Raw genomic sequence first — 72,089 nt, 5'->3', positions numbered from 1 at the left:
GGGAAGAAAGGAAAGGCTGGTTCCACGGCTGACCTGCGGCTGACCATTGGAGGGACGTGTGGACAAGTTGGAAGAGACTTAAAGAATGGAAAAGATATCAAGCTGAGGAAAGGACATCGAAGCTCAGTAAAGGTAGCTTGATTGTTCTGATTGGTCGAAACATCAACAAATGTGACATTATAGTGTGTCCGGAATAATACTGACTGAAGCATTTGTTACGAGTGGAAGTGGAACGAAGGGATACACTCCAAATCCATTCGCACATTGAATGGATCGCACAACAATTAAGACAGATATTTATTAACAATGCATGATAGATCACCGATACAGCTGAGTTTAGTATGGGAGAATTAGGCTGGGGCTACCATGTACAAATAATATCACCATCAAAGGGCTACAGCAAATTTTATACTTATATAGTCACCCTGATTTCCATGTTTGATTGTTCACTCCACTCATTGGTCCACGAAAACACATATATCCATAGTTCACAAGTTTTCCAAGGAACACATTTGCAGATATCAGCATGATTTCTAGTTCAGTTTCACAAGCCCCGACATGGGATACAATCTCTCACACAGTGTTCTGAACTTTAACATTAAAAATGAGGAGGTTAAAATACAGGTCTGGCCAACACCCAAGAAGCAGAAAAAACTATTTTTGAATCACCCCAACCTTATACTATAATGCTGATTAGCTACAAGCTTCACTTGTTACATAATTACTTAACCCGCTCAGGCAGCCAGCTCCCCAAGTGTAGTATTCAAGCAAAATTACGCAACCCAAGCCTTCTTGTTTCAGTTCAAGTCTAAATGCATCTGATATACTAACAAACATATAAAAGCATACACCCATACACATAACATATTGAATAACATGTTTGTTTGGCCAGGTCGAGCACCCTTGTCCACGAACGGATTGTTTATAAGTTTTGGAACCAACACACGTTCGTATTATTAGTACAATGTCAAAGCGTAATGATTCAAAGCACAGGTTCCAATTCTCATATGAGAACTATTTGTAAAATGTCTGCGTTTGACGTTATCTTCATCAGCCCTTGCTTGTCGTAAAAGGCGACTATGCTTGTCGTAAGATGCGACTAACGGGATCGGGTGGTCAGGCATGCTGACTTTTATGATGCATGACACAACATCCCAATTGCCTTGATCGATACTCATGATTTCAATCTCTGGATAAGCTGGTCAGGACTCGACTATTGTGGGCCACCGTATTCATAGATGGAGTTTCTGGTTAAACAACAAACTAACAGACATAACAAATAACGATCAACAATTCCAGTGTCACTCGTCGTGGTGCCAATATGACGTTGTCAGGGTAGTAAGTAGGGGTTTGTATGATCGTGTGTGGATATAGCAACATGTTTATGTGGATGAGGTCGATATGTATACAACATAGTTGAAGAAACATGAGACATTAAACAGTGGCGGGAATATTACTCACTTTAGCTTTAACCCTCTGGATGCCAAGTTTTTTTTCTGACGCACATTTTCCTAAGATCGGAAAAGTGAAGGTTGTGCGAGAACTGCGCTCATGCGGCACTGGATCTACCTCTGGCTATAAAATCACGCAGAGGGGGAGAATATTAAATTTCCTATTTGATGGTGTAAAGTTAACTGCAAATATTAAACCGGGCTTAAAAAAATACACTTCTAAATGTTGCCCGAGATTTTTTTCTGCCTTAAAAAACAGTAAATTTCTCCACTTTCTATCGTACACCGATAAATGTACTGTGCTACGATTTTTTTTATTTACAAGCTTTACGGTATCTGTGAGCAAACAAATTACTGCCTAATGTCTGAACGACATAACTATATACCAAATGGAGTTATATGCGTATGTATAACGACAAACATGCAATGCCAAAAATAGCTTGCCGTAAATGACGAAAACTGATTTTTCTCTATGACGTCAACAGGCGACAGAGAGGTTACACAGGTACAAAGAAAAGGGGGCATAACTCCGCTAAGCTTAGCACTAGTTTATTGTAACTCAGGTCACTTGGTGAGAATTAGCTTAGGTAAGGATAATATATGTTCGTGGTGTTTTGTTCACAGGGAACCAAACTATTCCAACAAAAATATCGATAAAGAAACTGTATACGTTTAGTTGAAAAAAAACCCATAAGAAATGATGAAATCATGCTTCATAAAAAAGAGGTAATAGAGAAATGGATGGCCCTATCTAACGTATAACTAAGTCCTTAGATTCCAACATTCTCCTGAATGTGTAAGTGTAATTTGACTAATGTTGCACCATTATAAATGGAGCACTAGCCTTATCATCAAATGTAATGAGATACCCCAAAAATAACACCGTTCTATTTGACGTCATGGCTGGTTTTATGTCTTTCATAACGTCGAAGAAAGATCACTCTGGTATTTTGAATAATATATATCTCCCTTAATTTTCGTTCATGATATGGAAAATCTCGATGTGTAAAACAGAATTTGACGCTTTTTCGACACAACATAAAATGACTGCTTTCACCAATTAAATAATGTCTTGAATATGTAAACAATTAGCTAGTTTATCGTGTGTCTTAATATGACAAGACACGCACCTGTTTGGCATCAATTTACGTAATGAAATACCCAAAAGAATATTTCAAAACAACCAAATTATTTTCAATATTGGACAACTATTGTTATTATTTCTCTTCATCTCGTCTCAGAATTACACACTAAAAGATGCGAAGAAAGCTCTATTGGTATAGAATTGTCAGGATATAATCGAATACGGTTGAACCAACAGCTAGGGTACTTGGCATGGGTTTTATTTTTATACATTTTACAATTCCTGGAGAAATAAAGTGAACAGTTTAATATCCTGTAATCACAATATTAAAAAAAGAATGAACTCATTGATTGTATAATGCAAAACGAGAGGAATAATTCGTAAATTGTTTGTGGCTAACACGCACCTGGCGAATCGTTAGATATCACGGCTCTGTGTATCAATCGACAAAAAAAAAACAATTCTAAGACCAAGACAATTCTTTCAGAAATGTGTGCATATCTTTTTACAAAAAATATTATCCATTTTGTTAAAGTAATATAGATCTATTCAATTTTAGCTATGAAATAAAATGAAACAGCTATTCAAAGACATTGGTTATATGAACTTATGATATTGACTATTACACATCCCAAGAAATACGTACATGCTACAGTTACCTTTACGCTTCATGTAGTAACACTTGTCCAAAGGAAATAAATATCGTATTCGACACTAAAAACCTATCAATTGTTATGTAAACAATGTTCAAACAAACAGGAGATTATCAAAGGTTCGTTCATACATGTTGTGGCTTATATTTGCATATGATATAATTTTGAACATTGACAAATATCCAAAGGGAAATTAATTGTGTGAAAAAATGTATAAAACATATGCAAAATCTATATCATAACTGAAACTGTAAACAGCATGATACAATGATCGTGTGCACTCTCATTCAAGGACCTTCACCTCAAAGAAATTACCAAATATGTACAACAATGGTTAAGTATGACATCACTACCTGTGACCGACTTTTACAAAATGGCGTGTTCACTGTCAACAGTACGCGGAATTTTACGAGGGGACTTTCGATGATTCAGGGATCGCATATACATAAATGTGACATGTAAGTAATCAGAAACATTCTGACAATCTATGTACTGTTATTTGTTGTTATAATTGTCATTGAAAAGAACCGAAATAGGCAGAAATTCCGATAAATACCGTTGTCGTTGTGCATGATTTTGCGTCAGTCATGGCGTCACACAGGACGGTAACTTTGACAATTTCTGTTGAAAATATCAAATCATTGCAATGTATCTATTTAAAATTCCCTAATTTTTCCTACTATTCTCTTTCCGTGCATATTCTGAAAATGTTGAGCCAATGTCTTGAAAGAATAGACGAATGGATAGCTCAAAATAGGAGAAAATGCTACATTGTGTAAAATCTGTATTTTGCTTTGTTTACATTTCAAACAAGTGCAGTTTTTCGAGCACAGTGTTCGTTTTCACACCTAACACATTTTGCTTGATTTCATCCAGCCACTTTGTATTGGTGACACAGACCATTGGTCATTTGATTCTAAAATGTATGAGGAATTCAGGGATGTGTGTATGGCAGCTAAGTTTGAAATATACGTGATGTTACAGGCGCCTCATAACCGGTGTACCTGAAACGTGATTTTGTAAACATTAGCCAATATGGCGGAAAGTTCACTTCGGCGTTCGTGTTTGCGTATTTTCCAAAACATTCGAAACGATTCTCGGGTTATCGGAGACGTTTTGGATTGATCATTGGTGATTTCATAACAGACAGATACCCGTGATCACTAATATGCTATTTTTGAAATTCATTTCTCCGTGTAAATATCCTAGATTTCAAAACATGCTGTAAATAACGCCGTGAGTGGTGATTTAGTAATTTGAAAAAAATGGCGACATTTACGATGTACCTTATTTTCAGAGGTCATTTTCAGTAATTTTGCTTGGCCTAAAATGCCAGTGGATGATATCACAGAACAGGGAATTTCCCACCTTATTCAAAACTGTGAAGTGTATTTGTGTGGGTGATGTATTTTGAATTTTATTCGACTTCTAAGTGAGGGTTGTAGAAGAAGGACATATATGTCCCTCTGGCATCCAGGGGGTTAAATAACAAGGAGTCGTGTTTCGAAACTGAATGTGTAGAAGTTTGGGACACATGTTCATGTCGATTGCATGGTGGGACAGCAGCATGATCATTCATACCCACGTTTCATTCCCCTCACAAGTACCACATATACAACATACACAGTTGAACTGTCACTCGTCGTTATGCTGCTGGAATATCGTACACATTATTCACACTTACCTTTATAAGGGCCCTTCCAAATACGTTTGCATTTGGCTGTATCAGATGTTAGATATTCATACGGGAAATCAAACATACATGATACTGACATGTAATGAATATTCAACCACCACCAGTCACGCCCATTCCTTTTTGGGAGATACATTGTTCTACAACGTCCAAGATATCGAATGGTGTGTAAACGTTCAGATGAATATACACATTTGTTATTGCGTATCACACATCATTATACCCCAGCCATGTGTAAGAGAAGGAGAGAACACATAGATACTTTCGTATGGCTGAAATGTTGTCGATATGGTCAAACTCATTTCTGGAAGGGAGTCACTGTTTCGTGTTTGCTGCACGCACGTTATTGTGCATCAGCATACAAGTATGGCTTAAACTCATATGCTTGTAGGTTGGAACAAATTAGAGCCACAGTTAGCACTATTGCTGGGTATATATATATAAATATATATAACTGGCAAATGATATAATATTGAAGGTCTGTTGTAGAAGCAGATTGGAGGTTGATTAGATTTGCTCAAGTCTCTAAGACAATACACTAAACTACGTTTATAACGACTGTTGATTGACAGTGATTGACATCATGATCATCGATCCATGCAATCAGGATACAATGACATGCATCAAGTCAGCGAGACTGACCACCCAATCCCGTTAGTCGCCTCTTGCGACAAGCATAGTCACCTTTTACGGCAGGCATGGGTTGCTGAAGACCAACTTTCCCCGGATATTCAGGGGTCTAATAATTAGTATTTAGTAAATCATAGGTTCTAGATTATGTCAAGAATAAGACAAGGTTGAACAGAAGATAGAGTTACAACACAGCCGTGGACTTTTCTTTCAATACAGCATTGGAACAAGGCTAGAGGCTGATGATTCGGGTACTGGCTCGGGTCTGATTTCTAACGGAGAAAAGGTTAGGTCGGGCTGCAATGCTTCACTATACAGGTTGAAAGAAATAATGGAACAGGTACAAGGTCACTGCTATAAGGTCGATGTTTAGTCATTTGGGTTTGGTAGTGTAAGATAAAGAATCAAGAATCATGAATGTTTATTGTACACAACACCCTCATAGGGCGGGGTACACACTAGCTACATATGGGAGTAGATATAATCGTGAAAGGTGAGGCTAAAGCAGCAAATGGTATAACATTGAACATCTCCCTGTAGAACAGAGATCGGTCGTATTCTTTACTGAACATAAGTGTCTCGGTCCCCAGTCGATGAGTTTCTTGTAACGATGTCTCGCAGGTCCAAGTTACTTAAGAAAAAAACGTAGACATCGTTATTGTCACCTCCAGCAGTGTTTTATGTTTCAATGGAATATGTGACTGGATCTGAAGGCTACACGAGTTGCGGACCTTAAACACACATTCACACACAAGGGCATTCGCGAGGCGAGTGAATGAGTTGGTTTAACGCCTCAATGAACAGTGTCCCAGCAATATCACGGCTGTGCCAGCTCAATGTGAGGAGGTGCCCACGGTGCAGGTCACTTTAGAACTCGTGTATATCGTTTATTTATTTCTTACTTTTCCTTTTAGTTTGTCGACGATTCCGTCTGCATCGTGAACGAGGTTGGCCTTGCCTTTGTTGAACCCTGCCACTCAGATGACTGGTTCGTTGAATATGTGAGTACCGTTCCTTTTAACGAATCATTGAATGTTTATTCAGCAACTAGGCCACCGACACCTTGTACAACAGTGAAAGCCTAAAATAAGAGTTGCGCCATGCTTACAGCGCAACAGCAGGGATTTATAAAGATGGGCATTTTTAGTTATGGGCAGCAAGAGATCTGTTTCTTTACAGCTGAGAAAAAAACATTTTGCTAAAACGAAAAGATATAAACAGTTGTATACATTGACTTTCTGATGGACATTCCCATTGATGTTTAGGTAAAGTGTGTTGCCTAAGATCATCATAAAATTGGCAAACAAAGCAAACATGATCATTGGATTCCAAAACAGATTTTACAAAATGGACATTATCTTTCACAACTTGATAAACGTAACTTTCTTTCTTGTATTATCAGGAGACTTAACCTGATCATTAATGTGTAAATTAAGCTCGCATAACTTGGCATGGATATTCACAATATCTGGTAAAACATAAAAACAAGAGATCTCGGATGGGGATCGGTAAAATCTTTATGTCGAAGATGTGCAAAATTGAAGATAGTTGAGCATAACTTTCCATTCCTGATCTGAGTTGTGTACATGACCCTGAGCTGGCAAGATGAACACCCAGATGTTTGTGTGTGGAGTACCTATACTTGCAGGTATGTTCCTCTGTACAGTCTCATCTCAGCTTGGCAGTGACCAGAACAAACTAAACATATATTTATCATCTCTAGACAAATTGAAGATAGTAATCGCGAAATAGTAATCGCAAAAGCAGGAATTGTGCACACATACAGCACCGCCAGTTACTGATGGTTAAACAGGACTGCTGTGTGATAATACAGCGTAGCTAATCATTGAGGGTGAAAGCGACATTATAAAACTGCAATGTGATCTTACAGTTTTCTAATGTCCTCGTCATTTTGTCGTGTTTCAGGTTTTAGTGGTTACAAAAGAGAAGGAATCAGGCATTGCAGGCAGTTGGAGATTCAGGACAGAGTATTGGCTCAATGCACATAGTAACGGCGAACAGACAACGGGAATCATATGTATCTACAAGCCTATGGATATTTTTTTGTCCCGCATCCTTAACGTCAAATCTACTGACTGCTCACCTTGCCAAATATGTGAATGGTCGTTAATGATAGGAAAGTGACCCCTCAGTCTTGTTTTTGTTTTCTATGCATGCATATAACAAAATATGAAACGGATGAGGCGGTTTATCTGGTCTCTTATACAACTAGTTCAAATGGGTAAATCACTGGAAGGCAGTTGGCTAGTAGTTGGTAATTGAACGGTCTCAGAGTATTTATACAACTATCAACGCGCATGTTGACGGGGAATTAGCTTTTGGGGGAATAAAGGACAAAATCGACATCACCGTCCCGGAACGCTTTATGCACGACATGTAAACAGTAAACAACAATTGCACAATGAGCGGAATACTTGGTTTGACAACACAAACACAGCAATGAGCGGACCTTTCTCACGGCGTTTCCAACGAGAGGCACATCCTGCTCGACGTCGTCCCTATGCCAGCACTCGGAATACCAAGCCTGACTAACACCCAAGTAACTGTGTGATGGTAGCACATATATAGTAATGAAAACAATGGACAGACAAAGAGACAATGACATTGCTTTGCACATACATAGGGCATGTGGGCGTGATTAATCAGCACAGTTCATGGGATGATCAATTGGGGTAATAAATGCCATACTATGAAAGCAGTAGTTAAAGGAAGGGGTATGGTAGTCCAGGCTGACGCGCATGTTGACGGGGAATTAGCTCTTGGGGGAATAAAAGACAAAATCGACATCACGGTCCCGGAACGCTTTATGCAACAGGTGCAAAAAGAAACGGGTCAGCAAGAATGGGAGCACAGTTGATGACCATATGCTTGCTGTTTCTTACCTGAATGTAACATCCCGAAATTTCAGATGTTCTTTTTTTTTTTGATTATATATGTGGAATTCCGGCATGTCAAACATCATTATTTGCATTAAACTTCCGATAACACCCGTTTTATTTTTTGACAGAACCTTCGAAGATAGAGATGTAACTATATATATGGCCACCACGTTTAGTGGCCACTGTCCCATGGATTGAGGCATAAATGTGTGCCTTAATTGTGAATTCTGGTGCATACAGTTGAAAATAAAATGTTATGACATGTTTAATTGTATTTTCTTTTCAGATATTGAAAAACAAATGATTATGGTAACCCATGTAGTAATTAATAATTCTCATATCAAGTAATTTCATGTATTCTTGGTTGTATTGTGATTGTAGTTAATTGTTAATTGTTGAGACATGTTTGCATTTTCCCCGAAATGCTATGGGAATCTTAACTAAAGATACCAGATTTGAATAATGTTTTAATTTATCCAACATGTAAAAGCTGACTTCAGAAAATGTAATGCTATCTTCTGTAGGTGTTTTTAGTACTGTGAATGTTATTTTTTTTTGCGACAGTTGACCTTGACCTTCATATTGTCCTTGATCAGACAAATGTCAATTGGCCATGCTACTAAACTATTCCGGAATGCAAGTCCTCGCACGAAAAAAGAACATAGTGTACAGAAGGAATGAAGCCAAAAATTGCTTGCTTATCCCCACCAACCATGATGCATGGAATTGTGCACATATGCTATCTGAAAGTTTTAAAGTTTTAACATTTTGGCAAACCTCATTTAACATTATGTCACATTAGTGCGTGATAAGGGTGGAGCAGGACAAGCCTATACCTTTTGCAAACACCTGGTTTCGTCACTGATTATAAGTGATTAATCCTATAATTTTGACTGATATTGTGCAATTTACGCTCGGCGAAATGTTTTGGCAAATGATGGAGACTGATTGTTTGATGTGTTCGACGTTTTGTATCTGTGTTTTTGTTTTTAATCATCGACAAATGTACATGTACATTTCCTCCGTTAGGAATCATTTAAGATGAGGTAAGGTGAAATGGGGTTTAACGTCGCGTCCAAGATTATTGCACTTACATAGCGACGTGCATGCAAGTGTGTGTGTGGCTGCTTGTACTAGTCCGGACTGATGCCGATGATGCGATTTATAGTGCTAGCTCACTGAGATACCATGCCGCAGTTTAACATGAATACCCCACTCAGACACAGTATACTGACTCCGAGCCGACCAGTCCCTGTTTTAGCCCCTTAAAGCCGAGCGCCAGACAGGGTAACAACAAGTACAATCTTTTAACGTCTTTTGGTATGACGCGGTCGGGGATCGAACCCCGGATCTTCCGCTCTCCGGGCCGACGCTCTACCACTAGACCACGGAGGCGGTCGCAAACACAATAGAGTAGGACATGCTTAACCTGTTCGCCAGCACCTGGTGTCATCACTGATATTCACTGATCCATTCGCCAAAGAGAATCTGTTTCGTGGGATAAGCGAGACTGGTTATTGTCTGGCGTTGACGCTATGTGCAATAGCATGTATTTCAGAGCGGGACACACGAAGAATGGGCTTCACATACTCAACCCTATCCGGTTAGCGGGGTGGCGAGACAATGCCTTAACACCTGCGCTAACCCCATCTCATTTACTTGAAAGCTAGGATTTTAAAAACTACTTTATATAAAATATGTATCACATCAATGACGAGTATTAAATTTCAGAAAGAGCACTTCTCCATCAGAGAGCAGTGAAGACGCTGTAGACATCTATAGGTGAGGTGAAATGGGGTTTAACGTCGCGTCCAAGATTATTGCAGTTATATAGCGACGTGCATGCAAGTGTGTGTGTGTGTGGCTGCTTGTACTAGTCCGGACTGATGCCGATTTATAGTGCTAGCTCACTGAGATGCCATGCCGCAGTTTAACATGAATACCCCACTCAGACACAGTATACTGACTCCGAGCCAACCAGTCCTTGTTTTATCCCCTTAATACCCAGCACCAGACAGGGTAACAAAAAGTACCATCTTTTAACGTCTTTTGGTATGATGCTGTCGGGGATCGAACCCCGAACCTTCCTCTCTCCGGACGGACGCTCTACCACTAGACCACGGAGGCGGTTAGGAATCATTTAAGAAGTGAATTACAAGCTCACACGTTCATAAAGTTTTGCCCTCACTCTCGGAAGGGTATTACATTATGTCATAGCTCCCAACAGAGACTGCTACAGAACCAGCTTGTATAGACATTTCTGACTTTAACTAGGACATGTAGACTCTGGATTTCTTTCTGACTGAGAGGTCTGAAATGGATTTCGGAGAATATGCATGTATAAAGTGCAATACTTCTAAGCTTAAATTCTGGTGTTCCCTGCCGTGCTGAAATATTGCTAAAAACCAATCTCACACACTCCAAGCTTGCATGCTTCTTTCACCTAATGCACAAACAACATGTTTCTGCAAGCGTTGTCGAGCCTGAGTGATATCTGCTGATGTAGATGAACACGAGCAATGAACATGACAATGAATACGGCCAAACAATTGGGCAACAACCATCCTTGCGGACACGGTGTCCGTCTGACTGTGAGATGGAAGTCATTTAACATCGTTCGTACTCCCCAGGTTCGGCACCATCAGAGTTCCATCTCTTCATAAACTTGAAGAAGGAACGGTCTGACAAGCATTATACAAATGAGTTTGACGTCATTTCTGCTGTGGACCACGTTTCATAACGCCATGAGGATGGCTTCTGCACAGAAGTTGGATCTACATATTTCAGCATCGTTGGCAGAAGTGTGTTGAAAGGTATTGCCGTGAAACAAGTTAACAACCCACATCAGCAATAATGTTGTCCATCAGTTAGGCCCTACACAAGTCGGCCGCCCCTCGTAGCAGGTATGGCAACCGGACATGGCGTGCAAATGTTCAGCTTCTTCAGAAATATACAATTTGTGGAATATGATTTTTGAACAAGGAAATTAGAGAGCATTAGGAATAGTTTTTAATTGACAATTTACTTCAATAATGTTTGTGTAGCGCACCTGATCTTGAAAAAACCCACATACGCTTAATTACCTAAGCGCACAGGACTTGAATACATTTGTCTTGTACACAATATGTTTGTCTTGCAATGTATAAGATGTATTAAACATGTGTTTTGTATACTATCATGATTTGTATAAGATATATTTGTCATGCAGTGTGTGCAGTTATCATTCATTATATAAAAAGTATTTATCATTTCTATTGTATTAGATGTATTTGTTATGTAGTGTGTGCAGTTATCATTCATTATATAAAAAGTATTTATCATATAAGATGTATATTGCATAAGAGGGATTTGTCATGTGTGTTATGAACAATGGTTTTTTCATATTTGTTGTACAATATATATTTGTCATGGTAATTGAATAAAATATATTTGTCATATGTGTGGTATGATATATAGTTGACATGTTCATCATATATGGTATATTAGTCAGAATGTTGGTACATATTTGTCAGAGTAATGTAATATACACTCTTCAAAAAAAAGAAACGCACAGGTAGTATGTAGTTCATTGAACCTGACTACAAAAAAAATCAGCTATACAAATTGGATATATGTTATTGGAAAATGTTGGTGGCCTGATATTCGAAAAATGGGAGCATCAAAACGGAGCCATTGTTGATTTGCAATGTCTTAAACTGCATTGTTTTCACACTTGTTAAAAAATGTGATGGAGGAAAACAGTTAAGCAAAATGCACGTGCAAGTTATGGCATTCGTAACTCGTGGCAGTGGCTATAAAAAGGCAGGCATATGCCAATAATTTGTCAGTCAATTGTCATCATTTTTCACGTTCTAAAATGCCGAGACTCAGCGCTGCCGATCCGAACATCACCGCCTTTGGGACCGATACACTCAGTTCAATTCCACTGAAGACCATCCGAGAACCAGCCCTGCACAGGATCGCTACATTCGACTGTTCCACCTACATCATCGCAATGCTACAGCGACGGAGACTGCAGGACGCATCCCTGGTTTGAGAAGGATATCGGCCCAGACTGTCAGGAACCATGTTTGCGAAGCTGGAATCCGACCCAGAAGACCAGTTATCGTCTCTGTTTTGCAACAGATCCATCGACAGCGGCGCCTGCGTTGGTGCCAACCCTTACAACCTTGGAATTTGAGAAACTGGAGACGAGTGTGGTTTAGCGATGAATCACGATTTCTTCTTCTCTGACGAGATGGAAGACAACATGTTTATCATCGTCGAAATGAGCCTTGTGCCCCACATTGTGCACGTGAATTCGACAATTTCGGTGGCGGTAGTGTCATTGTGTGTGGGGACATATCCTACACCACGAGATCTGACTTGGTTATGGTTCAGGGAAATTTGACAGCAAAGCACTAAATGAATGAAATTCTTCAAACACACCTTCTTCCAATCATTGGCCACCAGAGGGAGCAGGACAACATTACACCGCACATAGCTTGTGTCACGGTAAACTACCTTCATAGTGCCAACGTCAACGGCTTGCCCTGGTCGTAGAGATCTCCAGATCTCAACCCAGACAAACACCTCTGGGATGATCTCGATCGACGTGTACGTCAACGTCAGAAGACACTGCCACAGCCAGCCCACGCGTTACAAGTAGAATGGCGCAGAATTCCGCAGGAAAGAATTCGTACATTTATCCAGTCAGTGCCGAGGAGACGCAGAGCCGAGATTGCTGCCCGGGGCGGTCACACGAGATACTGAGTTCAGGGCAACCTTGTGGCCTTATGTGACATGACAATGGACAGTTTTCAATGCCATTGTTCAACGACATGTGACTATCGAGCTCCAAAATTTCATATTTGTATCTATGATATTAAATTAAATATATCGACTTTACAATTTTTTTTTTTTTAAATCTACCTGTGCGTGTCTCTTTTTTGACGAGTGTATATAAAAAAAAATATTTCAATAAAGGCAAATAGTGCAGCAAATGCAGCACTTGTTGCTCAGACCAGAATGGCACATCATCGTTCAATCAATTGTGCTTGTGGTCACTGCCAGTGTGGCAGGGGTGCTGGGATTTCATCGAACAAAATAAATTGTACCCGAAAATGATTGACCAAAAATAATTAGGCTTCATGTTGATGGGGAACAAAATACGTCTGCTACAGGAATGACATTGCTGCCATGTGTGTTTTAGAAAGATATATTTTGTCTCATAGTTTTAATTATAAAAATACATGGTTTTGAAGCTGTACCTGAAAAAGAATATGTCTGGTTTCAAAACAAAATACTCCCTCATCCCCACAACCCAAACCACAGAATGTAAAACGGTCGCTCCCTGAGATATTTGGGTGGTATGATTTGGCTCGGTGACTTGGTTACCTGTCTGTCAGGGGCAGTTGCTCTTCCAAGGTTTGTCTTGTCTAGACCCGATTATGTAGGGGTGATGCCCACATGTTTAGAATTAGACCCTATTTGTGTGTAACGGGTGCCCTCGATGGGGCAGGATACGTTTACATATTCGCAAACACCAGGTAGCATCTTTCTTTGACAGTGATTCCTTAATACATGCTGATGATGGAGTGAGATCGAACAATGGACACTGATTTCATTTTGATTATTGTGTCGATTTTATTTATGTCAAAATGAGAAATATAAGAGACAGACGCATTTGTGAAATCCATAAACCAAAGTGGAGACAGGCTGCTCTGTTCATCTGGTATCCCTGGTCGATGTGTGTGAGCAATGCAATTAATCCAAACTGAGGTTCCTGGAAGTGTCGTGTTACCACCATTTGAGTGGCATGATTACCTTCATCAGGAAACATTAACTTTTGGATAAAACATTCATGAATGTCCGTGTTGTTTGAGGTTTGTTTGTCGTGCTCAGAATAATTTAATTTCTTAAAATTAAAAGTATCACAGAGACGTTATCTTGTAGAACATGCTATGTTCACCTGGGTCAATGACTTTCTCATCACAATTAATGACACGGAAATGTAGAATGTTCTCAAATATTCAGTGAAAGAAAAACCTGAAATAGTAAATCAATCAACATGATTATTATAGTTTTGACTCACTGGAGGAACGACACAATAGGCCAGTCTTTTCGTCTTAAATGATCCACTTCACTGTAGTTGTCAGGATTCTTTGGTAGAATTCGACTCCAGCAAAATATGGGTACGCTTGTCTGCATGAAGAGTCATTTACAAGGGCCTTGGTGATGGGCGTCATTTTATCCAGGCATCGTGGGTTGTTCCTCATGCTTTCAGTCATTAGTTTGTCTGGTCAAGAGTCCATATAATTACATGGTTGTTTTGACATACGGATATGGGGTATGACGGTAGACTAACATCAGCTCCCTTCATTCACTTATTGTCAAAATATCCTGCATCACTTGATCAAACAGTCAGTAAAGCGTAAAATATCAACAGAACATGAAATCAAACAACAAACAACAAATCAGTCTTATGAATGATAAACCTCAAAGACGTTGGAAAATTGTTTGGGCGATTTGTAGATTCCTATTGTCGGAGTATCTGTTATTCCAGAAAAAAATGCAGTAGTAGTAGACAGACAGGTCGGTGTCAACGATTGCATACAAAATATGCATAAATAAATGCCAAGAGCACCGGTGTACGATTAACAAAAATAATCTTTTATATATTCACCTTAAACGAAAACTTGTTTACAAAATCACCAGAATAAAAACAATATTAACAAGCGTATCTTATTACCTTAGAAAGAAATCAAATATTTCATTTCGCCAGAGAGTTTTCTTCTATTACTAATAACAATATGCAAGAATCGTCATACTTTCTTACACTTTGTATTTTCTTTCGTGTGTATGTTATATAAGTAAGACTGATATGATCACATACGACATAGCATTCATCCTTGCAGTAACTGTTGTTAATGAGCAGCCGAGTGGTTGGAGAATTTATTGGTCAAAATGAATGGCTGCTTTTGTAATCTATAGATTATTGGCACATCTGCTACAAAACACCATTGATAAGTCACAAACCGCAGAATGACACCGCCGTACCGATTACAACAAACGCCGGATTACGTTAGCAGGAATTTCTTGACAAGACATCAGGATTGTTCGAAGGTGTTTTTTTCTTAAGTTTGTTTTGTGGAATAGTGTAAAATGTAATGCATTGACAAAACAAAACTTAGTTCTTTTCTGAGATTGTAAAAAGTAAAGAAAATCCTTACGTTTTTTTTTAGAATCCACATGGTATGAATTCTCACGCGTCTCGATGCTTCTTGTGAATGTATAGAAAGTCCTTCCATGACTGTTTAAGGAGTATGGTTCATCTTTGAGATTAACCCTTGAGACGTAATTTAGAAAGTAGTTCAAACGAAACATATAAAACAAAAGTTCAAAGCAAAGAATATGTAATAACTTTTGAATGAACCCCACATCTCAGTAACAGGATGATGTAACATTGTGTCCATGGTAGACAGATGATTGGAACTGGGTGAGTAAAAATAGAAATATATTGTCGGAATAATATGCAAATTCTGACAGACAGTGTATATATGAATGAAAGACTGGTCCAAATATATGTTCCTCATATTATCAGTGTTTATAAGCCATGCCATAGTGCTGTATAAGGAACGCATATTTGGATATATATAAAGGAAAGCATAGTCCAAATATATATTCCTCATATAGCACTATCGTACGGTTATAAAACATTAAACGCTTTAGTCAAATCACCTTTCTTGTTTTTCCTTCAGAATATAGGTTTGAGTATCAATATCCCTTGAATCCGTGACATTTACAGAATTTATGAGAATAGAAATGAGTTCTTAAGATATCTGCACTGATCATGATAGTCACCCACAGTTTGTATTCTTTATCCTGTGTGAGATGAAGCTTCTCAGTGTTAGGAGTATTTGGTGCATCTGCGTCTTTTGGATAGTGTACGTTCGTAGCAGTGTTTATCAAACGTCCTATAAATGCAGCAAACAGGATATGAACAGCGATGAGAAAAGAAAACCATTATTCTCTGTCCTTGACAACAACCTGGTTTCATGTGCTGTGACCTGTAACACAGATTTCTACTGCTTGTACTTTGTGTACAACAGACACAACAATCGATGTGATGGTTACAATAAAGACGGTAAGTAGTTATGCTTGGTCCTTAGCTTATCGTTGTGTTTTAACCGTCGACTTGAACGATATATCTCTCTGGGTATAATAATCCAGTTTTGTACGATACAGCAAACATTGTGGCATAATCAAAATCACTACCAACAAGCTTTATTAATCATTCCGAAGGAGGTGAGGTTTGATTTGGTTTAACGTCGCCCCAAAAATTATTGCACTTATATAGCGACCTGCATGAACGTGTGTGTGTGTGTGTGTGTGTGTGTGCGTGCGCGTGTTGCTGTTTGTACTAGTCCGGACTGATGCCGATTTAAAGTGCTAGATACCATGCCGCAGTTTAACATGAATACCCCACTCAGACACAGTATACTGACTCCGAGCCGACCAGTCCTTGTTTAAGCCCCTAAATGCCGAGGGCCAGACAGGGTAACAACAAGCACCATATTTTAACCCCGGACGCTCTTCCACTAGACCACGGAGGCGATCCATTCGCTTGACAAAACATTTTTGTTTATAATTTCAGTTATGTTCACAATTATGAGTATATATTTCGGGGGATATCTCCTACATTGGCCTTTGGATCCACACATCTTCTACGTTGAACTTAATTTCTTGCTTGCAGCGTTCCACCAATCACAAGATTGACCTGTAATTCACACCATTGCAAGTGTAGGTCAATAGGTCTTCAACAACACATAAGAGGTGATTTAAATTGTTTGGTAGGCATTACTGAGAAGTTGACGGATGACAAGGTAGACACAATTTTATGGATAAAAACTTCGTTTATACTGTAAAAAGCGACGTTTCGGTATAGATACTTATACTGTCAAGTAAGACTGAATGAGGGACACTGTACGTAAAATATATAGTAGGTCGAGGATTAACATTACAGAAATTTCATACATGAGTGGGATAACATTTAAAAGTCTTGACAGAAGAAGGATAATACTGTCACAACACGATGGACAGAGAATAAATAGGTGGAAGCCAATTGGACATGAAGCCAATTAAGCAGGATAAGCGATGGGATGAAATAGCCTTGATCTCTGTTGATTGATGGCTTGTGGCGGCGAATGTGGACAACGGTATAAGGATCTATATCGAAACGTCACCTTTACAGTATTAAAGAAGTTGTTATCATTGACATAATGTCTACCAAGAGGCGACTTGCTTGTCATATGAGGTGACAAACGGCATCGTGTGGCTAGGATCTCTGACTTGGCTGATGCATGTAAACTTATCCCTATTTTTAGTGTAGTTGCAATAATTGGAAAATGTGCAACAAGTATTAAATAGGAACTCGACCGACGCTTGATTTGTGAAATAAACCCGCTTGAGGTGCGTGTATTTTTCGCAGATCAACCGTGACGCTAGTTTCTATTCGACTTACACAACGAAGTGAACAACTGAACATGTTTAATAAATAAACTTTCAGCGGATATATACGCTATGTGTTAAAATGGTCAATTCAAATTTAAACATTTACGGTAGAAGGTAAATAAATGTCAAAGACATGTTCATGTCAATTTCATTGCAATGGTTCTCAGAATGTTCATGTTTAGTTCTTGGTACTATTTCCAAAACATGTAATTCGACTGCCCCCACCTCAACCACGTGCAGATGATGGATGGTAACGCACCAATATATTGTGTGTTCTGGCACACAAACACGTTTGAAAACTGTTAGTTTTGTTCCTAAAAGTTGTTCTTAAAAGTTATAAACAATGTTAATGTTTTAATTACTACTTTAAATGAACATCTATCGATATTACCTTTTTAGCTCATGTGCACCTATATTACTTGTTTTGTTTAAACCCAAAAAACATTGTGATCAGAAACAAAAGTATCCTACAAATCACAACAGTATAACTTCAACGCAAACACGTGTTTTTTTTCAAATAAAGTTTCAGTCGAGTGAAAAATGTCGACGGAGTTGGCAGTCAGACTTTTGGGTATTTAAGTTTTGTGATGGGACCCGAATCTTCAAATAATCTGGAAATATATACCGATGTGGTGTCAGTGATGATGACACCGCGGAAAATACTTATTACAAATGTGTCTCTCCCTGAGCACATTGCACTGTATCCATGAACACGAGTCAAAGAATCAGGTGGGATGTGAACACATTCAGCGACTGAGCAATTAGGAAAAATAACAACCGCAACAACAAACAGAGCGGATGGATGACACACCACTCTCCTTCTGGTTGCGTAGGTTTGTGCAGGGACGTTAGTGAACTTTACCAAAGTGTCATCTAAATGTTTTCTTATAATGGCAATTCAGTCACATGTTGACTTTCCCCAAAGCCCTTGATATAAAGAATTTCGCCAGGTGTTTGACGGCGAATTTAAGCCATGAAAGCTGAAGGCGATATCGCCTTGGGACAATATTAAACAAACTGATGACGTCACAGTAGATCAATGATGGGAAATAAACAGCTATCCATGCAAAGATCAGATCATCTAAAGGTGTGTAAGCGTAGATACCTACTCAACCATCAACTGAATAGAGTCGATCATATAATTATTCGGATATCAATAGTGAACAAACAGCTGTTCATTTCAACTTTCATCAGAATATAGACACTTAATTTCTCATCTGATGTGACAAAAATCACGATGGCCTGAAAATAATCGAGTGCAGATTAGATAAACCATTCGTTGATATATATTATCAGACATGTCCTGCTTCAGATACAATTACAATAAAAAATAGGAGTGGTACTAAACCAGACCACCTCTTTCAACAAATTCATTGGGGTATAAGTTTACCCGGAACTCAATGTGCATCTGTCATGTTTTCTCTTATTTCCTCTTTACACTAGACACTAGTGAAGTCTGTGATAATGGGAGGACCAACGGAACTGCTAGTCACGTGATGTACAAACTCAGGTGCAAGAAGAAATGCCAAAGTGAGTATCTGTCTTGGTATATTTGATATGTTGGCTGCTAGGAAATTATCCATAAATTATTAGCTCTCCGTGTATTCTGCTGTAACATCCAAAGGTACATTTTGAGAAATTAATGTTCCCTGAAATGATGTGTTCACACATAATTATTGAAACGTATATAAGTAATTGTATTGTTTGTGTGTTGAGTCATACTGGGTAGTCCCAAAGAGCAAGGAAACACTAACCAGGAGTATGGCAGATTTTATATACACTGTTTCCTGACAGCGTGAGTGTTTGAAAGTTATAATTGAACATGAACCCCAAAAGTTCAAAATCACATTGATGCTTTGCATGTCGCTTTCATCAAACGATATTCTCAAAAATCATGTGGTCATGCAGTTTCGGAAGCAATGCATGCTCTTTGTGTTAGGCTGCAGAAAAAGATAGATGTTTAATATCACGCATATATTTCTTAAAAGTAATGACGGGGGACACTTTGCATACTTTCTAAACCCAGCACACCAACACAGACAGCAGGACACACGAGGAGCTTGTACTGATTGTACTTTTTGCAAAACAGAGAAAACATCAACTTACAAGCTAACCCTCAAAACTGGACCGGGAAAACATGCTGATTCTGATGCTGACTTGCGGTTAAACATCACAGGGAGCTGTGGAAGCGTTGCTATGGAAATGAAAAATGGGAAAGATATCTCACTAGGGAAAGGACAACGAAGTACTTTTGAGGTATTCTCACTATTCCTCAGTGGAATGTAAATAATCTTAACATATCAGTTTAAATGCTTTTTGTATGTATTGTTTACTTGCTGCGGCAAAAGAAAGCATAGGTCGAGTTCCAAGATCGATAAAAAATTGACAAGAAGAGGTTTTGCTGTATTTGTATTTATAATATAATATAGGGAGGGGTAACAAATGATTGATCAACCACAGTTTGAATGAAATTGTGCAATCACAAGGAATGTAAGCTCAAGGTAAACAATGGTGGGGTAATAAATTTCATTTTCAAAAGTTGTCTGAAATGTCACCCAAAAATTGTCAGACAAGCTACAAGTTCATTGTCGACACAGTTGCCTTCAATAGCCCGTATGGCCTCCAGCTGCCTCAATGCATGCTGTGATACGCCGCCTGTGATGACGTCTGTCTTCTTATGACGTGGACTGGAATCCGTTACCACTCGTCTCCCAGGGCCTGCTGCAATTCTTGTCTGTTGGCGTGCCCTAATCTGTCTGTGAAGATGGTCCCACATATGTTCAGTAGGATTCCTATCGGGTAAGTGGGCACGGCAATACCGATGGCTCTCCCTCTGCTCGTGACAGTCGTGGCATTTCTTTTGTGTGTTTTCGTCACGTGTGGTTATACCCTGCAGACGAACGCATTTATACAGCTAACATGCACATGCAGTTTATGCGGGAAACTTATTTCACCATTTTTTGTCACCGCACGAGCGCCGTCAAAGGTGGCGCGTTCGGGTGAGGTGCTTTTTTGGTATCTGTTCCTCGGCAGTCATATTCAAAATACCCACTTCCTACTAGTAATCGCTGTTTTTAGGAAAATTACAAATTGCTAAACTATACTTTCTTTTGACGCTTAGTTTATATCCAAGTGTTTAATAATGAATGTTTAAATGTTTCACTGTTGGAAAATTGTTGGAAAATGGGCTACAAATATTACAAATATACCCCCTAATCACATTCGCTCTTCCACTGAAGAATAGCGATTAAAAAATGTGTGAGAGAGTGAGTTGGGTTTAACGCCGTTTTAAACAGTATTAAAGTTATATCACGTCGTGTCAGCTTACGGTGGGATGAAAACCCGAAGTGATGCAGGTCTCAGACGTTTACCATTTCGGTGAAACCCACGAGCAGGGGTATGGTGCTGACAAACCTAGAAACATAATCGGGCCGAACCGGCATTCGCACCCACGATCATAGGTTTCGGGGTGCTCAAGGGACGCAATTCTGTGCAGCAAATCGCGGCGCCTGAGACGACTAGAATTATTAAATGATCCTGACGTAACTATTGTTTAACTTTAAACGACATCCAAGATGGTATTTAGACGCTTGGCATCGTTGGCTGTGACAGGACATTTCGCCGACGGGTTCCTGTGTTGTTATCGAAGGATAACATTTCAGAAATTTAAGAGACTTGTCAAGCAAACGAGGCGAGCTGGAAGACACAAGCTTGGTCGTCTGAGTACTGTTTTCCTTGTAAGTAGAGGTAAGTGTTTTATTAATGTAATGGTCAAAAATATTTCAAAACAGTACCTGGGAATAAATATACCCATTCAATTTCAATTCAGAAGTGCCAACAAGTGTAACCGATTTCAGGAAATTGACAACAACTACTTTCACAACCATCATGACTGTTGCTGGCATAATGTAGCATACATATAATAACATCCAAAGATATTCGAGTTTGTCAGTATCATATGGCTGGTCGTGATCGCGAGGACAAGTTAGTACAGAGTGATATGCGCCTGGCAGCTGATTAGACATTGCTTAAGTTGCAGTGTCGATCGTTTAAGTTCAAACAGTGAAAGGTCAACGAACAGCGAGTGACCACATCGTCGCCTGAACACCAGCGTGGTGGGCTCCAACAACCACAGTATTGACATAATGCCTGTTGAAATGTTGTCAGCTGTAATGACAGAATGACGGGACCTGCCTGTAACATTGGTTGTATCCCAAAAGCCAGTTCTTATATTTAGTTTTATTCATAATTTTTTAGTATCATCAAAATAAGCATCCCGAATGTATTCCATATAGGTGTTAGTGGTTGTTGTTCACGTTCAATGAATATGATGATTTAGTTAAATAAAAGCAACGAGACCTTTTACGTTTACATCAGAAATCGTTGCCAAAAGCAGAGTCGAGTGTTTGATTCCAACTATATGATGAGCATGTGTTTCTGAATCTCTATCAACTAGTAACTATGCCAGGTTTCGCGAAAATGTGAACGTATCCTACCAACTGGTCTCAGTCGTCACAAACACACGCAAAGGCAAGTCCAAAATTCACCTAATTTGCTGTCACTGAAGAGTCAAATTCATGTCTAACAGAAAACTTTGTGAAAATTTTACTGAGGCCTTGGCAATTGTATCCTTGATCAAGAAATTTATGAGTAAGAATCTTATGACGCTGGTTTTTTTTACTCGTTTGTACTTCAGAAAGTATGAAATGTAAACGCCAAAAGATGGAGCTGCAAGAATATTGCTCGGCATAGAAACAAAGCTGATTAATGGAAAGTTGAAGTCATACTTCTTTGCCATAGAGTCTAGTCTTGTGGAGTCGTGTTTTCTCACTGAGTCTTAATGCATATATCTAAGTATGAAACAGATGAGGGTATCTTACTGGTCTCCTTTATTTCCGGTTCAGTTGGGTAAATCAGAGGAAGGGAAATGGCTATCTGTTTGTCATTGAACAACATTAGATCACCGATATACCTGAAGCTTAAGTTAAACTTCTGGGCCAAATTACCGTCTTTCGGCTTTGCCAATCCGAGCAGAAATTCACGTGCATGAAGAAACAGATCAGCGAGGAGGGGAGCACAATAGATACCCATGGTGATGCCTACTTCTTGCCTTACTGTATAACCCAAAAACTGTACCTATATGTATAAGTTAAACAATCAAATGTTTTGACAGAATTGAAGTTGGTTATTTTCTATTTTTAGAAAATAAAGCAAATGCTTTGAGTTTTTGAGAATCCTCATGTTAGTAAGTCCGTTTGTCTCAAATAATATAGGTGAATTTTTAGACAGTCCTTCTTTGATTGTATAACGGATTATGGATAATCTTTGAGACAGGGTTTGGTAGTGCATTTGGCAAACTCATCAGTATGTCTCTCTTTGAACAGATTTTCGAAAGAAGAATTGACATGTCTTCAGGCTTTAGAGTGAAGTCGAACGTTCATAGTTCTGATGCATGGCTTCATCACTTACCATTCTGGACTTCCAATTGGCATTGTTTTAAAGTGACTGATATCAAGTTCTTTGATCAACCACACACGTTTCATGTAGGGTAGCCGGAGTCGTTTGATTTCTTTCAGTGACAGTAGGAATAGTCTTGTTCTTACTTCGTACATTCCCAAAGGTTCATGAAGGAGAAGTTTTAAAACGAATGGTCTCAGTGGACACTTTGTTTTCAGGCGAGGAAATTACTGCCTTAGAGATACCGAAGGTGTGATTTTGTTTGAATATTGGCTGCTTTTATTCTGGCGAAAGACTGAAAATATTCTCAATTGAAAAGGTCAACCTCGCATTTGCTTGTGACAGCGGTCATAAATTAAATAAAATGTTTATATTAATCAAATTAACTGATATTCAGAATGAGTCTTTCTACAACTCTACGCATCACGTGCACATGATATACTGATGATAGCAGGTCAATGCACGGCTTTAACAAGAATTATCACTTTATCATTGAAATGTCAATTCATTATTCATACTCAACTTTCATGCTCTCAAAACTATTTTATATATTAGCTATTTTAGCATTTATATTTTTTATCACACCAGTTTGAGAAACTATTTGCATTAATATTTGGAATCACTAGCTTATGAGGTACAGCAGAAAGGTAAATAAAAAGTATTTGTGAATTTTATTTGCTGATAAAACTGTTTGCCAATACATCATACTCTTAGTAATCAGGATTTACCTTTATTTATATATATGAGAATGTGATGCTTTGTGATTTATCTTTTTTGTAGGTGATGTTTACAGTACTGTGGTAGAATATATGCTTAATGTACACCACTGACAGGAGTCGTGGATCTAACAATTGTTTCCAGAAGAACGTTATGCATGATACAATAATAAATATATATTTTTGTTTAAATTTGAAGTTTACACGATACACAACTTTTCATTTGTGACGTCCATACGACTATAAGAGACCATGTTCTTGAAATGACGTAAACATTGACGGACTTCTTCCACATTCTTGGGGAAACCCCTGGGAACTCCCTAGCACGAATACGTATAGAAGCGTTCTTTCTTATCATTTAGACACTTTAATCTTGAGCGTTTCAGTTTACATTGAGAAACGTCAGAGTTCGACTGCATGATCATTCACGAATACCCTCGCTACGACTCATCCTTGTGAAAATAAAAGAAATGCACCTACAAACTAAATTTGGTAGTATCGACTCCACCCGTGTCAAGGCTGGCAGTGACTGTCTACAGCAATCTTTGAGTATACCATAGTGTCTGTTTGACACATTTTAATCATCTTTCAATGATTGGACTATTGATCAATGATGACTGAAACATGTAACCGCCATGGGTTCATTAGAAACTCAATGTCTCCCGTCACGTTTATCTTGTCGGCCATTTTGACATCTTGTACTTAATGTAAATGTATTACGACGCACTGTCATTGTGACTGACGTACTGAGGTGGTTCTTAACCGACCTGTCTCATCATTTGTATACGTGTTTTTGCGTAAGATGTTTCTGAAGAGCAAGTGGTGCATTCATACGCTCAAGTCACTTCTCTTTTTGAGGAACTATTTCATTCTGTGACATAGCTGGTTGTTGTATGGCAGTCAGTGTAAACTTGAAGTCCGGCGTAGTAAATAAAATGGTGTATAGATCTTGGCCTGCATCCTTTGAGGTAAGAAATTGTGATAAAAAAATATAAGAATTTACTTTCACTTTGTCTCTTGACGTTCATACAGTTTGGCCCTCACTCTATGACGGTTCATACGCCAATGAACTCCCACAAAGTAAAAATCAATTCTTCAATTGATACATGTTAAACAATTCAAATGTTGAAAGATATATTCTATTCTCCCATGAGGGGAGATCGGGTAGCCTAGTTAAAGCGTTCGCTCATCGCGCCGCAGGCCCGGGTTCGATTCCCGACATGGGTACAATGTGTGACGCCCATTTCTGGTGTCCCTCGGCGTGATATTGCTTGAATATTGCTAAAAGCGGTGTAAAACCATGCCCACTCACTCACTCATTCTCCTATGATCAATTACTTAAAGTACACCGCCCCTCTATTGACAGTTTCACCATTTACTATTAGGGAAGATGGACGGCTAAGATTCGGACATTCAACATTTTTTTTATTTTCTGAACGGAGAAGAGAACCCGTTTTTGTTTATATCCAAGAACATATTTGCAGTCATGTCAATATGTTTGATTTGTGTCATTGTTTAATTCAGTGGTCAAGGTACAAGGAGAGATCGTGGATACAGTTGAAGACTATACCAAGATCAATATGTTCGGACTTGTCATGTTACAAATAAATATAACTCTACGAGATCTGGCTGTTGTCATTATGTTGCTGGGGTATTCACCTTTGCGTTTGTTTTAATCTGTCGAGGAAATATAACATGGGCAGAAAGTGTATAGACTATTGCCCTGGTTTACATCTTGCCTTAATCCTGAATTGATAGGATTAGGCCCAGAGATTCTAATGCTTCACATCATTATGTGGAGCTTTGGGCAGATGCTTTTGAACGTTTTAATTGTGCATTATTGTACTGAAACCGTAGTGAAGTATGTGCACATAGGCTTGACAATTGTTTTGAAAAAACAATTATTATAATAACCAATTAAGATTAGAAACGTTTTGATTTTCTTCATGACCCTACTTCACTTTTTTTCATCAGCATCCTCCCCTGTTTCACGTAGAGATGCAAATGAAATTTAATTGCAGTATGTATTTATTGTGTAGTAAATTCTAAATGGGATTGAAGAATAAAACAGACATTGATCCAACGTTTGGCCAACATTTCTTTACAAACTTTGGGAAAACAATACAAGGCCAAAATTTGCCTAACGTTAGTCCGAACGTCAAAACAACGTTGATAGCCACCGTTGTACCAACGAAAGTGCTAACGTTGCCCAGCGTTGTCCTACCGTCTGAATGCTATTTAGGATGTATCTTCCTCAGATGATGCAATTGTAATTTGATCCTCAGATCTGATTAGATATAATGTTCCGTCAAACTCAGCAATATCACACCTATATGAAGGCGGGGGAAAAATCGAAGTTTGGACCTGACAATTCAGAGAGTGACACCGTGATCCATGTTTCTTGCAACTGTTTTCTAGTTTGAGATTATTGAACACAGCCAAACGTTACTTAAAACCGACCGACTTGAGCATTTTAGTTATGGCACATTGTCTGACCTTTATGTTAGACATGTTTTCCACCAAGTCATCGCTCTTTTCTTACCCGGAATCCCCACAATCCCCGGTTGATGACCCAACCACTGTTAACGTAACTTCAAATCCAGCCTTGTCACAGTGTTCACGATTTGTTTAGGTCTTCTACCATAGAGACTGCTTTCAACACTAATTTCTTATAAGTATGCGGTTTTGTGGTTTTAAGTTGGAATCCCATTTTAAATAGATTTAATTATGCAAAGTCCTTTATCTGTTATCTTTTTCAGTTCATTAACGATTATATCTGCGAATTGAAAGAAATTGGCCTTGCCTTTGTTGATCCCTGCCACAATGATGGTTGGTTGGTTGAAAGGGTGAGTTACCACGCTTGTGAATATGTGAGTCGACACAGCCTGTATGTACAAAAGAATTTTTCTTGTTACGCCTACTGAAGTTTTCAAAAACAGGCACATGCATTCGTGCTCACACATTGTTACATACGCTTGAAAAATTACTAACTTGTTCAATAAAATATGTTAAAACATTTGATTTGCGTAACTATTGATACAAATTATGATTGGAACATATGTATGTTTAGATGATGACATCACTGTTATTCTGTAGTCAAATGCTGGGGTTGAGGCTAGGAAAAAAAGTCACGAGCATAGACCACACGAATCATCAAGGACGAAGTTTGTCCTTATTTAGCATAGCTCAAAAACGCCCAAACTCGGTTATTGCAGAATGTTGATCAAAATACTGCTCAAATACTAGTAGCAATGTTGTTGTAACTGCCAACCCAGGTCTGTCCCCAACACCAACAGCATTAATGTGTTTTAGAGTGTACAGGCTTGAAAGTCTGGCTTGCTCGAGGCAAAATCAATCATTTTATCATTCGAATGTTATATTATTCCCTGGTTATTGTGTACTACAAGTACAAGTGATGTCAGCAATAAAGACTTGAAGGCATTGACATTGACATTGACATCAGTTAGTGTGTCTCAAGGGGTCCCCCATGTAACGATGGATGGTACATTACAATTCCATGAAATGTCAGTTAAACGTTCCAACTGCATCAATTCAGTCACAATGTGCGCAACAAGAAGAGTTTATTTCAAAGAATACATTGTAGTTATGGTAGATGGAGATAAACTATTCTGTTTTCTAGTTTGAGATTATTGAACACAGCCAAACGTTACTTAAAACCGACCGACTTGAGCATTTTAGTTATGGCACATTGTCTGACCTTTATGTTAGACAGACATTGCACCAAGGTTGGGGCGATATGGGGTTAGATTCCACCATCAGCAGATCATCCTTGTGTGTCAAAAGGACGTTGAAGATCAAGGTCACTATTTATAGTAACGAGTATCAAATTATTATTTGTTTTGATGTTTGTTAGAAGTGATTTAGATTGATTCTGAATCATTGCATTTTGAATCAAAGTTTCCTATCAACAATCACAGATAAGAAAACAATGCTCATACACCCCTGCCTCCTATGACTGTCCAAAACATGAATGCCCCGTTCTTTCATCAGTCAGTCAATATCAGTGTTTTTGTCGAGTTTCAGGTGGACCTGGACATTGAAGACACGGTGACAGGTGACAGACACACAATTAGTGTTGGGCTATCCCGCTGGCTCAGTCCACGTGACAATTTGCGGACAACCGGAATAAGATGCATCTGTGTACCTTCTTCTACCACTGGTGAAGAATCCTGTGCTAAATGTTCGTTGGTCCATAAATGTGAATAGCGGTGAAAATAGAAACACAGATTAATATTTACAATCACGGTGCAGTGATCACAATGTCATTGCTCGTTCCTTGTTCTTGTCTCTGAAGAATCCGATTCTATCAGATTCCAAGCAATATTTTAATTGAGAATGGAACGTTTGCTTATTCTGGAAAAGTATTGCTCAACATTATAAATGATATATCTGAGATATTATTGAATAAATATGTATAATGTTCACAAGACCTGTTCATCGGTTTATGACCAATTCATGCCTGTAATACCCCTGCTTTGCTAAACACCGCTGGCTACAACCCCTTGGATTGCAATGCCTTGCCTGTGTTAACACAATACCACGGTTTGCTTAGCACCCGCTGGCTTCAACCCCTTAGCTTGCAATGCATTGCTTGTGTTAACACAATACCACGGTTTGCTAAGCACAGCTGGCTACAACCCCTTAGGTTGCAATGCCTTGCCTGTGTTAACACAATACCACGGTTTGCTAAGCAGAGCTGGCTACAACCCCTCAGGTTGCAATGCCTTGCCTGTGTTAACACAATACCACGGTTTGCTAAGCACAGATGGCTTCAACCCCTTAGATTGCAATGCCTTGCCTGTGTTAACACAATACCATGGTTTGCTAAGCACAGCTAGCTTCAACCCCTTAGATTGCAATGCCTTGCTTGTGTTAACACAATACCACGGTTTGCTTAGCACCCGCTGGCTTCAACCCCTTAGGTTGCAATGCCTTGCTTGTGTTAACACAAAACCACGGTTTGCTAAGCACAGCTGGCTAAAACCCCTTAGGTTGCAATGCCTTGCCTGTGTTAACACAATACCACGGTTTGCTAAGCAGAGCTGGCTACAACCCCTCAGGTTGCAATGCCTTGCCTGTGTTAACACAATACCACGGTTTGCTAAGCACAGCTGGCTTCAACCCCTTAGATTGCAATGCCTTGCTTGTGTTAACACAATACCACGGTTTGCCAAGCACCACTGGCTTCAATCCCTTAGATTGCAATGTCTTGTTTGTGTTAACACAATACCACGGTTTGCTAAGCACCCGCTGGCTTCAACCCCTTAGGCTGCAATGCCTTGCCTGTGTTAACACAATACCATAGTTCTCTAATTACAGCTGGCTACAAGACATTTTCTTTTACTGTTTTGTTTATTTCCATCAAGAGCATAGAAACCTGACATGAAACATGAGACTGCAATGCCTTGTTTGTGTTAACACAATACCACGGTTTGCTAAGCACCACTGGCTACAACCCCTTAGCTTGCAATGCCTTGCCTGTGTTAACACAATACCATGGTTTGCTAAGCACCACTGGCTTCAACCCGTTAGGTTGCAATGCCTTGCCTGTGTTAACACAATACCATGGTTCTCTAATTACAGACATTTTCTTTTACTGTTTTGTTTATTTCCATCAAGAGCATAGAAACCTGACATAAAACATGAGTTTGGTATGACTCTCTGAAACAGGCAATTAGTCTGCAACTTGACGAATCCACAACCATCTGTCCGTACATAATACCCACTCACATGTCTGGACAAGAAGTTTAGTTTGCTGGTACAGCTGCTAGACACAGTTAAGTGATGCTGAAAGACAATGGAAACACAAGTTCAGATTTGTGAGAAAGGTCAGTCCTGGTGGTAATTTGTCCGTGTTTTTGCCAGTCCCTTGTCAACCATTACGTGCTAGGTACCACGGTCTGTATGTTATTAACAGACAAGTCAGAATATGGTGTACGAACACCAGACTTTGTCATGTCATGTCAAAATGATCAGAAAGTATCATGAAATAAATGACAATGACAATGCACCACTGAATGGCCTGTAAATATCGCATCAGATTGTGAAACTGATGAGAATTGTGACTTTGTCAGGTTTGATGGTTTATAAATAATATAGGACTGACAACCAAGCCGCGTGTAGTCTTCTAATTTAGTGAATTTTATTCAATAATCACAAGAATTTTTCTTTAAAAAAAGAAAAAGCTACATTTGGTTTGTTTCATAAAAAGGGAAGCGCTCGTAAAATACTCATCTGACAGTCATAATTATATATATATATATATATATATATATATATATATATATATATATATATATATATATATATATATATAGTAAATTGACGTTTATACTGTATACGGCTTTTCCATTGGACGAGAAGTCGGTCACATGACCGCGAAATTGACGTTCATGAGTGTATGAACGACACAATTTGACGCTCATACGTTTTTCACGAGACCGTGTTCTTGAAATGACGTAAACACTGACGGACTACTTCCTTATTCCTGGAGAAACCTCTGGGAATTCCCTCGCACGAAAACATACATATGCGTTCTTTCTGATCATTTATAACATTTCGTTTTGGTCTCAGCGTTTCAGTTTTCATTGAGAAACGTAAGAGAGCTTGACTGCATGATTGCTCACGAATATCCTCGCCCATCCTAATAAACAAACGACGAAATGCATATCCAAATTATCGTAGTTTCGACTCGATCCTTGTCTAGGCTGACACTGACCGCTCCAGCAATCGAGGAATTTACCTTAGTGTCTGTTTGACGCATCTTTAATCACCTTTCAATGATTGGCCAGTTGATCAATGATGACTAACACATGTAACCGCCACAGGTTCATAAACAACTTCTGGAATCTCTCCCGTCACGTTTATCGTGTCGGCCATCTTAACGTCTCGTACTTGATGTAAATGTATTACGACGCCCTGTTTTCGTGATTGACTTACTCAGCTCGTTCTTTACAGACCTTTCTCATAATAATGGTGATATAATTTGAACACGTGTTGCGTTAGATGTTTCTAAAGAGAAAGTTGTACATCCGTACGCTCATGTCAGCTCTCCTTTTGAGGAACTATTTTATTCCGCGATATAGCTGGTTGTTGTATGGCTGAAAGTCACACGTACTAATTAAACTTGTGTGGCCTACATCCTTTGATGTAAGAAACTATAAGAATTGCCTTTCACTTTCTAGCTCCGACGTTCATGCAGTTTTGCCCTCACTCTATAAAGGTTCATACTCCAATGAACTCCCACAAAGTGAAGGTCAATTATTAAATGATCCTAACAAAATTATCTTTTAGTGAGCATTAAAACAGATTATCACTCTTAACGTAGCCATACTCTTCTTTTACACTTGCATCGTATTTGCATTTGTAACCTCGTTTGTTTACATCTCTCGTTCAAACTAGCAATCTTGGAAGCGTTACAATAGTCAATGAGTTTGTGATGCCCAAAAAACATTAACTACTCATTTATAGCAGATATATGATTGTTTGTTTTCTTTGTTTGATGTTTAACGCCGCAATCAGCAATATTCCAGCTACATGACGGCGGTCTGAAAATCATCGAGTCTGCAATTGTTGGACGATGAAATGCTTGAAGCAAGTCAGCGAGCCTGACAACCAGATGCCGATTGTTCGCTCCAATGACAAGCATAGTCACCCCTACCGGCATGTATTGTTTGCTGAAGACCTAGTCTACCCCGGATCTTAACGGGGCTAGATGCATTTGTGATACAACGTGTGTATTTATCATGCATTATTTAAAAAAAGCATTAACCATGTGTATTGTATAAGATGTGTCTGTCATGCATTGTATACGATTTATTTATCACGTGTATTTTATAACCATGGACTGTATAACATCATTTATCATGTGTAGGAAGTGTTTATCATGTGTATGCTATAAGAGGTATTTGTCAAGCATCTGTATAACATATATTTGTCATGTCTATTATATACCATATATTTTTTCACATATGCTGTATGATATATAATTATTTGTCATGCTAATTGAATAAGTTATATTTGTCAGGTGCGTGGTATGATATATACTTGTCATGTTCGTCGTATATTAGTCAGAAGTCATTTTCGCTGTATGGTACATATCTGTCATACTGTAATAGTGTTATAGTGTAAGGTAATAGCCTTATTTGTCAGATACATTTAACAAGGTATGTTTGTCACGTGTATTGTCTGGATTATGAGTATTAAACTGTTCTTGCAAATTGTGTGAATGGTGGGTGCCGTATTTTAGTGATCTATTGATTTATCGTATTCCTGTCTATGTTATAAGGTAGAGTCACCAAATGTGGTGAAAACATACAATGTATATTTGTTATGTGTATTGTGTAACATATATTTGAACAAAGGGAAATAGGATAAGTTAAAATCCTGCGGAGTCCAGAAAGGCACACCATCGTTCAATCAATGTGTTTCTGTCCACAGTGGGTGTGGCTGGGGTGCCGGGATTTATTCGAACAAAATAAATTGTACCCGGAAATGTTTGACAAAAAATAATTAGGCTTTATTTTGATGGGAAAAAAATGAAAATGTCTGCCACAGAGATAACATTGTTGAAATTTGTGTTTTCGAAAGAAAGCCTTTTGCTCATTGTTTTCATTCAAAAGATACATGGTATTGAAAAAAAATATATCTGGTTTCAATACGCAGAATATAAAACGGTCGCTCCCTTGAGAGGCGACTATTTGGATGGCATGATCTTGCTCGGTGATCATACCATCAATGGCGTGGGTCTTAGCTCTTCCAATGATTTGTCTTATCCGGAGGCAAGTTATTTAGGAGTGCTGCTCGCTTGTTTACAAATAGACCATCAGTATAATTTCTTTGGTTGTAGTGGGTGCATTCGTTGTGACATACTGATATAGAGTATGACGGTAGACTAAAATCACTTTCCGAAATATGCTGCATCACTTGATTAGAAAAAGGCATTAACGCATAAGCTATCAAGATAAGATCCAAAGAAAACATGGGCTGAACATTTGGTGCCCATGGGGATCCCAACTTTCTGCCTAAATGCCCATATTTCAAAAACTTTTTACGTCAATAAGGAAGCCCAAGATTTCACATTTCACAGGAAACTTCAGATGGCATTTGCTATACTTTTTTGACAAATTGCCCTAAACCTTTAAAGATATATGTGAAACTGTATCTATGATCACCACATGTTGTAATAAAAGGCCAAAGGATCAAGGAATTAAGTGTTTTCCTTAAGCTGGTTTTGTGGGATAATTATGTCCAAAGTTGAAAAATGTAATTCATTCACATGATTAAACTTGGTTCTTTTCTGAGATTATAGAAAGTAAAGCAAATCGTTATATTTTCTTTAGAATCCATAGGGTTATAATTCCACGTGTCTCAATACTTTCACGACCGTTTAGGGAGTATGGTTCATCTTTGACGTCATTTAGAAAGTAATATAAGCGAAACATACAACATACAATACTTTGTTAGTTGGTTGGTTTGTTGTTTAACGCCGTACTCGGCAATATCTTAGCGATATGATCTGTAAATATTCGAGTCTGGACAAGACAATCCAGTGATTAATATCATGAGCATCGATCCACATAATTGAGATCGAGGACATGCATCAATCAAAACAGCGAGCCTTATCCCGTCAGTCGCCTCTTACGACGAACATCGTCGCCTTTCACGGGAAGCATGAGTTGCTTTAGACCTATTCTACCCCGGATCACAACATACAATAACTTTTGAATGAACCAAAATATCAGTAACAGAATCATATAACAGTGTGTCAATGGTAGATATTTGCTTGGAATTTTGTGAGTAGAAATAGAAACATATCGTCGGAATAATATACAGTTGCTGACAGATAGACCATGCCCCATGGCACATCTACTGTGATGACAAAATGACAATAGCACTGACATGATTGATGTACATTAAACGTTGTGTTTTTGTCAAATCACATTACTTGCTATTTATTATTCATAAAATTGGTAGGAGTATCAACATCCCTTGAGCCAGTGACATTTATACACTTTACTGTGTGAGAAAACCATTAGGTCTGACAGATATTTGCGCGTTCTGCCTCTTTGTAATTCCCATGCCGTGTAAGATGAAGCTCATCATCTGCTGCATATATTTCTCTTGGACAGTTTACGCTAGCAGTGTTTATCAAACGTCCTATATATGCAGAAAACAGGATGTCAACAGCGATGTGAAAGCAAAACCAGGGTTCTCTGTTCTTGACAATAACCTGGTGTCATGTGCTGTGACCTGTCACACAGAATATGACTGTATGTATTTTGTGTACAACAGACACAACAAGCGATGCGATTGTTACAATGAGAAGTGTAAGTAGACATAGTCTATCTTCCCCTTATTGCTATTTTTTTATTCATTTAAGCAAAGACTAAAGGATATATTTTGTCAACAGTGGCACCAAAGTATTTCTATATCACTTTATCTTAGCAATTACAGCAAAGTAAAATCATTGTTACAAACTGAAAGTTATTTAACTTATATAAAATGATAAAAGTTTAATCAGAGCTTATTGTAAACTTAAAATTTCATTGCATAATTTTAATGTAAATATATGTCGAAGGTCAAAAGACGATGCTATTGTGCACTCTTTTTGTACAAACTGTCCATCCGGAGAAGTAGAGGATGAATACCATGTCTTACTTATATGTGAAACGTATTCCCAACAAAGGTACAAATTTATCCCCATGTTGCAAGGTATTTTTTCAAACCGCCCATTAATGATAAATCTGCTAAACTCTGAAAATCCTGATATGATCCACGATGTTTCCTGTTTTCTTAAAGCATGTCACAAACATGTGACAAAAAACATCAAACCTCACAGCATCCACAAACTCACAGTATTTTGAATGAACCTTATACACAAATATTAGGATTTGGATAAAAAAACATCATGTCCATGGGAGATATAAGAATTGTGTGAGCCATTCATAGATTCACTTTGTTTGAATAATATGCTCACAATTTTGGATAATATATCTTTTTCTTGAAGAGGTGAAATCGAAAATATGTTAATAGTATATACATTATTTTATATTTGAAAGTCAGATAAGTGTCAACGGGTCAAAATTTGATACGATGGACTATGTTTCTGAACATTCTGCTTTTAGAAGATATTTCGTGTGGCTGGGGAAGGGTTTTTTATCGCATTTATTGACATACATGGTGATGCAATACTTGCAGTCGTGTGCGTTAAAGGCACCATGGATCTTTTATTTGCCATATATGATCTGAATGTTAATAAAGTATGCTGTTTCTGGCAGATGAACAAACAGATTGTACCAAAGCATATCAACTGTGTGAGGGAACGCATTTTATTTAGATTATTCTTTCATGCATCAATAAATGCCATCAGGGCTCGTGGCCGATTTAATAATGTTAATTTTATCCATTCACCTGAAACACATTTTGTTGATCAAATTTTTCAGAAATAGGTGGATGTATGAACTTTAATTTAGCAAGCGATATTTCTGGAACTATTTGTGTGAGGAAAAATATTAAAGTTATTTATTAATCATGATGCCTTTTTCACAGTGTATGTTTTATCCTGTGTACGAAAGAATCTCCTCCATGTTGGGAATATTTCGACAGTTTTATTCATTCACCTGAAACACATTTTGTTGATCAAATCATCTTATTTTTTCAGAAATAGGTCGATGTATGAAATTTGATTTTGGCAAGCGACATTTCTGGAACTATTTGTGAGAGGAAAAATATTAAAGTTATTTATTAATCATGATGCTTTTTTCACAGTGTATGTTTTATCCTGTGTACGAAAGAATCTCCTCCATGTTGGGAATATTTCGACAGTTTACGCTCGGAGCAGTGTTTATCAAACGTCCCATAAATGCAGAAAACAGGATATAATCAGAGAGGATCAAGCAGAACCATCATATTCTATTTTTGAGAATATTCTCGTTATTGCTTTGGCCTGTGACACAGCTTACCTCGTTTGTATTTTGTGCACAACAAATATAACAAACGATGCGATGGTAACATCGTAAATTGGAAGCTAATACACACGTGTCTTCAGATTGGGGGTGGGAGATGGGGATATGTAGAAGGTTTACCAGGCCGTCACGCCTTCAAGCTGACAATATCAACTTTATAGGGTTTGTGCAGCTGGGGACAATTATACACAGTTTTAACCGTCTTCTTTTAACTTTGGAAATGAACGATATTTCCCTCGTTATATACATGTAGTTGAGTGTGATAGCAGTCAGATTGGCACACTGGAAATCAGTAGCGCACCAATATGGTCCTTGAATGAGTAGGAAGTAAAATTCGCCCGACATAGAATCTTCTTGAGAATGTCCACATGTTCGCAATTATGTGTCCAGGGGGCTTTTCTTCTACATTGATCGTTAGATGTACTTCCTAAGTCACAGCAATCCCAAATTGTCCTCCTACAGATCACACCAGTTTACACTTTAAGTTACATAGTAAACTGTTACAATAAGGTTTAATATAACCTGATTCAATTTGATAAAAGTAGTCATCACCGTTGCCAGTAAATTATTTTTTTTAATGAGGATGCTGAATGAGTGGTGTCCACCCCATTCATTCTTGGAATATGTGCTCCAAACGGCGTAAAATAAACTCACTCATCCACTGAATAAAGTTGATTAATATAATGACCCCGATATAACTGCTTATCAACTAATGCATCCCTTTCAACTTGCTACCTTAGATGGTGCAATTGTATTTTGCTGCTCTGATCAGAGCGGGTGTTAGGTTACGTCATTGTCAACAACATTGTGGCTCTGCCGAGTGTTGACCAGATAAACCAAAGGTTGATATCATCAGCAATGTCTTGTTCAAGGAACAATTACAGGCAATCAACACAGGTACCAAACTTCAATACCCGATCTATTTAGTCGACTCTTACGACAAAAGTGTGCAACAAGTGACATAGTCTTATTCAGTGGTCAATGTGTAGCTGTCATGGCTGATCTATTTTCCGTTCACACTAAATTATCTTGCAGTTTGTGACAGTGGGGAGGGCGGAGAAGCAGCTAGTAAGAGCGCCGGTGGCTTGGCGTACAAACACACATGCAAGAAAAGATGCGCAAGTAAGTATACTGTTTGCTGTCGCTTTTATGCTTTTTAGCTATTCATATATCCTGGTGTAAATTTAACGTCATACCGTCAACCGATGACACATTTGCGGGGACATGATGAAAACATTTGCTACGCTCAATTGATACTATTGACATATTTTAAATGTGAAGATGAACATAATCTTAACATTAATTTTGTCGACGTCAGCAGCATCCCATGCCCTCTAGATGGTTGTGTTGTGTGTGTGACCTTGTTGGTCAACATCGTCATATTCCTATGCAAACAGAATACAGTTTTACAGATAAATGAAGCTTGTGAGTACATGTGACATAATGGAGTTTTTGCAGATAAATACTGCAAGAGTTATAAGCTATGCTCTGGTCACAAACGCTGGTCACGATCACGAAGACTGGTCACGGAAACTCGTCAAGAACACTTGTCACAAACACCGGTCACGAACACTGGTTACGAACACTTGTCACAAACACTGGTCACAAACACTGGTCACAAACACTGGTCACAAACACTTGTCACAAACACTGGTCACAGACACAGGTCACGAACACTGGTCACACACACTGGTCACGAACACTGGTCACGAACACTTGTCACTGACACTGGTCACAAACACTGGTCACGAACACTGGTCACAAACACTTGTCACGAACACTTGTCACAGACACTGGTCACAGACACCGGTCACAGACACCGGTCACGAACACTTGTCACAGTCAATGGTCTCAAACACTGGTCACGAACACTGGTCACGAACACTGGGCACAAACACTTGTCACAAACACTTGTCACAAACACTGGTCACGAACACTGGTCACAAACACTGGTCACGAACACTTGTCACAGCACTGGTCACAGAACTTGTCACAGACACTGGTCACAAACACTTGTCACAGACACAGGTAACGAACACTTGTCACAGACACTTGTCACAAACACTGGTCACGAACACTGGTCACAAACACTGGTCACGAACACTTGTCACAGCACTGGTCACAGAACTTGTCACAGACACTGGTCACAAACACTTGTCACAGACACAGGTAACGAACACTTGTCACAGACACTTGTCACAAACACTGGTCACGAACACTGGTCACAAACACTGGTCACAGACACTGGTCACAAACACTTGTCACAAACACTGGTCACAAACACTGGTCACAAACACTTGTCACAAACACTGGTCACAAACACTGGTCACAAACACTTGTCACAAACACTGGTCACAAACAATTGTCACGAACACTTTTCACAGGCACTGGTCACGAACACTTGTCACAGACACTGGTCACAAACACTTGTCACAAACACTGTTGACAAACACTGGTCACAAACACTGGTCACAAACACTTGTCACAGGCACTTGTCAGAGACACTGGTCACAAACACTGGTCACAGACAATGGTCACAAACACTGCTCACGAACACTTGTCACGAACACTTGTCACAGACACTGGTCACAAACACTGGTCACGAACACTGGTCACGAACACTGGTCACAAACACTTGTCACAAACACTGCTCACAAACACTGGTCACAAACACTGGTCACGAACACTTGTCACAGCACTGGTCACACAACACTGGTCACAGACAATGGTCACGAACACTGGTCACGAACACTTGTCAAAAACACTGGTCACAAACACTGGTCACAAACACTTGTCACAGACACTGGTCACAAACACTTGTCACAGTCAATGGTCACGAACACTGGTCACGAACACTGGCCGTGAACACTGGTCACAAACACTAGTCGCGATCACTGGTCACAAACACTGGTCACAAACACCGGTCACAAACACTTGTCACAAACACTGGTAACGAAATCTGGTCACAAACACTGGTCAGGAACAGTTGTCACAGCACTGGTCACAAACACTGGTCACAGACAATGGTCACGAACACTGGTCACGAACACTGGTCACGAACACTTGTCACAAGCATTGGTCACGAACACTGGTCACAAACACTAGTCACAAACACTGGTCACAAACACTGGTCACGAACACTTGTCAGAGACACTGGTCACAAACACTGGTCACAGACAATGGTCACAAACACTGCTCACGAACACTTGTCACGAACACTTGTCACAGACACTGGTCACAAACACTGGTCACGAACACTGGTCACAAACACTGGTCACAAACACTTGTCACAAACACTGCTCACAAACACTGCTCACGAACACTGGTCACGAACACTTGTCACAGTCAATGGTCACAAACACTGGTCACGAACACTGGTCACGAACACTGGGCACAAACACTTGTCACAAACACTTGTCACAAACACTTGTCACAAACACTGGTCACGAACACTGGTCACAAACACTGGTCACGAACACTTGTCACAGCACTGGTCACAAACACTGGTCACAGACAATGGTCACAAACACTGGTCTCGAACACTTGTCAAAAACACTGGTCACAAACACTTGTCACAGACACTGGTCACAAACACTGGTCACAGTCAATGGTCACGAACACTGGTCACGAACACTGGTCGTGAACACTGGTCACAAACACTAGTCGCGATCACTGGTCACAAACACTGGTCACAAACACTGGTCACAAACACTTGTCACAAACACTGGTCACAAACACTGGTCACAAACACTGGTCAGGAACACTTGTCACAGCACTAGTCACAAACACTGGTCACAGACAATGGTCACGAACACTGGTCACGAACACTGGTCACGAACACTTGTCACAAGCACTGGTCGCGATCACTGGTCAAAAACACTGGTCAGGAACACTGGTCACAAACACTGTTGACGAACACTGGTCACGAGCTCTTGTCACGAACACTTGTCACGAACAGTGGTCAGGAACACTGGTTACTGACACTGGTCACGAACACTGGTCAGGAACACTGGTCAGGAACACTTGTCACAAACACTGTTCACGAACACTGGTCACGAGGACTTGTCACGAACACTTGTCACAAACACTGGTCACAGACACTGGTCACGGACACTAGTCAGGAACACCTGTATGGAACACTAGTCCAGGCTCTTATGACAAACTTCGTATGAACAGGGAATATAAATAACGCCTATGTGACATTAGTATTTTGGCAGTTTTGTATGTGGCTTTCACCTGACCATATTCTCTGAAATTACCTCGCCATGCAGTTCACATATCACTCCGCGTCAGTGAGGCTACATGAACAAGTATGTATTTCAAGCGCAAGTGATGAGGGGAAATATAAGTGATGATAAAGGAACACATATTTAGTATTTTCCCGGTAAGCATACTAACAAACACAACTGGGCACACACTAGAGTGAATGAGTTTGGTATAACGCCGCTTTTAACAGTATTCCAGTTATATCACGGCGTGTCAGCCGGATGTAGGAGGAAAGCCCGAAGTCATGCAGATTTCAGACGTTTACCACTTTGATGAAACCCACGAGCATGGGTATGGTGGTGACAAACCGAGAAACATAATCGGGGTGAGCCGGGATTAGAACCCGGCAATCATACGTTTCTAGTGTGCCTAAGGGACGCAACTCTGCACAGCGAATCGCGACGTCTTAGACGACTGGGCCACTCATGCCCCCGGCACAAACTGACGTTGTCGCTGTCATTCAATGTCCGTTATTAAACATGGATCTGATTCACGTGGTAGTTTTGAAATAAGATATTGGCATGTATGTGACAGAAAAATGCCTTGGTGCTTAGGCAACTGATGGTTGTTCTCAATGTCGTTTCCAAACCACAGAACAAGCAACTTACAGGATATATCTGAAGACTGGAAGGAAAAGAGGCGCTGGTTCCAAAGCTGATTTGGTGCTAATCATCAAAGGGCGGTGTGGACAAATTGATAAAGAACTGCAAAATGGGAAAGATATCAAGCTGAAGAGAGGACGCCGAAACAAATTACATAAGGTACAGTAACTGTTCCCCATGGGAATGTAAAATCCACGCTCGTCACAGTGTAGCTAGAGTATGTGGGTGAACATTTCGATGCAAAATACTCGATAATATGGGTTACTTCAGCTACATGTAGCATGCAAATTTGAAGTTGCACATAATTAACTGCAAAGCAATAGATGATCGTAAGACAAATGGATGTTGATGATTCATAACCACACGCGTAGGATATATAAGGAATCGTAAAATGCATTTCTTTTGATTACGTTTAATTATGTTTTAGATGTTTTTATTTTTAATCCATACTTATTCAAGTATGTACAGATTTTATCTGTGGAACAAATCTTTTCAGTTCAAATCCGATTCTGTCTGCGGTGTGAGGGCAATTAGTCTTGCCTTTTCTGACCCCTGCCATAAAGATGATTGGTTCGTTGAATATGTGAGTTTCCGTGTTTGTCAGTATGTGCGTTAGTACAGCCTCAGTGTGAGGGAATGAGTTTAGACTGCACTTTACATCAGCACCATGGAAGCAACGAAAGCAAATATTAATTGAAACAGATTCGGAAACGAAAACTGTAAAGCATAAAGATTCAGAATAATACTATATAAACCATATGAGGTTCATTGTGACCCATATATTCACAATGTATTTATGAACAGAAACACCCACTTTATTTTCAGAATTATATTCATAATGATATGAATAATAAATCAAATGCTAGCATATTTGACATATTCTGCTACCAGTCAGTTAAGAATTTACTTTTAATTTGTTCATTGGAGTATTGAATCACAAGCTCTTCTTACAATTCGTTACAATTGCTTACCTCAGGAGATGTAGGCCTAGATCAATAAAAAAAATTGCTCAGTACGTTTGACGCCACGTTTACAGCCATACGACTAGCTGTGTCGCGGAATAAAATAGTTCCTCAAAAAGAGAGATGACATGAGCGTATGTATGCTCAAACTTGCTCTTAAAAAAACATCTGACACAACACATATATTCGAATAATATCACCATTAGATGAGAAAGGTTTGTTTAGTCACAATGACAGCGCGTCATAATACATTTGCATGAAGTACAAGACGCCAAAATGGCCGACACAGTAAACGTGACGGAAGGGTTTGGAAATTGTTAATGAATCTGTGACGGTAACATGTTTTAGTCATCACTGATCAATTGGCTGATCACTGAAAGGTGATTAAAGATGCATCAAATAGACACCGAGTTAAAATGCTGTAGACTGGTACTGTCAGCCTAGACACGGATCGAGTCGATACAACGATAGTTTGGATGTGCATATCTTCCTTTTGTTCACTAGGATGTCTTGTAGCTGTGATATTCGTTAACGATCAAGCAGTAAAACTGTCAGACGTTTCTCAATGTATACTAAAGCATTGAGTTCAAGATTAAATTATCTAAATGACCAGAAATAACGCTTCTATGTGTATTCGGGAATGTGGAAGTATTCCGTCAGTGTTTACGTCATTTCAAGAACACAGTCTCGTGAAAAACGTATGGGCGTCAAATTGTGTCATGTGACCGAAATCTCGTCCAATGAAAAAGCTGTATATCGTGTAAACTTCAATTTAAAAACAAACAAACAGTATATGAATAACGTTAGTGTTATGGTTATAGAGTATTAACAGACTATTTCAGGATATAGTGTTTCTTCTTTATTGTGAGGTTAAGTTGAGTTATGTCGAATGACTTACTGCCACTTTCTCCACCTATGACCAAGACCTGAACTGACCAAGATATTATAGTTCTGCGATTTGAACATTCTATTTGTTGGAAATCTCTGTGGTTCTGTCGCGTTTTAGGTGCTGGTGAACACTGAAGAGATGGAGACAGGTGATAGCGGCAAAATAAGGTTCAAGATAAAGTCCTGGCTCAGTACACGTGGTAAAAAGACAACTGGAATCTTCTGTACCTGTGTACCTTCATTTGGGATTTTTGCCTTAATGATGAAACGCCCACATACTGTCTGCCTGCCTAACCAGACATGTGAGTAATGCTGAGAACGGAAATAACGTTGACATAATTTCAAATGGTTTAGGTTTTGTGGAAATTGAATCTATGAAACCCTCACAGTATTGATGTTGACAAACGTGGGGCATGCTGAGTTACTCAATTTTGGTATACGATAACGGAGTGCCTGCAGTGCTCATCATCTTATAATTATCACTCTAACTCAGAGACAAGTAGATAACAGTTTCTTTTCTTTCAGTATGTGATCGTGCAGACTCAAGCTCAAAAGGGATAATAGTGGTAGTTGTTTGTTACATCTATAGGCAAGTGATCGTTTTCGTGATTGATGTTTGTGAAAAGTTAACAGTTCTGGGAAAGAGAATGACGAAACTTTAAAAGCTTTTATGAACATTGCAGAACTAAACACAATTATGCAATAATAATTTCTTGATATGTAGAACTATAAAAACGTAAACAACCCAAAATACCAGAGACAAAGTATTACAATTCATGGATGAACAATCCTGTTTTTCCCTTGCAAAGACATTTTACAAGAACTCCGACAAGAGACCATATACGTGGAGACCAAACAAACCCATAAAACAAGCTCAATTAGATTTCTTCCTCTTGTCAAAAGAGTGAGTGAGTGAGTGAGTTGGGTTAACGCCGCTTTTAACAATATTCCAGTTATATCGTGGCGTGTCAGCGTAATGTGGGAGGAATGCCCGAAGTGATGCAGGTCTCAAACGTTTACCACTTCGGTGAAACCCACGAGCACGGGTATGGTGCTGACAAACCAAGAAACATAATCGGGGCGAACCGGGATTCGAACCCACAATCATAGGTTTCTGACGTGCCCAAGGGACGCCACTCTGCACAGCGAATCGCAGCGCCTTAGACGACTGGGCCACCCGTGCCCCCTTATCAAGAGAAAGCTATTGTTGAAAACAAGCTAAAGAAGTAATAAAAAATACAACAGAACCTTTTAAAACAGGTGTCGCTAAACAGGGGAATGACAAATTTAATAACGATTACAAACACTTTTACGAAATACTACTGTTGATGATAAGAGCTCAACCCATAAAATACTCCTCTGAAAGGAAACGGAAGCTACAACAGAAACAAAACGACTGACAAAAACATATAGAGGAATTGCAATCAACCTTAATACATCAAAGAGTATGAACTAAAAATGAAATATTGAAGAAAATAGTAAAGAAACGTAAAGAGGCAAACAGGTACGCAGCATTATGACACCTTGCCTTTAACATGACGGAACAAATATGGGCAAATGATTAATGGTAGCCCCCAGAGATATAACGTGTCCTCAAAAAATTAGTTCCAATATAGTAGTATTCATAGATTATACCAACAAACCAGTTGCTGTACAAAATGGAATACACAGAATCATTTCTTGCGAGTATTGTAAACGAGAAAAAACAAACCTAAATGCGCATGTTCTTTCACTGTAAAATTGTTAAACATGTCTGGAGCAACCTTGCAAAATGGATCAGAATTGGTATAGAACTAGAATTTTCAAGCTTGACAATTTTATTAGGATATCAAGAAAAAACGAAATTATTTTTTAAAAAATCATATCATAACTGCATCAAGCAAAAAAACCACATTCAAATAAAACATTTCCGAATCCCTTCCGGAATTCCAAGACATCAAACAAGAAATAACCAACTCATATTACATCGACAGAAGTATGTCATATTTACAATGTAATTACACACAGTTCTTACAATTGTGGTCACTCTGTCAGCATCTATTCGAGTAAACCACCAACTTACACAATTCCAGCAAAGAATTCCAGCTATCCTACTACTAGTTTTGTTTCTCTTTATCCAAAAGGTATACTTTGTAACATTTATGTATTAAAAATTGTATGTAAACTATATCATGTAAACCTATTGTTTGTGTACAAAAGGAAGTACAATACTTAACCAAATCACTTTTTGTAATTTCTTGAAGTTTCTTGAAAATCAATGCTTCATACTATACACAAATGTACCGGGACATTCAGGCCATCAGGGTTAGATTTATCAGTGCGATATGTCGAGTCGATATCAGTAGGCTTTTCAGGATGAGGAAGGACAGTCTCCAAGAAAATTGAAGGTGTTCTCGGCAAAAAACAACTTACCCAGTCATTCTGAAAACTTTATCACAATCTCGATAAGTGAAAATTTGGAACACGTACATTCATGTCATGTCTGTTGAGTTCACACAGTGCATGGCTGTGTATAGCTTCGTATGTCATTCGTGTAACTAGTATAGTCATATAAAGATCACACGATGACGCCACACTATCCCATTACAAATTGCGTCTTACACCAATATTCAATTTCAATTTCAATCAGTTTATTCATATATAACTGTAAGGCCACAGGCCCATAGTACAGAATACATGACAATGTGGAAGCGGTTAGGAATGTTACAAGGATTCATTTCTTAATAACATGGCATGATATATAAAGAGATTTTGTATAGCCGTTTTGCTCACATGTGAAATTAAAGAGATAAACTTGTATTTATTTACACCAATACATACCTCCATGCATCAAGATGTGATCGTAGAACAGGATCAACCGGGAGCATCTTTCCCCACTCAATCTAACATGTTTTTTTGTAATGTCATGCATATATTAACTATTAAGAATACTTCACTGTAGAAGTGTAACATTTGGTACATGTAATCCGTAACTTTGGTCATTTAACTGGTACCTTTTCGAACGACCTCCACTGAAGGTCAAGGTCATTGGAATGGCCATCTGCTTCTTTGTGTACTAAACCAACTATCGGTTTTTGTCTAAAATTCTACCATGACCTTGATGAATGTTTGATTCCAATTGGTTAAAAAGAGGTTTCTGTTTTGCTACGGACACCCTTTCATATATATTAAGTCTTTCATACAAATAACGTGCGTGTAAATACAACGATAGCCTACTTATCGATTCATAAAAGAAGTGGCTGCCGATCAATCACTCCCGTATGAACTGCAAAAAGTATATATATTTCCTCTATTACACGCTGGGTCGCAAATACAAGGCAGGTAAAAGATAGCCTGGGGTCTAATAGAGGAAATACGGTGGATTGATATCGGATGTTTTGGCTGTTCGCCTACAGTTTTATCACAATTTAATTATGCACGACTTGATGTACCAGTGTGTTGTTTACTTTAGCCGACAGTGCAATTCGCCTTCGGTTTTATAAAAAAAAATCTTTATGCACAACTGATTTATCTTATTTCGAGTCTACCCCCTTCGGTTACACTGTAGAATCACCCAAGCAACCGTATAAAGAGAGTACAATACAATACACACTAGTTTATCATAGTCTGTTTATTATATACTGAAGATAAATACCACAAGTAGAGATTGCTGCAGCGCATCAATTGTTCCCCGCCATATAATGCCCTATACAGTGGGTGTAAGCAATTGGAGGAGGGGATTGGTGTAAAGTACAAATTGGTTGTAATCAATGTATGCATGTTTGGAAAGCACAATAACAGTAACAGTGTTTTTAAGTGGCCAGCACAAGGAAAACCAATACCACGACTGACATATACACATATCTATGTACACAACTTCATATAAATGGAACGGTCAAAGGATGTATACAATCACTCACGAGGAGACCCACAGGTGCACAAATTAATAATTCAAGCTTTCCATGCTGTTATCCCTGTACAGTTAGCAATTATATTGTTAAAATCCTTATAGAACCAATAATGTAATACAAATGTGAAGTTTAGGGTGTAGATTAAAAAAATATTAATACACTTCTTCCAGAAAGATGACAGGTTCCGTTTTGTAAATCATTACTACGAGTAAGCAAGAAAGCACATAACAGTGTCTGTCAGGGACAACTTGGTTTATACCTAGTATCAGTGCCAATAATAATATATAAAAATACAATTCCTTAATAGATAACACGAAAGATGCCATTCTTAAACATGCTTTGGCAGCAAAGATCAATCTTCCTGGTCAAAATGGTGACTGGGTTAAATAAAACAAACTTAATAGTAAACAAAAATAAACTCAATGAATCAACTGCAAATAAGCTGCAGTACAAATGTCAAAATATGTTCAAGCATTCATTAAGCGATTCCCATAATTCCAACAGCAAATTAAGAACATACAGGTTGGTCAAGTCATCAATAAATATGGAGAATTATCTAACATATTGTAAAAAACAAAGCTCATAGTTCAAAACTTTGATAAAGTAATCACAAACTAAAATTGAAACTGGTAGATATACAAAACACCAACCCCACTGGAACAATGTCTCTGTAAAACATGTGATGTCTCAGAAGATGAACAACATAAAATAAAATAAAGTACAATGAAGAAAGGGAATATCACTTCAACAAACCATGTTTGTTCAACCTTGATAAAGAATAGTGTACACTCTGTTAGTTGGAACAATTCTTAATATTTTTTGCCAACAATTATCCAGAAACTAGTTTTAAGATCTCTTATTATATCTACAATTATAAACACATTCTTTGTATGTATATCACCATAGATTTGTTTCATTATCATATTGTTTCCATATAGTTATATTACACTTATTTTAATTTGAAATTGTTATAATGTACCTCCTTCGTATGTTAAATGTATCTGTGTGTTTTATACTTACTCTGCATATATTTCGTAGTTTGTAACAGTGAAATATTGCCACTGGTTCTTCATGGAATGTTACGCAATAAACATCTAAACACATTTTGTTGTACCATAGATATTCCAGTTGTGTACGGAGCAACGGTTGGCCCAATCGCCTAAGGCGCTGCAATTCGCTTTGCAAAGTTGTGTCCAATGGGCACGCCAGAAACCCATGGCAGTGTGTTCGAATAAATAAAAGGCTGAACATAGAGAATCTCACCCAAAGGGTCTTTTGATATTAATAATAGCAACACGAGTTGATAAAAGTGGAAACATACCGAGTCTTACCAAGGATTTTTGCCACTTTTATCGACGAGTGTTGATATATTTGATATCCAAAGACACGAGGGTGAGATTTTATTTTTCATCCAACATCATTCTTCCAAGTTTTTTTTCAGTTTGTTGACAGCAATTATCAGTGACTTCAGTGTACGAAGTACTGCTATCAGCTTCAGTAGCAGAGCCATTAGTGATGTCATTTGATTATGACGTCATGGTAACCAGTGATGTCAACAATTGCAACGATATCGAGAGTGTAGATATCGCTTGATCTCATCCAAGCGATATCTCCTGTGGGAGCCAGTTTTGGATGATAAAAGATATACTATGCCTACAGCTGCAGGAGATAATTGCATAAAGCGCAATAATTTATACTTACAAAATATAGACCGGTTAACTTAAGTGAAAGGAGATATATTTAAGCTAAGTATGTTTAGCTCTTTTAAAATTAAAATCAACCAATAGGAAGGATTATTTACATAACGAAACATGACTTTGGTTAAAACATGTCCAGATTAAGTCACCCTCATTTCATTTCACAGACTCCAATATGTTTAGAGAAACCAAAATAGCGCTCTCCTTCAGTCCAAAACAACCTAACCCTTACACTTTCCACAGCACCCGCAGTATATATGCATACCGGTTGTACGTACACACAGACACACATGCTCACAAAGATACACTATGACATACAGACAGAAGTAAATATATTCCGCATTTGTTCGCTAGTACACAATCCAAAGCGTGTGTATATTCATTCACAGAAACACGAGATTACACCTTACATACAGACAATAGGGTGATATACTCACACATACCCTCACACACACACACACTCAGACGCACACAAACATATTCACTTTAGTTACGTATATAAATTGAACAACAAAAGTTCCTGTGACACCAATATTTAAGTGTATTGTTCAAACAAGTGAAGTTTGGTTTTCAATATGTTAGTACATGTAGGGAATCAAGTCACAAAAACGCAACTGCTACATAAAAGCATGCAATCCCTTTTGACTTGTATGCAAGCCCCATGCATCTCACTGCCCAAGAATGGGTATAAAACATTTGCGTTAACAGGATTCCATATGCATTGTTTAGCATCGTGCTGACAACAACGACTCACAAAAACAACAAAATTACGCACAAATTCAACATTACGAAATGCCACGCCTGTCCGAAAATGAGAATCTGCGAGCTATTGGTATGCTTGAAGCAGGATCGAGTCAACGTAGTGTTGCAAGACAATTTAACGTCCACAGAAAGACCATTTAGTGTTGATGGCAACGTTGGCAACAGACGAATGAAGTCAGAGACCATCCTCGGAGTGGCAGGCCACGCGTAACCAATAATCGGCAAGACAACTGGATTCGAACAACAATCGATTCCAGCCAACAACAGTGACTGCAGGAAGCCTTCGACAAATATCTTCACCAATCGTACGTCGCCGCCTCAGATGTGCAGGGATTGTCGCCAGAAGACCCATTTTGACAGGAAGCCATCGTCAAGCACGTCTTCAGTGGAGCTGACAGCGTCTACGCTTGACGGCCATGCAGTGGGGACAAGTTCTATTCACTGACGAGTCTTCACCTCAGCCACAGCTTGATTCGAGTGTGTAGACGTCGAGGTGAACGTTACGTCAATCATTGTGTCATGGAAGAAGATCGGTCCAGGGGCGGGGCGGCAGCGTTATAGTATGGGGTGGGATTACAGCAAGACAGAGGACCCGTTTGATATTGGTAGATGGAAATCTCAATGGACAGCGCTACAGCGACGATATCACCGGCCCTGTTCTACCGGTTTTGCGTCGTCATGGCCCAGGCATTACCTTTCCACATTACAACGCCCGGCCTCATATTGCTCGACTTGTTCAGGATTATCTTAAACAAAACAACGTGAATATCATCCCCTGGCCGGCACTCTCCCCTGATCGAGCACATGTGGGATGAGATAGATCGGCGCCTTCGACGCCAACCACGTGTTCCACAGACACTCCAGGAACTTCTAAACATGCTCCAACAGATATGGACAGATATCCCACAGGACTTAGTGCGACGCCTTGTCCATTCCATGAGACGAAGATGTTCTGCTTGCATCGCAAGCAGAGGTGGACACACACGCTATCCATTTGTAAATTGACATTTTTGCATGTTCACGTTTTTTTTATGAAATAACGCATTTTCAGTATAGCAAATTAAAGAACTGAACACTTACAGGAGTCTTTTATCTGTTGCAAACCGAAACTGTTTCAGATTTAGTAAAAAACATAGTACTACATGATATAGGCAGACATTAATAAGTTGAATATCAGTATTCTTAATGAGATACAATGGGCGAAGAGGAAGACATACTACATGAGGAATGATTTGTGAAACTTGTCTACGGGTAACATTTTAAAGCACATGGTAGCTATTGTAGATTGTTATCATTAAATACAATCTTCCAATCATTAGTACAGTTTGGGTTTAATACTTCTGATTAATGATTATAACCCCGTGGTATTTAACCTCCTGGAGATGATCATCCTTATAATTGTTTTACGCACCACTCAGCAATATTCCAGCTATATCAAGGCGGTCTGTAAATAATCGAGTCTGGACCAGACAATCAAGTGATTGACATCATAAACATTGATCCACGCAGTTGGGATCGATGACATGCATCAACAAAGTCAGCGAGCCTGACCACCAGAACCTGTTAGTCGCCTTTAACGACAAGCATAGTCGCCTTTTACGGCAAGCACGGGTCTGATTTGAAAGAGGTAATTCGTAATATCAGTGGTACGTGTCGCCCAAGCAATGGAAACGTGAAGCGTCCAGAAAATCATCTATGCCCTACCACAGACGGGATGACGAGATCTGCATTTGGATCCATGTTTAAACAGTATAGAGTTGCGTCCCTTTGGCACGCCAGAAACCTATGATTGTGGGTTCGAATCCCGGTTCGCCCCGATTATGTTTCTAGGTTTGTCAGCACCATACCCGTGCTCGTGGGTTTCACCGAAGTGGTAAACGTCTGAGACCTGCATCACTTTGGGCTTTCCTCCCTCATTAAGCTGACACGCCGCGATACGATGACTCGCATCAACCAAATCAGCGAGACTGAACCCGTTTCAACCATAACACATACGTTTATAAAACGCTAGTCGCGCATTAGAGGAAACACGATGTTGGTTATCAACATCGTACGATATACAGTCCGTCCTCCTAGCTAAATGTATCCGGGTGTCACGGCTTCACGGGGCTTACAATGCTGACTAATACCATGGCTGAAGTGCAGACAAAAATACCCGCAGGGTCCCACTACACGTAACAATACCAATTACAACATATTTGCATATTTATCAAAACTGCATTTATCACGTATGTGTATATTTATCATAACTCCGTTAATCACACATATGCACATTTATCATAACTCCATTTATCACATATATACATATTTATCATAACTCCATAAATCACATGTATATTCATCATAACTCCATTTATCACATATATGCATATTTATCATAACTCCCTAGAGCACATGTATATTTATCATAACTACATTAATCAAATATATGATTATTTATTTATTTATTATTATTTATTTAACTCCATTAATCACAGACACACACACACACACACACACACACACACACACATATATATATATATATTGTCCACTAGTACAAATGATAGCCATAACGAATTAATGAATTTATATATTTTCTTCGATGCAGTCTGAAATTCAAACATAGGCAAATACGTATACATTATTCATACTACGTGAGCATATACGATGAAAGCATGTGGTACAGTGTTCATGAATATGAATTTACAATGTACAATTTGTGAGCAGTAGGGTTTTTATATGTCCAGTGGATATACGACAAGTGTTTCGTTACATTCCATATAAAGAACATGTAGCAATACGATGTATTACGAAGTATTATAATTCATTTCGTCAGTTAAGTCATTAACCTCTGAACCGAGAAACAATAAAAAAAACCATATCAACCTCAAGTTTATCAATCAGGCATAAAAAAAACATAATATATATATATAAGACATGAACTAGACAGTGCAAAATAATATGGCAGTCAAAGTCATAGCAATGTTGATTACAATGTTTGAATTCTTTTGACACTTTTGCTCTTGATCCTATTCTAAGGGGTCTTAGATGTGGATAGAGATGCATTGTATTATGAAGAGCATGCATGTGTATGCGGGTATGAATTTTGTTACACGTGAGAGATCTGGTGATTCTCCAAATGTTTTTTTTTTCCTTCTCTGACAGGCGTCTGATTGCAATAGCTCGCCAAGCCGATTTTGTTGGGAATGAACCCATATCAGTATATTCTTTTTATATAGCTGTCTAAATTATTCTTTTTAGCAGTGTTTTGAAGGTTGCTGCATATGTTTACTTGACGGCTAATATTGACAATAGCGTTGGTAGCAATCGTTAAATACAATCGATATCAGAGAACCTTCCTAATTATTGTAATTTACCTTTATCTCTATGCCATGCCTCGACCACATCACATAGACGAATCTGTTGGGTGTCTTTTTCCAAGCCCTTGCACATGGCGAGCAAAGCAGCTTTGTGTGCATTCAAACATTTCTAGTTCTGTATAGTGTGAGGCTAATAACAATTTGCATCCATAAAAAACTTGTACATAGAATAATTATTTTCCACATTTTGACACACTTAGTAGGGTGGACCATGCGGTCGGCCTCCTGTGCATCGATCCACGCAATTGGAATACGATGACATTAACAAAGTCAGCGAGCCTGCCCACCCGATCCCGTTAGAGGCTTCTTACGACAAGCATAGCCGCCTTTTACGGCAAGTATGTGTTGCATAAGACATATTCTAACACGGAGCATCATGTTTTTTGTCGAATTATACCCGGAAATTATGACCAAAAAAATCGCATTCAAATGCTGGTAACATTCAGAACGTTATATGTACATGTAGTTTGTACCATATGAATTGATAGACGGTTTTAAGAAGAAAAAAACTGAATTATTCCATACAATTTCGCATTGAGCAACAACAATGAAAGGGTTGCGACTGCCATTAGATTGTGCTGTGTAATGAAACACCTGTAATAGACTTTGGGTTATCATTAATGATAAGACACGAACTCATGAGTTATCTTTTCAGCTTGTCGGCAGACGAAAGACGTTCATGCAGGTACCCGCATCAATCGGATCTGCTGTGGACAATCCACCGATCGGTCAAATGCAATGTCAATGTCAAACTTTCTCCGAAACTTAAACTTCGAATAGCTCGTAATTTTCTAAGAAGGCCATTGCCGAATGACGTCACGCAATGTATAGAGACGTAATCAATTAAAAATGTGTTACAACTTTATTTTCGATTTGCGTCAAATGGAATCTGTTTATATATGATAAACTTGACTGCTTATTCTTTTACATTGGCAATGAATATTTAGGTCAGACTGACCATATTATGTTTTGAGTCTATTGGATATGTTTTGTGGCAACCCCCTCTCTAAAAAATTCACATATTTATTTTCATGTTGAAATTTATACAGCCTTTAAATTACTAACCTATTCTTACCGGCTATTGGGACACTACAATGATGACACAAGCTGACGACCATGTCATAGCTGTAGAAACACTCATGCTTTAGTGAACTCATACAAAAATATGTTTCAGCTAAAATATCATAACACGCTTGCGATTCGTTCAAATATACTATGCAAAAAGAGTAGGGGACATTTTCTTTTTAGGTGAACCTACAGAACTATACGCCAATGACTGGCAGTGAGTAAGATATTTCTGTGGCAAAACATTTCAAGAATCAAGCTCCTCAAAACAACATTGTGAGAGTCATGTAGGGGTGGTATGCTAAATTTATTATTGTAACTATGAATCCGTTGTGAGCAGACGCATATGGTTTTCTTTGGACCAAATGCTCAAGACATTTTATTTGTACATTTAATCATGAAGAAAAAAACAACATGTCACGTTTGCAACGTGCTGAACGTTTACATGCCATAGGTATATTGCAGGTGGGCACATGTCAAAACATTGTTGCCCAAACGCTGCATGTATCTCAATCTGATGGCCCGATACCAACATTGATGACTGACGCCGCTCTGGACGCCTGAGGGAAAAATCTGTTAATCAGAACGATTGCAGTAAAACATCGTTTTCAAACTGCCATTCAAATAAGAGACCGATTGCAACAGGCAACCTGTGTAATACATGCCCCAAAGGTGCAAAGTCTTCTGCATAAATAGCATTTGCGTGCACGACTTCCAAGACTCACCCCGACACTTAATGCACGTCATTTGAACCAGAGGCGTCAGTGGTGTCTGACGAAGAGAGGTTAACTCTCGACTTCGATGACCAATGGAATCGAGTTACGAGACGTCCTAATGTGAGTTGTATGGACGTCGTACAGAATGATCCTTTTTCGGGGTGGGTCCATTTATATTGTTCATTGCAGAGTCACAAGGCCAGGCCCATCGGGACAACATCATTGCACTACTCGTCGTACCATTGCACAACAAGTTGGGTAATGTTTCATCTTTCAAGATAATAATGCACATACTCGTTGTGCCAGGATTTTGGCCAAATTCCCCCAACAGCAAAACATCATGGCCAGAACTCAGTCATGACCTTCCCCCCAATGAACATGTCTGGGACTGAATTGGCAGACGTTAGTGTCAACGTCTATTCCACCCATCAATCTCACTGATGAGTGGAACAACACGATTCAAGCTAACACTGTCCGCCTCATCAGAAGCATTCGATGAATTCGTGCACATTGAGGTGGTTCCATCCGATATTAGTTACGTTGGCCGCAAAATTAAAATGAGTCCCTTTACCTCTTTTACGACCTAGTGCGCCGCCATCTCATCCCAACAACCATTAGAACCTATTAGATCGGATCGCCTACTCCCAAGCAAATAAGATCATATCATTTCCAATTGCCAATACCACACAGATCAGATGATATGTTATGTCGCTTCTATCCCTTACCTTTTTATCATAGCGTACAGATGGTGCGATTTTGAACGTTGGGTTCACAAGAAGCCGTTGATTTCAAGTTGATTGTGTTTAAGGTAGCGATCAAGGTTATTCCACTTTTTAGCGATGTGCATGTGCCTGTATGCGTGTATTAGTACGGGCTAATGTAATGATAACCATCTCGGATTCAGACGCATATTTAACATGAATATGAATAACCTCTCAGTGAGTGTATGATAACTTCAAGGTGACCTCTTCTTGTCTTATCCCCTTTTTGCCGAGTGCCGACCAGGCCGCAACAAGTACAATGTCTTTCGCCGTCTGTTTAACGTCTTTTGGTATGACAAAACCGGAGTTCAAACCGAAAGTTCTCTTGACGTACGCTCTATCCATTAGATAACGGAGGTATTCACATAATATCTTTGACATCGAACAGTCACCCAATGGACCCAAGGTAGATATTTCATATAATAATGTTAAGGTTTTTTTTTTATATACCTATATTTGTGTCTTTCTCTCCTTGATAGGTTTCGCATACACGTCTCCTGTGTTGACATTTCCAGACACGATTGGACCGCCTTGTTTCTTTTTCTTGGGTTTCTTTACTTCAGCGTATATGTCTGAAACTGATGTTCCCACAATGAGTATTTAATGCGTAACATATATGCACCTTCATTTATTCATATTGTCTTTAACGTTAGAAATTGAGTAAAATAGATACAAAAAGAGAGTCAGAAAAATACCTATAATAAAAGAACATAAGGTCAGCTGGAAGACATAACAGATTTGCCTCACCGTGTGGAACCTTTGTAATTCTGGTTTTGTCAGGTTTAGCGTATAGGTTTTCAAGGTTGACGTTACCAGGCGCAACCTGATCCTGTGGTGTGTTCGTTGCTGGTACATCCACATTTGCGTATCCATCTGGTGAACGAACGGTATGTGTACATGAATTCATGCAGCGTAACCATTTATTTACGAGTGTAAAGGAAGCAGATCTATGTAGTAGAACGAGCATGAGAGAATGGGCGTATGTTGCACTGTATTCGTATATCATTTTAACATTTGTTCTATGTTTAACATCAGTTCTATGGTAATCACCTGTCATAATAAAATCTTCCTCCCGTTCATGAGATTCTTTGATAGAAGAGATGTCAGGTGACCCCTCATACAACTCATTATCCACTGAAACATGAAAGGTGTTTTTTGTTTAAAAAAACAGACACCAGAACATTTCGTACTTTTGGATAGGCAAGGGCAACCTTCGGTGATTTCACAGAATACAGATCATTATCAACTGTACTATTAACATGTATAACCGCGTGTATGACATACATGTAAATACATAAGTATCATATACTGCATGGCCATGTAATGAAGCTCAGTTCGACAGTTACTCTTCGAAATCAGTTAATTATCACCGCGTTTTTAATACCTGTGTCGGGGCTTGACGTATTTTGACAACCCAAAGTGCTGGAACGAAAAGAACACAAAAATAACAAGAAATACAAGAAGTTAAAGTGATAAATACAAAAGACTTAATAATAACAAATGTATTGAAACGAATAATTTATCGGGTAAGAAGATATAACCTCAACATGTTTGTTTGATTCTTGTTTTACGCTGCACTTATCAATACCCAAACAATATGACGGCCGCCTATAAATTATCTATTCTGGACCAATGCCGTTGGGATTGGAGGAAACGCTACCTATTGCTTGTCGTAAGAGACGATTAAATGGATCGGGTGGTCAGACAAGGTGACTTGGTTGATTTCATGTTATTATTTGCGTGGATGGATGCACATTGATTGTGTGGTCCAGACTTGATTATTTACAGACCACCATCATATAACTTGAATACAACAAATATATAGACAAACTTATCTATTTATGCTTTGATTTGTGCATGATTACGTGTGTTTAACAGGATGAGTTACACTCACGCTGTGGCATTTCTCTCGCCTTTCATATCATTTTGCTGATCTGGAAAAAGATATGTTCGGAGTCAGGACTTTACCTTTTCAAACACCATCTGGTATTGATGTTAAATCGTTTAATATATCAAATTTCTAACTTTTGCACTCCATGAATCCTCAGAAATGCATTATGTGACATGTGAAGCCATATGCTATTTATGTCAATGGTCCAAAATTACATACAATTGCTGAGTCAAAGTGTAATCGGGTACAATGTCAACACAAATACACACGGTCTGATTTTCTTCTCTGTCTGAGACACACGATGCCCACTATGACGACAGTGAGCAACGTAACGCCACCTACTGACCCACACACGATGTAAAGTGTCTCAGAACCTCTGTCATCTGTAACGATAGAAATATATTATCAGAACAAATTGTTGCCCCAGGATGCATCAGATGTGACGTATCATGAATTACAGCGAATATGTGTATGAGTATGGTGCTACCACATCACGGACTATCCACAGAGCTACCTGGACGTTCGATGTTGAGGTAACCACTTTCCAACCCTGTAAAAGTCAGTCATTTTAGCTGGTTGTTGAAGGGAGGCGACCGAAATGGATTCGTTCCTACCTTGCTTATACTAAAATGTTAAGATTGTCTGGTCCAGAATAGATTATTTTCAGACCGCCGTATCATAATCGCAATATTGCTTAGTACGGTGTTCACCCAAAAAACATTTTTAAACTAGCATTGGATATTGATGACTTTGTCTTCTTGTCTAGACTAAAGTTACCCCCCTTCAAGATCCGTGTAAGACTTGGCTTTCAACAACCAATGCTTGTCGTAAGAGGTGACTGACGGGATCGGTTACTCAAGATCGCAGCCTTGCTTGATGCATGTCATCGTATACCATCTCCGTAGGTCGATGCTCATGTTAAATGTTTTTACATTGTCTTGTCCAAACTCGATTATTTGCAGACCGCCGTCATACAGCTGGAATATATCTCAATGCTGCGTAAAACAACGGCAAAGAAATAGCCTTGCCATGCTGTATATACTGGCATTGTCATGTTTTATATCCTTGTATGTTCATGTTGCATATACTGGGATTGTCATGTTGTATATATTGGCCTTGTCATGTTGTATATACTGACTTTGTAACGTTGAATATATTGGCCTTGTCATGTTGTATATACTGACTTTGTAACGTTGAATATTTAATGGCCTTGTCATGTTGTATATACTTCCCTCGTTATTTTGCATATACTGACCTTGTAACGTTGTATATATTGGCCTTGTCATGTTGTATATACTGACATTGTAACGTTGTATATTTACTGGCCTTGTCATGTTGTATATACGTCATACTGACTTTGTGACGTTGTATATATTGGCCTTGTCATGTTGTATATACTTCCCTTGTTATGTTGTATATATTGGTCTTGCCATGTTGTATAAACTGATCTTGTCACGTTGTTTATACTGACTTTGTAACGTTGTATATACTGGCCTAGTCATGTTGTATATACTTGCCTTGTCACGTTGTATAAACTAACCTTGTTATGTTGTATATACTTGTCTGTTCATATTGAATATACAAGCATTGTCACATTGTATATACTGGCCTTTTCATGCTGTATATACTGACCTTGTCATGTTGTATTAACTGGCCTTGTCATGCTGTATATCCTGATCGTGTCATGGTGTATATACTGGCCTTGTCATGTTATATATACTGATCTTGTCATGGTGTATATGCTGGCCTTGTCATGATGTATATACTGGCCTTGCTTTTTTGTATATACTGCAGCAAATTTATTGAGGCGCTCGTACAATTTTAAGTTGTGGGTGTGACCCCGGAATCACTCAGGCACTAAATCAACCAGACAGTGACTGATAGATGGTTATGAGTAAGCATATACTCCGAAACGCTGTGTTCATCATTATACAAAAGTTGACATCCATAAACCCTCTTCACTGTCAGAGAGGTTTCATGCTTGAGATGTTAAAATGACACAGCATACAACTCCATGCTCCTTTAATGCACCTAATGTGTGATTTCCCCTGACACAATTACTGTGTTGTTTGCGAGATACTGCAGACAACATACAGTTCAACCGTCACTGATTGTTCCCTCGTGGAGCTGTCAACATCTCTATCATGTTCAGTATTAGAAAAACCGGTCCGTCTTGGTTCACTTATCTCCCTCAACAAAGCTTATGTAAACACAGCATCTCCGCCGTTGCCTGGATGCATTGTTCCAATGGAAAAGAGACTCCCATTAACAACTATCGAGTTAAATAATAAAGAACACGATCGAAGTCAAGTGCTCTAACTAATATTGTGTGTGTTAGCTGGATATAAGCCTCCACGGGTAGAGGGCCGAACATTCGTGCGTAAATAAGTGCAGATGTGTGAAGTGTTTTAATGCATGAACCCCTTTAATCGTACTGTTTGTTACATCAGGTGGCCATTCAACCGGGGGAGTCAGTATCAGCAAAGTTCCTAGACGGGTAATGTATTCTCACGATAGACAACACGTAAGTATATTTCTCATTTAACTCGTCAATCGAGACTGCTCGTTTCGCAAAGCACCACTTTTGCCCCTTGACCAGCCTGTATTCTTTCGCTTCCAACAGCGCTCTCGTTGTTTTCAAGAATATTTTTTGTTGAAGTTGATTTTGTATATAATCATATCTAAACGTATAAGGAGTTTTTGAGACCCTAAATAATACACACTGGTCAATTAACAAAAATGGCGCATTGCGACACGAACAGTCTAGATTGGCGAGCTAAATGGGAAATTTACAGTTTCTAACGAAACATTTTCGAGAGAATAACAAATGGCAAGAAGACATATAAACTCAATAATTACCATCAGTCATTATTTTGCCTTGTCAACCTAACGTCAAAAGGATGTCAACAGTTTGTGTACAAGCTAGACACATACTATAAAGGGAGACAGTTTGAGGGGAGGTAATTTATGTATGTAGTTCCGTCAAAGGGCAATGTTCACTGCAATGAAAATATAACTTTTCTCAACTTCAGAAAACTCAGTCTTTCACATTGAAGTACATGATTAAGTCACGAACGTGGATTCTTAATTAAAATCGGTGCTCATCACAATTAATTAGGGGCGATCTGTTAGCCTAGTGGTTAAGGCGTTCGCTCGTCACGCCGAAGATCCGGGTTTTAGCAATATTCCAGCATGATCACGGCGGGGGACACAAGAAACGGGCTTCGCGCATTGTACCCATAGCGGGATTCGAACCCGGGTCTTCAGCGTGACGGACGAACGTTTTAACCACTAGGCTACCCGACCGCCTCCGCGCTAGTTTGGAGTACCACAGCAACAATATATCAGTCGTGTTAGTATTACTAGCAGATTTAAGAAAATGGCATAACCCTGGATTATAATCGCTATTTACTCTTCATGATTATAGTAACATAACGGATTTCATGGGTGTCGATCAGCTCAGCCGGCGAGGACGTAAAACACAAAGTGAACATTGTGTAGGTTCACCCACGACCCATCTGACTGGGTTTTTTGCATGACAGACCATATACCATTCATTTGGTATCACAACCTCACAAGCAACAGTAATATAGCTTCAACTTCATTTTACAAAAGATCCATCTATTTTCATTTTGTGTACATGGATTCTTGTCCGACCCCTTTTTCCAGTTGATCAGGAGGCAGGTCCTTGTTGTACCAATTGTTTCTAATCTTCTACAAACTGTCCTTGTTGTTTCAACTGTTTCCATCTCCCTTCACATTGTCCTTGTTGTACCAATTGTTTCCATCTCCCTTCACATTGTCCTTGTTGTATCAATTGTTTCCATCTCCCTTCACACTGTCCTTGTTGTACCAATTGTTTCCATCTCCCTTCACACTGTCCTTGTTGTATCAATTGTTTCCATCTCCCTTCACACTGTCCTTGTTATATCAATTGTTTCAATCTCCCTGCACACTGTCCTTGTTGTATCAAATGTTTCAATCCCCATGCACACTGTCCTTGTTCTATCATCTGTTTACAGCCCCCAACACCCTGTCCGTATTGTTTCATATGTTTCCAACACCCTACACCCTCCCCTTATTGTATCAAATATTTCCAAACCCCTACGCACTGTCCGTATTGTATCAACTGTTTCCATCCCCAAGCACACTCCCAACACCCTGTCCATGTTGTGTCAACTGTTTAAAACCCTCTTAATCCTGTCCTTATTGTATCAGCTGTTTCCAACCCCCTACATCCTGTCCTTGTTTTATCGACTGTTTCCAACCCTCTTCACACTGTTGTCAACTCACTGTCCTTTTTTTTATCAACTGATTCCGTATCATCTATGTAGAGCCCCCTTCAGACTGTCCTTGTTGTATCAACTGTTTTCAACCCTAAAACCCTGTCCGTAATTAATAACCTGTTTTCGACCACCTACACACTACCCTTGTTGTATCAACTGTTTTCAAACCCCAACACCCTGTCCTTGTTTCATCACCTGTTTCCAACTCCTAACACACGGTCCCTGTTGCATCAACTGTTTCCATCCCCTACATACATTACTTGTTCTATCACCTGTTTTCACCACCACCACCCCATACCCTGTTTTTGTTGTATTAACCGTTTCAAAGGCCTGCACACTGTCTTTGTTGAATCAACTGTTTTCACCCAGATAGACACTGTCCTTGCTGTATCATCTATTTAGAACCCCTTACGCACTGTCCTTGTTGTATCAACTGTTTTCAAACAGAAACATCGTGTCCTTGTTGCATCAACTGTTTCCAACCCCCTACATACAGTACATGTTCTATCCACTGTTTTCAACCCCCTACACACTGTCCATGTTGTATCAACTGTTTTCAACCCCCTACACACTGTCCTTGTTGTATCAACTGTTTCCATCTTCCTAAACACTGTCTTTGTTGTATCAACTGTTTTCGGCCCCCTACACACTGTCCTTGTTGTATCATATGCTTAGTGACCCCAAACACTGTCTTTGTTGTATCAACTGTTTCCAACCCCATACACACTGTCCCTGTTGTTTGATATGTTCACAACCCCCTAACCACTGTCCTTGTTGTATCAACTGTTTCCAACCCCCTGCACACTTTCCTCGTACTATCAACTCGGAGACAAATCGCAAACTATACGGATTTGGATGACAATGTCGAGAATGAGTTCCAACTTTACGACAAGTCGCTTATGAATGCCAGCAGCGCCGTAAATCTTATTATTTGTTTTGCAAATTTAAGATGTTCACTTTCTGAGTTGAATTGTATGACTTATATCCTCTGCTGTTCTTGTAATTCCGTGTTTTTCAACAGAAGTGGATTGTAAAAGGGAGCTCTGATCTGGATTGTAGCTGTTCGGACACGTCACTGTTGTCATATAAATGTCAACATTTATGTCGTTTCTCTGATGTTGAGCTAACCTCTTGTCACTCTTAGTGTTACTGCATTTTGTCAGAGTCAGGTAAAACGTTAGTTTTTAATGTTCGCTCTTGTTTAAATTAAACACTTTGCTTTGTGGTGACAATTACGTTTTTTAGCCACACTCAGTAATATTCCAACTATATGATGAAAGCATGGTCTGGACCACACAAACCAGAGACATATATTAAGGTTGATAGAGATCTGAAGTAACCAGGAATCTCTTCTCTTATACTTCTGCAAAAATCAATACTATTATTGCTACAATTATTGATGCATGTCGATTCCAAAAGTGAAACTATATGTTAACACAGAAATCAGGCCGGAAATGAACCTAGTGTGAAACCAAAAAACAACCAACAAGTGATGTACAACCAACAAATGTATTACAAAAAATAACTAGATTAACAAATCAATACAAATTACTACACAGAAATAAGAATGGCAGTAAAAAATAAAGTGGTAGTACAATAGTCAATGGTAATGAACACAGTGATGATTTTGAAAAATAAGATAACAATCTTGTTGACATTCAGAGGGACATTTGTTGATGATAAACAAATAACATTGTAAAATGTTTACGTTATCAATGAGTAATATTACCTGTTGAAGTGTACTTTCTGTTAAATATATTTTATTTGTAAAAAATATCTACATCTACATGTACCTTGCAACAATGGAAGACAATTTGAGAAAGGTCCTCAGCTTTAAATAGATAAAAGTACAATATTGGTGTGGGTAGAAGACAACAGTGCTGTGTGGGTAGTGCTTCCTTAGCAGACTCAGCATACATTGTAGCTGGCAGTCTTTGATAGTTAAGGTTTATTTATTTACAACATTATATCCCAGTGCACCTTTGTTGCATATATCATCACGCTCTGCATTATTTGTCCTTATTCGTGGTGGTGTAATGAAGCATTGCATCTGTCCAACACAAAAAATCCAGTATTTGTAATCCAGTAATCGTCTTTGTTTAACCATTTATGGATATATTACAGCGTTGAGGGGTAGTCAACTTTAAGTTGTGATAGAAAACTCAAGTTGACAGGGTCGATATGCCCTTCGACAGTATGACAATGTGCTCACTCAGTTTAATGGGTGATAGTGCAGGGACGTGTAGTTAGGAGTAACGTTACGTAAGTGGGCTTCCCGTCTAACAAGAAAGTTGTGTATTTCTGGAGAAATATCATGTGACTCACTTTGTTGTTCTGCAATAAGGAGATTGTGATACCCTTTTATTGCCAGCCCCCGAGAAACCGTTCAACCCCCACGTATCATGAACGAGACCCTCACTGCAGTAATTTACACCCTGTATTCATAGGGAATACATTCATCAAACAACCAGTGATCATTATACGAGTGTGTTCCCGTATCGTAAATACACTGTATCATGAATAAATCATAATAGTTCGCGAGCATTTGGCTTTGATTACTTCATAGTCAAGTCCTCACATAAACACATCAATATGGTATATATTGGGAAAATGAATGCAATAACACGTGACCAATTCAGCTAATCAAAATGCAGGAATTTCAATGAACACAATGAAAATTTAATCATTTAATATTTATATCTTCTCATCGGTTCATCTATTATACCCAAAACACACAAAGTACACTTGTCAGTATTTATCTGTACACATGATTTGCAAAGGTTTTGCGATTCTAAATGAAACTATACCAACTGGACCAAGATCTAGAACACAAAATGTTATGCGAACGATGAGTCATTCACCAGTTTACACAATATAATTTTGCTTTAATAAATAAACCGGCATTATAAGATATCCACTATTTGTACACAAACTTATAAATGAGACAGTAATTTAATATATTAACAACAGTACCAGAAAGTTACCAAAACGCGTATATTCCAATGAAAAGTGTTGTGACACATAACAATGTGTTATGCTATATGTTTACATAGTTACTAAAAGTTGTAGCTCGGAAAAAGCGTGCCATTTTTGCTTTGAAGCAGTGTTTTAGGTATTTATTCTGTCTCTCAGAAATGCACGTGCAGCCTGTAGTGCTTGTGGCGGTGTATAAGAGATGTATGCCTCGGCTGAGAAGTGTATTACCCTTCACAGTATTTGATCAAGGTTCTGACAAGCAGATATGATAACATAAAATAACATATGTATATTCTCCAAGGTAACAGTCATGTGTTAACATTAAAAGTAAACTAAAGGTGAAGACATTTATCTGTTCACGAGATATGTTTAACTGCCCTTTGATGTCATCACTTTTCATGCTTCTTTGTGTATTCCCAGCATCTGGAAATGAAAGACATATATTGAAGGTTAATACTATAATGTCATAGTATCACATGAATACGGTACGGAAAGTGTCAGATTTTATTCAAATTCTACAATAGAACAGAAGAAAGCATATGCTTCTGCTTGAGACTAAAGTCGCTTAATATACAGATTATTATGTAAGCTGAAATTTTGTTTTCAAGGGCATAGCTATTTTAGATAGTAGCTACCCTAATGTTGAGCACGGGTGTTCTGATATGGAGATGCGTTGATGGACTCGTAAGACACAGGAGGCGGCTCTGTCACATCTTCGTAGGTACTTGTCTCTGCTTTGGCCTCGACTGAAAATTGGATTCGAAACGCATTAACAAAAAAAAAAATCAAATGTTGTGTACCCTTCTGAAGGAAACAGAACGTTTAATATCATGCCGGTATCCCGAGAGTACCTTTACTGAGTTGAGAATGATTGAGAACTGTCATAATATATAAACATGCCACAGTAGCCATCTACCGTTTGTATTCTGGTATATCTTCAACTGTGTGTAATGTTGTTTTTCCGATCCTTCTTTATCCACGCCTGAGTTCTGAGCCGGACCACTGATGTGATCTATAAAATAAGCGACAAAACCATTTCCATAATCAAGTTCATTGCACAATTCCGATTATATGACTTTAAGGAATCAATACGAACATTTAATATCGGTATCAACGCGAAATAGTTCCAGGCATAATTGTGACCACTGCAATGTATCTGACAAGCAACACTGACTTAAACCTACCCAAGGATGAATATCCTTTGTTTTCCATTTCTTCAATTTCTGGATTTCTGGTGCTACAAAAGTAAGTTAGGTCGGTTTATATAATTTATTATTGAAACGGTCGCCTTTTACGCCTGTTTCTCATTATAAGAGACATTTAATTTATTTTGAAAGCAAATTATTTCAAAACGTGTTATTAGTACATTTACGCTACCTTGTTTGTGAAGCAGTTCCTGAAAAGCAGAGGATGTTTATAAAGTACCTGTAATATAAATATCACAAAATGATGACGAGGACATTTAGGAAATATGAGAAACTAATGATATCATTAATTGTGTATATATCAAAAACCTACTGGATATGCTCGTTCTTAGTCATTATTGATTTCGATACAATGGTAACGTTCACGTCCACGCACAACAGTCATCAATATTAATTAACATCACTTTGGAATGAAACATGCCTTCACTCAATATCGCCACACCACTGTTTGAAATATAATACAATACTACTGAGATTTAACAACATACCTTTCAAGATGTTTCCAAACCTGAACCCCTTCCTATAGAGGACAGTCAGAACTAGTCCTTCAATCAGCAGGGTAAGAAGGAGGGTTCCTATTGTGCTTCCTGCTATCACAGCTAGCGTGTAACATTCGACATTGAGTGGTTGTGGGTTTAAGGGGCCTGCAGTATAAAATGAGTATTGCATGACATAAGTATTGATTGTGTGTTAACTGAACATCGAGCTGACTTATGGACTTCAGGTTGTGTATTCGTTCAATGCAATATGTTTGATGCAATTGTATAGATAATGCACGCGACGAAAGGTAAAGATATACCTGACTAATTTCATTTTCAAATCCAAATATATTCTCTAAAACAGTAAGGAGTCATGAAACATATGGATCGGAAGAATAATAAGCTATGAAAAATGACTGTCGGAATAAAGAAACCCGAACGCCCCAACACGCTCGAAACAGTGCACGTGGACAATTTCATTCCTGCCTGCAGGTGGGCGGGTCATTCTTGATTTTGACACTTCAGTGAACGGTCGTTAAATCGCTCTGAGCCATTAGAGTTCTTGATGTTCATTGTCTACAGATTCTTGGTTATGTAAAAACTGCGCACTCACATCTGTGTGGGTTTCAATTGTAACAATATCCACATGTCCACCGATCTACTTCATTGTAAAACAATAGTACAACAATGTTACTATTACAATGTAAAGATTAATTATTAAATAATATTAATAACTTTACCACTGTAGGAAAACACAACAGTTTATGCCACTCCAACAAACCATTGTGCCACTGCCATAGTTCTAGCCAATGAAACATATGTTGCTATTATTATGTATCAATAAAGCAGTTTTATGCCAATCCATTCGGGTAAATTTTAAACATTTAGCGTGTCATAGTCAACCACTATGATCGTGTCAATTAAATGTCCCTTGTTCCTTGGAAACATGACAAATATTTAGAATTCGTCGTTGTGAAAACATATTACTAGATTTGTATCATGATTTGTTTGTTTATTTTTTTATATTGCATATGTATTCAAACACAAATATGTCACGTTTTCATTCCTAAAGATACTAAATGCAAATTGCAACTAGTTGCACCTTCTGGGCTTCATATGTGTGCTTTATGACAGTATAGACGCTTGCGTCTGAGGGTAGGAATGCTACATTTCTTTGCACCGTGTTCATCTTCTGGATCAAAGTTATCTTGTGTCTTTTATAACTGGCATGATAGCGTTGTGTTATTGCAGGTTCTAATTCTGACTCGTTATTTATATGTAATACATATTGTAGCAGAAGTGTGCTTCATATAAAGTGTATGTAAATTTTAGGTTATCACACATATCAAGACAATTTCTCTGATCCTTGAACGACCTAAGGCCTGTCCAGATTAAGCCGGGTCTCGCCTGGTACAGCAGTATACTGTCCACGTCTTGTCCTCTAAACGTCAGAGTCTGTCTACATCAAGGCAGACGGTCACGTAAGAGCAAAACTGGGTTTATCACAGGACATTGGGACCGTATGATGCTCTCCCTGAACCGCACGAGAACGAATCTGTCACAAACTGGTCTCTGTCCAAAAGGTGATGAGGTGAAAAGGGGTTTAACGTCGCGTCCATGATTATTGCACTTACATAGCGACGTGCTTGTACCAGTTCGGACTGATGCCTATTTATAGTGCTAGCTCACTGATATACCTTGCCGCAGTTTAACATGAATACTTTATTTAGGCACAGTATACCGACTCCAAGTCGACTAGTCCTTGTTTTATCCCCTTAATGCCGAGCGCCTGACAGGGTAACAACAAGTACCATCTTTTAACGTCTTTTGGTATGACGCGGCCGGGCATCAAACCTCGGACCTTACGATGTCCAGGCGGACGCTCTACCTTTAGACCACGGAGGCGGTCTCTCAGCACAAGTATTGTCCAAACAGTTTGGTAAGGATTGCGTAGATGGACCAACCAAATATGGTTGACTTGTTGACGTGATGAACGACTCGTCCGTGGAATGAGTTTTCCCCAGCTGTCGATAACATCTCCAGAGATATGATATTTTGTTTTGATGAACATAAAAATGTCTGTCAACTTCGTAATTCGCCATTGCTGTTTGTAACATACCCACGGCGCGTCGTAAGCAAGCATCGGCATAGCATACACTTTATTTACGGTTAAACAAAAGTGGTTCTTTTAGCACATTTTAGGTACAAAACTCACATTCCCACTGGATTTTGTGAAATGTTGGTATCATGAAATAATTCTCGTAAGTAGAATTCCTTTTCCCATTTTGAAACGAGTATTTAATTACGTAACCAAACAGGTAGACGGCTTATGCTTTGTCATAAAAGTGGAACAAATAATCTGAAAAATATGGTCACCTCAGAAATGAGGACATTTAAAGTAACAATGTCGTCTGACTTGTCAGATGTTTTAACGCTGGTCTATCAAAGAGAAATACTTATGATTTTTTTTGTAAATAATTGACACTGAAAATTTCAACCATTTAAACGAAGAGTACTGAACAATCATGACAAATGTGACTTTTTATTGCAAATACAAATTTCTTGTTTCATGATGGCAAGAACACGTCTATACAAACCAGCTGATGAAAGTGAGATATTGTGATTGCATACAAGGGAAAAACAGATTTGCAGCAGTACATGTATGCGTAAAATAAACCACATCAGGCTTTAGTGTGTGGCTGACAGGATAGCATACACCTTAGAAGGGTAATCCTGTAAACAGAGACATTTCTTTTCACTCGACCCAGAAGGCTGAGACATAATTATATGGACCTACACTGACTGGGTGTAGAGAAACCCATCAAATAATCAAGGATGTTAGATCCAAGGCTGGCGATGATCATCATATATTTTGAATTTTTGAACATCACATTGAATGATAGATGAAAACATATTGACCACAATTTACAATGGTTCATGTTCCTTCACATGCTTGAGCGTCACTGCATGTCACACACATGAGCATACTGCAACAAACCTGGAAAGTCCTGTCAGACTAATTACACATTACTTCATTGGTGAGAACCCAGATCAAAATACATATTCCTTTCTCCAACAGAACCGAACTGCAGGAAATGTCAGTGTGCCCTATTCCTTTTCTAAAAGATAGCATTCTCTTTTTAACATATGACTAACTCACCAGCTCAAGTTCCACCCTGGCTCTTGTGAATAATATTTCATGTACTGTTCGAAGAAATTACTGTATTAAATTTATAAAACAATTATGTTTTATGTATATGAAGAAAGCTGTGAATAGCTGTAAATAATATATATATATATATATATATATATATTATATATATATATATATATATGAGTGAGAGAGAGAGGGAGGGTATAAGCAGGTGCGTGGTGTGTATATATATATATATATACAGAGAGAGAGAGAGAGAGAGAGAGAGAGAGAGTGAGAGATCACGCACGTGCTTATACCCTAAAATATTCAGCAACCCATGAATGTTAATTTCAAATATGTTTTGTCACGCACCTGTTGTGGAAGGTGATCATTGCCAATTCTACCATGACATTGATGAATGCTTGATTCTGATTGATTAAAAGACGTTTCCTCTTTGCTACGGAAACCCCTTTCAAACATATTAAGCCTTTTCACACCAAAAAAACCCCACGAAAAGCAACAACAAAACGTGCGTATGAATACATGGACAGCCTCCATATCGATTCATAGAAAATGACTGTCTATCGATCACCCCAAATCAACTGTAAAACGTATGTTTATTCCCTCTAATACACGCTGGGTCTCTAATACCAGCCTGGTCTCTAATACACGCCGAGTCAAGGTCGCATTTTACGGCAAGCATGGGTTGCTGAAGATCAATTCTACCCCGGATCTTCACGGGCCGATATTGACAGGTCACACAATGCAGATACTGAGATAGGCCCTACCTCGTGTCAAAATGTCCTGCTCGTCGGCAGGCTAAAAAGCGGCTGTTCAGTCATACTCAGCTCCATTGGTAATCATATTGTACCAGCAGGCTCGATCATTCCCAGTAATTCTACAGGTTAATGTTGAACCACATCATAGATCGGGGTTGTCATCTTGCTTGGTTCAACTAGCAACGGAGAATGTAAACACAAGATTGTCAGCCATTGACAGCTGCGAGGTGTAAGTAACCGTGATGACCCAAGTTCGGGGTGGAAGGGCATTTATTTTGATGTTATAATTGTTTACTGGGGCTAAGTTTGGAGTGTTATTTGTCAACTTCTTTTGCAAAACTCTGTGTTTTGAACACTTATTTTGAACTACTCACGACTATGGCGTTTTAATCTTGAACATAATAATTGTTATATATATACAACTACCTGTGACTACTTTTCGGAATGATCTAAGATCTAAGATTGATCTAAGAACCGTTTTCAAAGCGTTGTCGCCATCATAGTAGAATGGAGATAAACCTACTGTGTTTTGAAATTTGGTGTAGCCCAACTGCAGATACGTCTTTATTATAATTTGGAACCTGGCGCTAAAGCAGGTTGCACTTACTGAAATATATCTATCCGAATTCATGATCTATATTTTCGTTTTTCTTTCGTCATATTAAACAGAAAATGACAAATGAAACATTCTTCGAATGAGAAGATCGTCAACATTCGCCAAGGCATATGATATATGAGTGAGTGAGTGAGTATGGTTTTACGCCGCTTTTAGCAATATTCCAGCAATATCACGGCGGGGGACAACAGAAATGGGCTTCACACATTGTACCCATGTCTGGAATCGAACCAGGGTCTTCAGCGTGATGAGCAAACGCTTTAACCACTAGGCTACCCGACCGCCCCTATATAATATATGAAGGCAATGCATACTTTTTAAATATTAGAATAGCAATAAGTTATGCTGACGTCGGGCGACGTACGTCTGCTAGCATCATGACACGTGAGTTGTGTTTTCGTATATCGTAGATATTCAACCCAAACATTGGAAATTAAAATTGGTGAATATTTATAAGCCATTTATTGTTTCCTGAACATTTTATAACATGACACGTTAGATTAATCCGAATGTTCGTATTTCTGTAATTATCAAGATGACCTGGAAATTAAGGTTGTTTTTTTTAGTATAAATTCGATTTTATTTATCGGCAAACCTCAGTTATAATTAAGATATCGGAGATGAAATGTAACAATTCAAAAAGGTTCCTAGCATGAAACTCAAACCACCTTAAATAGGTTTTGTGTTCGCTTAGGTCTTAACCTTGGTACGATTGAAAACATCATGATATTTTTATATAATTATGTGAAGTTGTCTATCTGGAATAAGTGTGCAAAATATTTCTTTAATATGCCCTTGTTTAATGAAGCACCGACTCGTTGACTTCATCCATCCTCTTTAGAGCACTTTATGCGAAAACAATGCAGCAGGCTAAAGGTTAACTAATTGCAATTCTTCATGTAATAATTGGTCAGTTTTCCTGTACATTGTGTACTTTTCAGAGAGTTTGAATTACCTTTTTTTGGCATGGCTGTCTCAGAATCCGGGGTAGTCTCCAGGTATCGGGTCGTTGTTGATAATGATTGTGATGCCATATCAGAACTTTCAACGCCTAAAATTAAATTTGTCACTGACTTCAGTTTGGGCGTGTTCCATGGGAACATAGAGTAATACTTTAACGACTACATATTTAAGCTACTGGTCTCCTTAAGTCTTGACACTCAGAAGATCCTTTTTGAGTGAGTGAGTATGGTTTTACGCCGCTTTTAGCAATATTCCAGCAATATCACGGCGGGGGACACCAGAAATGGGCTTCACACATTGTACCCATGTCTGGAATCGAACCCGGGTCTTCGTCGTGACGAGCAAACGCTTTAACCACTAGGCTACACGAGTGTCCCAGATCCTTTATGAAGAGATGAGAGGTATATTATTTAAATACAACGTGAAGAACCGATCCAGGTTCCAAATATATTAAATATATTTTGACACTGATTTTTCTGTTGGTAATCTTGATGCAGAATGTTGTGGTGTGTTTATCCAATGCCACGTGTCTGTCACTGAAATGAGTCTTATTTCATACTTACATATTTTAACTATTTTAGAGTTATTAATGATTATGTTTGTGACTGTTTACTTTTTTTCTCAACACAGCGATACTGCCATACCCACCTATTGTATAACTGTTGCTTCTCGGGTATATGTAGATATCGTTAACACTGTTCCCGCACTGCCACTCTGATCCTTG

General features: G+C 38.7%; 2 protein-coding genes across 4 annotated transcripts; both read right to left on the bottom strand.

The window, feature by feature from the left end:
* Positions 1–29,705: 29,705 nt before the first annotated feature.
* On the bottom strand, positions 29,706–57,453 carry LOC124127889. Of its 3 annotated transcripts, XM_048390200.1 has the most exons (7): positions 57,195–57,442; positions 56,929–56,968; positions 56,419–56,456; positions 56,085–56,168; positions 55,782–55,907; positions 55,485–55,612; positions 29,706–29,884 (listed from the first exon to the last, which is right to left on the bottom strand). In XM_048390200.1, exons 2-6 carry the CDS (start codon positions 56,952–56,954, stop codon positions 55,485–55,487), a joined length of 402 nt encoding a protein of 133 aa, XP_048246157.1. In that variant the 5' UTR covers positions 56,955–56,968; positions 57,195–57,442; the 3' UTR covers positions 29,706–29,884. The 3 variants fall into 3 exon arrangements, with proteins under 3 accessions (XP_048246157.1, XP_048246158.1, XP_048246156.1); XM_048390201.1 differs by lacking the exon at positions 29,706–29,884 and having other exon boundaries at positions 53,141–55,612; positions 55,848–55,907; positions 57,195–57,453; XM_048390199.1 differs by lacking the exon at positions 29,706–29,884 and having other exon boundaries at positions 53,141–55,612.
* Positions 57,454–64,049: 6,596 nt separating this feature from the next.
* LOC124144075 lies at positions 64,050–66,103 on the bottom strand. Its single transcript, XM_048390209.1, has 6 exons — positions 65,881–66,103; positions 65,565–65,583; positions 65,372–65,424; positions 65,104–65,199; positions 64,782–64,933; positions 64,050–64,610 (listed from the first exon to the last, which is right to left on the bottom strand). Exons 1-5 carry the CDS (start codon positions 66,059–66,061, stop codon positions 64,824–64,826), a joined length of 459 nt encoding a protein of 152 aa, XP_048246166.1. The 5' UTR covers positions 66,062–66,103; the 3' UTR covers positions 64,050–64,610; positions 64,782–64,823.
* Between the last annotated feature and the right edge of the window lie 5,986 nt (positions 66,104–72,089).

Source organism: Haliotis rufescens, unplaced genomic scaffold, assembly GCF_023055435.1.
Source record: "Haliotis rufescens isolate VD_foot unplaced genomic scaffold, xgHalRufe1.0.p SCAF_87, whole genome shotgun sequence".
Classification (NCBI taxonomy): domain Eukaryota; kingdom Metazoa; phylum Mollusca; class Gastropoda; order Lepetellida; family Haliotidae; genus Haliotis; species Haliotis rufescens.
This window is presented reverse-complemented; position numbering and strand designations above follow the sequence as displayed.

What these genes read in the sequence shown, in the direction of transcription:
- LOC124144075 (XM_048390209.1), bottom strand. Translation starts at nt 66,061, where the DNA reads ATGCAATACTCATTTTATACTGCAGGCCCCTTAAACCCACAACCACTC. An exon ending in CAAAGGATATTCATCCTTGG is followed by an intron (nt 65,200 to 65,371) that starts GTAGGTTTAAGT and finishes CTTATTTTATAG; the next exon opens with ATCACATCAGTGGTCCGGCT. An exon ending in GATATACCAGAATACAAACG is followed by an intron (nt 64,934 to 65,103) that starts GTAGATGGCTAC and finishes TCCAATTTTCAG; the next exon opens with TCGAGGCCAAAGCAGAGACA.
- LOC124127889 (XM_048390200.1), bottom strand. Translation starts at nt 56,954, where the DNA reads ATGAAAGGCGAGAGAAATGCCACAGC. An exon ending in TACGTCAAGCCCCGACACAG is followed by an intron (nt 56,169 to 56,418) that starts GTATTAAAAACG and finishes TTCATGTTTCAG; the next exon opens with TGGATAATGAGTTGTATGAG. An exon ending in AATTACAAAGGTTCCACACG is followed by an intron (nt 55,613 to 55,781) that starts GTGAGGCAAATC and finishes TGGGAACATCAG; the next exon opens with TTTCAGACATATACGCTGAA.